This window comes from Anomaloglossus baeobatrachus, chromosome 6, assembly GCF_048569485.1.
Source record: "Anomaloglossus baeobatrachus isolate aAnoBae1 chromosome 6, aAnoBae1.hap1, whole genome shotgun sequence".
NCBI classification, from domain to species: domain Eukaryota; kingdom Metazoa; phylum Chordata; class Amphibia; order Anura; family Aromobatidae; genus Anomaloglossus; species Anomaloglossus baeobatrachus.
Window position 1 is genome coordinate 384,998,937 of NC_134358.1, and position 72,089 is coordinate 385,071,025.

Consider the following 72,089-nt stretch of genomic DNA (forward strand, 5'->3'; position numbering starts at 1 on the left):
TACATACCGCAAACAATCCATTCCTCACACACTATCTATGGTACGCTAGGTACATAGATGACCAGATATTTATCTGTGATCATAAAACAGATATCACTCCACAGGAGTTTATCAAATCATTGAGCACATATCTGAACAAAAACAACATGAATCTGCGGTTTTTAGTTAATCTCTTTACCCATTCTGCACCTTTTCTTGACATACGACTATCAGGTAATTACAATACAGGCAATATCAAGACAACTCTGTACAGGAAAGAGATCAGTGGAAACACCTCCGTAAGGTACCGTTTCACTAAACAACGTAACAGCAATTCCGACCACAATATGACCTGGTCAGGATCGCTGGTGCATGGCTACATGGTCGCTGGTGAGCTGTCAATCAGGCAGATCTCACCAGCCACCAGCGACTCTGCGCTTGGTAACAAGGGTAAATATCGGGTAACTAAGCAAAGCGCTTTGCTTAGTTACCTGATATTTACCTTGGCTATGTGTGCAAGGAGCCAGCGCTAAGCGGTGTACGCTGGTAACCAGGGTAAATATTGGGTAACCAAGCAAAGTGCTTTGCTTAGTTACCCAATATTTACCCTGGTTACCAGAGTACACCGCTTAGCACTGGCTCCTGCACACATAGTCAGAAACACACATCGGGTTACTAAGCAAAGTGCTTTGCTTAGTTACCAGATATTTACTCTGGCTACGTGTGCAGGGAGCCAGCGCTAAGCGGTGTATGCTGGTAACCGGGGTAAATATCAGATAACCAAGCAAAGCGCTTTGCTTAGTTATCCGATAATTACCCTAGTTACCAGTAATCGCTGCTTACACAGAGTCGGTGCTCGTTGGTCTCCCGCAGTCAAACACGCCAATGTGTGCTGCACAGCGGGAGTCCAACGATCAAAAAAATAAACCAGAACAGTGTGTAACGATCAGCGATTTCACAGGAAGGGCCAGGTCGCTGCTTAGTGTCACACACACTGACAGGTCCCTGGTACGTCACAAAAGCTGTGACTCAGCAACGATCTCGCTAGCGATCTCGCTATGTGAGAAGTACTCCTTACATGCGGACAGTTGTCACACTCCACACTCTCTACTCAATTTACCGGTAGGCAAATTCCTCAGGGCCAAGAGGCTATGTTCCTCTGAAACCTCCTTTTCCACAGAAGCCAAGAACATCAAGAGCAGGTTGAAGAGGAGAGGGTATATTGACCATTCCTTGAATAGAGCACTAAGCATCTCTAAAACTAGATCACGTGATGATGTACTGAGGGATAAATCTAAGAATAATACCTATACTGAACGTGTAACCTTTTCCACCCCAGATAGCCAGGATTTTTTCATAGAGGATAGAGAATTAAATCATATCCTCTCACGAGGTGTTAATATTGTGGCTAAAAAAGCTAAAAATGTAGGTAAAAGCATATCATTTAGCTTATACACAGCTGTCAAACCCAGCAAAACATGGTTGAGCACTACAGGCTCCCATCGATGCGGATCACAGCGATGTGGTCTATGCCAATACATGCATAGTACGAAACAGTTTCCAGGAGCCAATGGGGAAATTTTCAAAATCACTTATTTTATCAACTGCTCATCATCACATGTAGTATATAGAGCCTCTTGCCTTATCTACAATAAAAATTATATAGGATGTACATCCAGATCTCTTAGAACATGCATATCAGAACACATTAGAACCACTTCAGAATCATCAATTACTACAGCAGGCAATATGAAGAAAAAATGCTCCTCATCGGGGCTCACTAAACATTTTCAGGATTTACATGATGGGGATTTCACCTCCTTAAAGGTGGCAGGTATTGAACACGTTACCAGACCACTCAGAGGGAGTGACTGGTTTGCAGCTTTACTATACACAGAGGCCAAATGGATCCTTAAGTTAGATACCAGGCAACCATTAGGCCTTAATTTTCGTAAAGATTTGCGTTTTATCATTTAAATATACCTTTTGGGTTTTATTCTGCAACCAATTACTACCAGATATGAACCAATTTATACTTTGCAGATGAAATATATCACTATAATATATATATATATATTTTTACCCTGCAGGTCCCCCTAGAAATTATATTAATGAATGCATATAGGTAGAAAAATTATTAATTGATTTATGGGAATTAGTTTATAACAATTTTGTAGTAAATAATTACAACTATTGGACTTTGTCATTTTATTGATAGCCCTCAAATCTTTAAATAGGTCATAAACCTTTCCTTTTTTCTACATAAGCACAAACAATCTCTAGAATTTAAGGTCTAAAAACAGGATTTTTTTGAACCATAATAACAACGCAGAAACATATTTTAATTTAATACCTTATTTCCCCATATCCTATAGGCCTCATTTTCTCCTGGACAAGAAATGGTCCATATCATACAGTTTGGCTCCCTTCTTTACATAATATTTGAAAGTATATTTTATATTTCTTATTACTTTCTTTCAGATTAATCATAAAATCATACACAATACACATACATATTCTTTTCATTTTATTTTATTTTATTTTTCAGTCCTGGATAAGGAATTTCATTATACATTTTTTTACTTTACTCCACTTTAACATGCTTCAATAAAGAAATTTTTTATATTTTACTGGAATTGGTGCTGGGTCCATACCTTCACGCCTTCTCTGCTTCATTTTTTCCCCTAAACCTGAGTAAATGTTAGTGTAGTGTAAGGTCTGTGATAATTCACTTACCGATCACTGTTTTCTCATGTACCCGACTCAATGATGACTTCACATCCACAGTTCGTCTCTGCAAACTTCCCTCTTCTCCGGTCTTCTGCAGCACATCTCACCATGATGCCCCGAAAAATAACAATGTCATTATAAAGTTTCTGAATAACAATACCTGCAAATGCTGTGCCATAAATACGCCCTATGCTGTGGACTGAAAAAAAAAATTACTCCTCACTGTGCTCCCCACAAAAGAATATTACTGCACACATCCCCTCTTAACGTACATGGCCTCCACACTATCCTCTTCTATAATATATTCCCACCATACCGTCCCCACTTATATACTATGACCGCCACACTGCCCCCTAATAAAATAAAACGCCACACTGCTCTTCTTTATAAATTATACCCATCAAACCTTTCTCAATTATAAAATATGATCTGCACATTGTCCTCACATCATGCTGCCCCCTCCTCACAATGTCCCATGCATGCTGCCCCTCTTCATATGGGACTCTCAAACTGCTCTTCTCCATACTGAGCCACCAATGTTGCTCCTTCTTAATACGCTTCAAATGCTGCCTGCCCCTTCTCTATAATGACACCTCCATGCTGCCCCACTCATGATACAGAGACCACTATGCTATCTCACGCCTAAGGGCTTTTTTCCAACTGTGAATAGTGGTTTTTATTATGAAGAACTTGTAGGACCAGCACAAGCACATCATTGCCACATAGACAGCGGTGGACACCTTTCTGAGGACCCTCTGCACGCACACTGATGAAGGTCTTTTGACCGAAACATCTGTGTTTGTGCTGGTCCTACAAGTTCTTCACAATAAAAACCACTGTTCACATTGATCTTGAGCACCGAATTTCTACATCTACCCCTTTCCATACTGAGAACCCCAACATACTGAGTCCTTACACTTTTCCCACATCGATTTTGTCTTTTGCACTACCTTTCACTCTGTAAGCCTCCCTAAACCCACCATCTACAGCAATGGGCCCACCTAATGCTCTTCTACAGCAATAAGCTCCCTAAACCACTCTCTACAGCAATAGGCTCCCTAAACTTGCCATCTACAGCAATAGGCCCCATAAAGCAATAGGCAACCTAAACCCCCCATCTACACCAATAGGTTCCCTAAACCCCCCTTTACAGCAATATGCTTCCTAAACCCACCATCTACAGCAATAGGCCCCCCAAACCCCTCTCTACAGCAAAAGGCCCCCTAAACCTTCCTCTACAGCAATAGGCCCCCAAACCCCCCCAGCAATAGGCCTCATAAATCCCCCTAATACAGCAATAGGTCCTCTAAACCCCACCTCCTACAGCAATATGCTTCATAAACCCCCTCCTACAGCAATAGGCCCCAAACACTAAGACTATACTAACAGCCCCAGCTCCCTAACCACTGTCTAGTCATAGGCCCCCTAATCCCGAGACTACAATAATAGGCCTCCTAATCATCAGTCTTTAGCCTCTGCGTGCCCATCCCCCGCAATCACCAGACTATAGCCTCTACCTGCCCCTCCTCTGCAATCCCCAGACTATGGCCTTTACTTGCCCCTCCCTCGCAATCCCTAGGCTATATCCTCTGCCTGCCCTTCCCCCACAATCCCTAGAAAATAACTTCTCTGCCTGCCCCTCCCCCAAAAAACCTCACGTTATAGCTTCTGCCTGCTCCTCCCCCACAATCCTGACATTATAGCCTCTGCCTGCATCTCCCCCACAAACCTCACGTTATAGCCTCTGTCTGCTCCTTCCCCACATTCCTCACATTATAGCCTCTGCCTGCCCCTCCCCCACAAACCTCACATTATAGCCTTTGCCTGCCCCTCCCCCACAATCCTCACGTTATAGCCTCTGCCTGTCACTCCTCCACAATCATCACTTTATAGTCTCATCTGCTCCTCCCCTACAATGCTCACTTTACAGCATTAGGAACACACCCGCACCTTCCCTATGAATCTTCAGCTCTATGAATGGGTACCTGATCCTGTGCCCGCTGCCCTCCTCCTCTTGCTACTGCTGCTCCTCCGATATCCGTCGTTGTCCTTCTGCTGGCTGCGGTGAGTGTTCTGTCCTCTTCCACGGCATCTGCAGCATTGGACGCCACAGCATGGAGTTGATTGGTGCGCCTCTGACCCCAGAAGTGGAGGCACCAACACTTCCGGGGTCAATCAGCTCCCTGTGCCCAGCACCCGCAGTTTATTTGTATTCGCGTCTTAAAGACGCAGATACAGATAAATTGAGGTGCTCCTCTCCTCCACTCCAAAAACACATCAGATTTAATCGAATGTCTAATGGAGGGGGGGGTGTAAAAATGCTGACCACGCAGTGCGCCGCCCCAGGCACTGGACCACGGGTGCCTAGTGGTAAATACGGTTCTGAACATAGGGGATATTATAAAGTAGAATGGGGAATATTACACAGCATCATGGGAGACATTACACAGCAGAATGGGGGATATTACAACTTAGTATTGAGTACATTGTACAGCAGCATGGGAAGAAATTACACAGCAGCATGGAGATAATATACAGCAGAATGGAGGATATTACCAAGCAACATGGGTGACATTATACAGTAAAATGTGGGATGTTACAAAGCATAATGGGGGATATTACACAGCACCATGGGGGCAAATTACACAGTAGAATGAAGACATTACACAGCAGAATGCAGGATATTACAATGAAACATGGGGTTCATTATAAAGCAGAATGAGGGATATTACACAGCAGCATGGGGGATATTACACAGCACTATGGGGGACATTATACAGCAGAATAGGGGTATATTACAATGTAACATTGCGGACATTACATAGCAACATGGGGGACCATTATACAGCAGAATGGGGAATATTACAAAGTAGGATGGGCGATCTTACACAGCAGAATGGGGCATATAAAACAGCAGCTGGGGATATATTACACAGCAGAATGTTGATTTTCCACAAAAGCATGGGAGTCATACAGCAGAATGGCAGATATTACACAGTAGCAAGGAGGACATTATACAGCAGTAGGGGGGACATTACACAACAGAATGGGGGATAGTTCACTGAAGCATTGGGGATATTATACAGCAGAATGGGGGAAATTACACAAAGGCATTGGGTACATTATAAAGCAGCATGGGAAAAATTACACAGAAGCATGGGGAAGATTACAGATGAACATGGGAGACATTATACAGCAGAATCGGGTATATTATACTGCAGCATAAGGGACATTACACAGCAGCATGGGGGATATTACACAGCAACATGGAGGAAATTATAAGGCACAGTAGGGGAATATTACAATATAACGTGGCGGACATTACACAGCAACATGGGGGACATTATAAAGGAACATTGAGACATTACAAAGCAGAATGGGGCATATTACACAGCAGCATGGGAGACATAACACAGCAGAATGTGGTATATTACAGAGCAGCAAGGGTTTATTATACAGCAAAATTGGAGAAATTATACAGCAAAATTGGGGATATTACACAGCAGCATGGGGGATATTACACAGCAGAATGGGGGATAATACAGAGCAGCATTGGCTATGTTACAAAACAGAATGGGGAATATTACACAGCAGCATGGGAATACTACACAACAAAATGGGCATATTACACAGCAGCATCAAAGACATACAGCAGTTTGGCAGATATTACACAGTAGCATGGAAGATATTATACAGAATGGGGGATATTACAAAGCAGAAAGGGGATATTACACAGCACCAAGGGGGATATTACACAGCAAAATGGGGGATATTATACAGAAGCATTGGGAAGACTATACAGCAGCATGAGGTAAATTACACAGCAGCATAAGGACAATATACAGCAGAATGAAGGACATTACTCAGCAACATGGGAGACATACAGCAGAATGGAGGATATTACAGAGTAGAATGGGGGATGTTACACAGCAACATGGAGGACATAATACAGCAGAATTGGGGATATTAGACAGCAACATGGGGAACATTACAGAGCAACATGGGGAACATTACACAGCAGAATGGGGGATATTACCAAGCAGAATGGGAGATATTACACATCGGCATGAGGGATATTACATAGCAGAACGGGGGATGTTACACAGCATAATGGAAGATATTACATAGTAGCATGGGGATATTACACAGCAGCATGGAAGACACAGCAAAATGGCAGATATTACAAAATACCTTGGAGGACATTATACAGCAGCAGAGGGAGACATTACACAGCAGAATGGAAAAGAATACACTGCACCATGGGGTATATTATACAGCAGAATGGGGTATATTACAGAGCAAAATGGGAGACATTATACATTAGAATGGGGGATATTACACTGCAGCATAGGAGACATACAGCAGAATGGCACATATTACAAAAAACAGGGAGGACATTATACAGCAGCAGGGGGGATATTACACAGGAAAATGGAAAAAAGTACACTGCACCAATGGGGATATTATACAGCAGAATGGGGGATATTACACAGCAGCATTAGGTACATTATACAGCAGCAAGAGGAGAAATTACACGGCAGCATGGGGGACATTAAAAATCAGAATGGGGGATAATATACTGCCGCATGGGTGACATTATGCAGCGTAATGGGGATATTACACAGCAGCATGGGGGAAAAAATAAGAGCATGGAAAATATTATACAGCATAATGGGGATATTACTCAGGAAGATGGGAGGCATGCTGAAGAATGGCAGATAATACACAGTAGCATGGAGGGCATTATACAGAGGAATGGGGGGATATTACATAGCTACATGGGTAACATACAGTTGAATGGGAGATATTACACAGCAGCATGAGGGACATTATACAGCCGAATGGGGATATTACAAAGCAGCATGGGGGACATTACAGAGCAACATGGGGGACATTATACAGCAAAATGGGGGATATTACAAAGCAGAATGTGGGATGTTACACAGCAGCATGGGGGATATTACACAAGAGGATGGGAGACATTACATAGCAGAATGTGGATATTACACAGAAAGATGGGAGGCATGCTGCAGAATGGCGGATAATAAAAAGTAGCATGGAGGACGTTATACAGCAGAATGGGTGATATTACACAGCAGCATGGGAAACATTATACAGCAGAATGAGGCATATTAAAAAGCAGCATAAGGGACATTACACAGCAGCATGGGGTACATTACACAGTAGCATAGAGAACATGACAGAGGAGCATGGCAGACATTATAAAGCAGAATAGGGGTATATTACACAGCAGCATAGCGGAGATTACACCTCAACATGGGGAACATTACGCAACAGCATGTGGGACATTACACAGCTACATGGGAGACATTATACAGCACAATAGGGGATATTACACATCAGCAAAGGGAACATTACACAGCAGCTTTTGGAACATTACACAGCAACCAGGGGGATATTATACAGCAGAATAGGGGATATTAAACTGCAGCATAGGGAACATTACACAGAAATATTTGGGGACACCATACATGAGGATATTACACAGCAGCATGGGGGATATTACATAGCAGCATGAAGAACATTATACAGCAAAATTGGAGAGGATATACACCAGAATGGGGGATATTAGAAAGCAGAATGGGGCATATTACTCAGCAGCATGGGAAATATTACACAGCATAATTGGGGATATTACACAGCAGCATGGGAGACATACAGCAGAATGGCAGATATTACACAGTAGCGTGGAGAACATTACACAGCAGAATGGGGGATAGTACACTGCAGCATGGGGGATATACAGTAGAATGTCTCTCATATCTCCCATGCCGCTGTGTAATATCCATGTTGCTGTGCATTTTTTACCATGCTACAGTGTAATATCCCTCTATTCTGATGTATAATGTCCTACATGTTGCTGTGTAATGTCCCCCATGCTGCGGTGTAATCTCCCCTATGCTGCTGTGTAATATAACCCATACTGCTGTATAATGTCTCCCATTCTCCTCTGTCATGTTCCCTATGCTAATGTGTAATGTACCCAATGCTGCTGTATGATGTACCCAATGCTGCCCTGAGTAGGGCAGATCAAAATATTGTAGTGCGCTTGCGCAGGACCTCAATGCCAGCTACTGTGGATGGCGTAGGATGCATCATGCACCCAGAATTCAGAAGAAGGAGGACAAAGATAGCTGAAAGAGGAGGCGCCGCTATTGGAGAATGGAGACACCCATTTGACCAGTCTGCATCGCATCGCCCTTTAGGTGAGTATTATAAGGTGATTGTTATGTTCTACACAGCGGCCTGGGCTCTTATCTACAGCATGTTAGAATGCTGTACATAAGAGCCCACTAGTGGTGGTCGCAGCTTATAGTCACCAAATCTGGTGACAGGTTCCCTTTAAAGAAGCACTCCGGTCATTTTTTTCCCCTAAAAAATTATTGTTCAGCTCACCTGGAAACCAGCTGGAAACCATCTGCAGTGATTTTGAAGACTTAGGCAAGAAAGTGAAAGAACTTGGAGCGCAGATGGTCTTCTCATCCATCCTCCCAGTGGATGGTCATGGAACAAGGAGGTGGAACAAGATTCTACAGGTGAACAACTGGCTACGTCGATGGTGCCGTCAACAAAGATTTGGATTTCTGGATCACGGAGTGCATTACCTGTATGATGGACTACTTGCTAAAGATGGGCTGCACCTTACCAAGACTGGAAAATACATATTCAGAAATTGCCTTGCTACACTCATCAAGAAAGCTTTAAACTAGAACAGCGTGGGAAGGGAAGAAAAAGTCCAGGGAAAGCCATACAGGTGACAAATACTATTAAAAACTCTGCTGTTAGTAATGGAAAGGCAGAACTAAGACAAAAACAAATCAGAATAATGAAAATATGGGGGAAAGAAAAAACAATCACAAACTAAAATGTTTTTATACAAATGCACAGAGCATGGGCAACAAACAAGGATAATTTGAGTTACTAACTCAGGAACAGAAATAGGATGTCATTGGCATCACAGAAACTTGGTGGAATGATACACATGATTGGAATACAAGGCTAGAAGGATACATCTTATTTGCAAGAAACAGACATAATAAATGAGGAGGAGGTGTCGCATTGTATGTTAGAAAATCCTATATCTCCACAGAGATTGAAGCTTCAGAGACTGGGAGTTCTGTGGAAGTTGTTTGGGTAAGAATACAAGGAGTAAACAAGGGAAAGAACACCATTGTAGGCGTGTACTACAGGCCGCCTCAACAAGCGGAAGATATGGATGAACTCTTTATACATCAGATGACCAACCTCTCAAAAAAAATATGATGTTGTGATCATGGGAGATTTCAACTATCCAGACATTTGTTGGGAATCTCTCTCAGGCAATAGTAACAGTTCCAACAAATTCTTATCCTCTGTTGTGGACAACTTTATCTTCCAAAAGGTGGAGGAGAAAACAAGGGAAACTGCTACCTTGTATCTAATCCTTACAAACAGGGAGGGAATGGTTGAGGAGGTAAGGGTGGCTAGGACCCTTGGAAGCAGTGACCATGCTATCATAGAGTTTTGAATAACTAGAGGAGGAAGACCTGTGAAAACTCAGACTTCAAGGCTGGATTTCAGAAAGGCAGATTTTAAGGGACTCAGAAAGAGGATAGCAGGGATTCAATGGCCAGATGTCCTTAAAGACAGAAATGTCCAGGAAGGATGGGATATCTTGAAAAATGAGATTCTCAAAGCGCAATTGTTAAAGGGGTTATCCGGCTTATTTTGAGTTTTTTTCATTATTACCCTATTGGGCTACATTGGGGCAGGTAAGTAGATAGTGACTGTTACGGGGGCACCGGCAGATTAGGACCAGGGCGTATATATCCTAATCGCCAGTCGGGGCCCACCGTGCTCCAGATGACAAAGGAGCTGCTGGCACCTGAGGGTTAGGCGGAGACTATAGAGCTGGATGGCTCTGAGATAACCCAGGAACTCTGGGAACCGGTCACGTGTGTTGGGACACGTCAGACCGGACGACAACCCGATTAGCGTTTTGGTGCACCTAGCGCTACACCAACCACGTGTGCAAGAAACACGTCAGGCCGGGTGGTAACCAGGTAGCGTTGACCGGAAGACCGCCACGAAAGCGCCCTGTCGGCCACGTGTGTAGGACACGTCAGGCCGAGCGGTCCTCCGATTAGCGTTTCTGGCAACCTCTCGACTGGCCACGTGTGTGTAGGACACGTCAGGCCAGATGGGTACACCAGTAGCGTTGACCAGGAAGCCGAGGAAAATAAGGAACACCCTGTTAACTCCACAGGGGTCCTGGAGTACGCTGTCCGTGCGCGTAGGGGGCACAACCGGACAGGTGGCGCAGCAGGTGCGTTGTCCGTGTGCGTAGGGAGCACACTCAGACAGGTGGCGCAGCAGGTGTGTTGTCCGTGTGCGTAGGGGGCACAATCGGACAGGAAGCACAGCAGCCGCAGCCCAGTTAATGCCACTGGGCTGCTATAGCAAGACTGGAACTGCAGGAGGGAAGCACGGCGCCTGACCCTGATGTGCCGAGCCACGAATCTTGGCATGACAGGCACCGTTCGCCTAACCCTACCTACCGCTTCCCAACATAGGCTTATGCCGCAATGAGGCTCTAACATGGAGGTGTGCTCTGACTGAGCATAAGTGAAGACTGTGCACCTCCATGTTGTCTCCAGCCCCTTTTATAACCTGGGTCCGCCCCAAACCCAGGGTGGAACCACCAAGGTCCAATAGCAGAGTGCCATGTCATCAGTGACGTCACATGCGACCTATCCGGAACCGCCACGTCATTGATGACCTCATGGCAGCCACGCCCCAAACACTTCACCAGTCATCGTCTGACGACCAATACTGAGGTGCCAGATCATAGGGGCGGGCCTCTGCGAACCAGTCCGGAGTTGCCACGTCATCAGGACACCTGACACCCTCTGCCCTATCAGGACCTGCCACCTCACGGACATGCTCAGTGAAGTCCTTACCGGACCTAGCCTCTGGTGCACTAAGTGCCTGAGCATGCCCAGTAGCCTGAGCAACAGGCTCAGAAAGCAGACTATCAGTTTGAGCATGCTCAGTAGGCACATCCCAGAACTTAGACACAGCACGAAGTCCAAGTACCTGTGCAAAGAGGCTGTTGGGGTTAATTGTGGGAGCATGCTCAGTAGCCTGAACTGAGGACTTAGTCTCAGACATAACACAATCAGGCTGAGCATGCTCACTAGGCAAAACACCGGGCTTAAACTCTGGCTGGGGTAAATCAGCGCACGCATGCGCACTAGCCGCCTCTCCACACTTAGACGTGGTGGAAGGAACAGCCAACTGGACGACCCGAGGCACGGCCAAGAACGGCAGCCGGCGCCTGGGCGCAACAGGAACCGCAGCTGGCTGCGGCTATGGCGGCGCCGGTTCGTAACAGTGACCACTTACCTGTCCTGCTGTCAGCCCCTCTCCCCCGGCTCAGAGTGGTCATGTGACCGCTCCTGACGCGATTTTGCTGCTTCCGGTCATTTCATGTCAACATGGTCAGGGCCATGTTGACATGCAAATCTGGAAACAGCATTTCGCCTCCCTGCTGGGCGGGTACAGTGCGTGGAGTCACTGCCTCCTTCCCTGCACCCTCCCACACATTCCCCCGCACCCCATACTCTGCCCACAACCTCCCCCTGCACTTCTGTGGGACCCGTGACCTGGGGGAGGGGCCTGGCGGCGGCTGCCGTAGTGTCAGCGCCAGCACCGGACCCCCTGCTCAGGATCGCACATTCAAATGTACCGGCATCGCACATCACAGATGCCGATATATTTGAAAGCGCTGATGAGAAGGAGCGCTGGTTCTCATCACTGTCCCGCTGTCTGTGCTCTCTTCAGCACAGCGGTGACGTCACTACTGTGCTGATATGGCCAGAGCACAGACAGCGAACGAACGTGCAGGAGCGGCGTGGACCGAGGACGGGTGAATATGTACTCCCTATGGGGGGGTCGGTGCACAGCCCGATGTGTGTGTGTGTGTGTGTTTGTATATGCAGTGCACAGCCCGATGTGTGTGTGTGTATGCGGTGCACAGCCCGATGTGTGTGTGTGTATGCGGTGCACAGCCTGATGTGTGTGTGTGTATGCGGTGCACAGCCCGATGTGTGTGTGTGTGTGTATGCGGTGCACAGCCCGATGTGTGTGTGTGTATGCGGTGCACAGCCCGATGTGTGTGTGTGTGTGTGTAGGTGGTGCACAGCCCGATGTGGGTGTGTGTGTATGCGGTGCACAGCCTGATGTGTGTGTGTGTGTGTATGCGGTGCACAGCCTGATGTGTGTGTGTATGCGGTGCACAGCCTTATGTGTGTGTGTGTGTATGCAGTGCACAGCCTGATGTGTGTGTGTATGCAGTACACAGCCTGATGTGTGTGTGTGTGTGTGTGTATGCGGTGCACAGCCTGATGTGTGTGTGTGTGTATGCGGTGCACAGCGTGGTGTGTGTCTGTATGCGATGCACAGCCTGATGTGTGTGTGTGTGTGTATGCGGTGCACAGCCTGATGTGTGTGTGTGTGTATGCGGTGCACAGCGTGATGTGTGTGTGTGTGTGTATGCGGTGCACAGCCTGATGTGTGTGTGTGTATGCAGTGCACAGCCTGATGTGTGTGTATGCAGTGCACAGCCTGATGTGTGTGTATGCGGTGCACAGCTTGGTGTGTGTGTATGCGGTGCACAGCCTGGTGTGTTTGTGTGTGTGTATGCGGTGCACAGCCTGGTGTGTGTGTGTGTATGCGGTACACAGCCTGGTGTGTGTGTGTATGCGGTGCACAGCCTGATGTGTGTGTATGCGGTGCACAGCCTGATGTGTGTGTATGCGGTGCACAGCCTGATGTGTGTGTATGCGGTGCACAGCCTGATGTGTGTGTGTATGCGGTGCACAGCCTGATGTGTGTGTGTATGCGGTGCACAGCCTGGTGTGTGTGTAAACGGTGCACAGCCTGGGATGTGTGTGTATGCGGTGCACAGCCTGATGTGTGTGTATGCGGTGCACAGCCTGATGTGTGTGTATGCGGTGCACAGCCTGATGTGTGTGTATGCGGTGCACAGCCTGATGTGTGTGTATGTGGTGCACAGCCTGATGTGTGTGTATGCGGTAAACAGCCTGATGTGTGTGTATGCGGTGCACAGCCTGATGTGTGTGTATGCGGTGCAGAGCCCGATGTGGGGCTGTTATTTGCAATGCTGTAGTGATGAGAGGTCAGGTGCTGGGGCAGAATATACTGACAGGGAATGTGTGTGCAGGGGGTGGGCAGGGGTGAGGCTGGACACTGGGGTGGGGCTGGACAGTGAGGCGGTGCCAGCTGTGACTGGGAGGTTCAGCACAGGAAGTGGTCAGTTTGCTTGTGCTGAATGTAAACAAGGAGCTGCAGAGAATAAAGGGATAATTCAAGAGGAACAAAAGTTAGAAAACAAAAAAATAACAATGTAGGGGGGTTTATATGACAATACAGCACAGATTAGCTTAAACTCAAACATTTTTGTTATGTCGGACAACCCCTTTAACAATCCCTAAAAGAGGGAAGAATAAGAAACATTTAAGGAAATCAGGCTGGATGAACACAGAAGTTAAACACATGCTAAAAAGGAAGAAAGAAATGTTTATTAAATGGAAAGAGGGAGGCATATCTAAAGAAGAATATAACACAGTCTGAAAAACCTGCAGGGCACACATCAGATTACCCAAAGCTGATAATGAAATAAGGCTTGCAAGAGATGTCAAAAGCAATAAAAAAGGATTTTGGAGTTATGTCAAAAAGAAAAGAAAAGTCAAAGATGTTATAGGAATTTTACAGGATGAAAATGGTAAAGTTGTAAAAAATGATGGTGAGAAGGCCGAACTTTTAAATTGTTATTTTGCATCTGTTTTCTCTGTAAAAGTAAAATCGACTGATCTACACTGTTGTATTGTAGGATTAGAAGAACCCAGGCCATCAATAAACAAAGAAATAGTGAGGGAATGCTTAGCTAACATTAATGAATTCAAGTCCCCAGGTCCAGATGAATTACACCCCAGAGTACTGAAGGAGTTAGCAGAGGAAATATTAGAACAACTCTTCATAATTTTTGAAAATTCTTGGAGAACAGGAGAAGTTCCAGAAGACTGGAGAAGAGCAAATATTGTTCCTATCTTCAAAAAGAGGAAGAAGGTGGACCCAGGGAACTACAGGCCTGTGAGCCTGACTTCCATACTAGGAAAGATCTTTGAACAAATTATTAAACAACATTTATGGAAGTACCTGGATGAGAATGAAGTGATTAACCAGAGCCAGCATGGGTTTGTAACTAATAAGTCATGTCAGACTAACTTAATTTCCTTCTATGACAGAATCACTGACTGGGTGGATGAGGGAAATGCAGTTGATATAGTATATCTTGACTTCAGTAAAGCATTTGACAAAGTATCTCATACAATCCTTATTGAAAAAATGACCAAGTGTGGAATGGACAAGGCAACTGTTAGATGGATTCGTAACTGGCTTAGTGATCGAAGTCAAAGAGTGGTCATAAATGGCTGCACATCCAGTTGGAAGACTGTCTCAAGTGGGGTACCACAGGGCTCTGTCCTGGGTCCAGTGTTGTTCAACATCTTTATCAATGATTTAGATGAAGGTATTAAGGGTAAACTGATTAAATTTCCTGATGAAACAAAACTACGCGGAATAGCTAATTCTACAGAAGAGACAGAGAGCATTCAACAAGATCTAAACAAGCTGGAACAATGGGCAGCAACTAATAGAATGGTTTTTAACAGGGAGAAATGCAAAGTCATACATCTTGGCAAGAATAATGAAAAGAGCATATACAGCATGGAAGGAATAGAGCTATCCAAAAGCATGTGTAAAAAGACTAAGCTGCTCCTATTTTACCTGATGAAAGCAATTCTGCTGAAACGCGTTGTAATAATAGGAGTGCCTAATTAATAAAGTTCAAATAACTATCACCAGCAAATATCCTTATTGCGCTATATATAGACCGAAAGAATTATCCATAAAAAGACTAAGGGGCACTTTGCGCACTACGACATCGCAAGCCGATGCTGCGATGCCGAGCGCGATAGTCCCCGTCCCCATCGCAGCTGCGATATCATGGAGATAGCTGCCGTAGCGAACATTATCGCTACGGCAACTTCACATGCACTCACCTGCCCTGCGATATCGCTCTGGCCGGTGAACCGCCTCCTTCCTAAGGGGGCGGGTCGTGCAGCGTCATAGCGACGTCACACGGCAGGCGGCCAATAGAAGCGGAGGGGCGGAGATGAGCGGGACGGAAACATCCCATCTGTGACGACATGGACTCTCATGGGTTAAAGTTTCTTAAAATTCAGCCAGACGTATTGTTCTACTGTGTGGTAACTCATGTTTGCTTAACTATTGTTTGGGACCAGACCCTTCGGAGCATTCATTGTATTGTAGTTGTGAATTGATAATGTAATTACCTTAGTAGCCATTGTCTAGTCGGTGACTTGCCGACTCCATGTAGATATACTGAGTCTTTCTATGCACATCATTTAAATGAACATTATCCATGCAGCTTGAAATTCATCCAATGGGAGAAGCAATCTTGTCCAACCAATCGATGAGGACGCAGTGTATCCTAAGGGAAGGTTATGGCTATAAAAGGGACTTCTTTAAGCCACCAGGGTTGATGAAGGTTGATGGATGCTGATGGATCCAGTCTAAGATCTTTGGAGCTGTCTAGAGGATCAGGATATCTTATGGCTTCAATCTAGGGACCCCGGTTCCGGTTGGAGACCATATCCACAGCCTAGGGATTTCGACTCCGTCTGCCAGGATTGTAACATCAAACCAGAACTACCTAAGGAGGACACTCAGGTTGGGACAGTTCAGTCACCTGTTACAGACTTTGCAAACCTCACACAGCTTCCTAAATCTGGCGTTATTCCAGTCACGGTGGGTGCCCGCCAAAAACGGGGTGCTGCTGGATTGGAGTGAGTGGCCCTGGAACCTGTGAGGCATGGACATTCTAAATCCCTGGTGAGCCAGCGGAAGGGTGAGACTCTGTTGCCTGTTACATTTGTGTTTTGCTGGTTATGTGTTATGTGCCGTTAATTGTTTGGGGATCCAATAAGGTCTAATTATTGTGGTTCCCTCACCCTGTGTTGTCTGAGTAGTGTTACGCCCACGGTTAAGGAGGCCGGCGTTCAGTTGGGATGAGCCCTGAGCCACGCTGTCTTTCTAAAGGTGGCGGTTTTAGTGGATGAGAGCACCCACTGAGCCCCGTGTCTCCACAATTGGTGGCAGCAGTGGGATACTACTCAGCCTGGTTTACCCAGGGGAGCTGCAGTGGACTGGTGTTCGTGGACACCGTCCAGGGCTCAACAACCAGGGAGGCACATAAGCATACCCAGCAGGCCATAGGGGAGGCATTCAAGTTTCGGACGCTGCCATGTCCAACCCCACCAGCTCAGCCATGGGACAAGGACCAGAGAGGAGATACGACCGAAGCAACTCAGTATCAGCAGATTCTTGACAATAATGTGCAAGAATCAGTGACAAAGTTGAAGTTACGCAGGGGATGGATATTTCAAGACAATGATCCAAAACATCGCTCAGGCATTCATGCAGAGGAACAATTACAATGTTCTCGAATGGCCATCCCAGTCCCCAGACCTGAATATCATTGAACATCTGTGGGATGATTTGAAGCGTGCTGTCCATGCTTGGCGACCATCAAACTTAACTGAACTGGAATTGTTTTGTAAACAGGAATGGTCAAATATACCTTCATCTGGGATCCAGGAACTCATTAAAAGCTACAGGAAGCGACTAGAGGCTGTGATTTTTGCAAAAGGAGGATCTACAAAATATTAAATGTCACTTTTATGTTGAGGTGCCCATACTTTTGCACCGGTCAAATTTTGTTTAAATACGGATTACATATTTTCAGCTAGTACAAAAAACCTCATTTCAATCCAGAAATATTACTCAGTCCATCAGTAATTAAATATATGAAACTGAAATAGCTGTTGCAAAAACCCAAATTGTTATAAAGAAAAAAGGTTAACATTAATAGGGGTGCCAAAACTTTTTCATATGACTGTAGATAGATGTTGTTGTGTGTAGTTACCAAGTGTTTGTGAAGGGCGCTGTAAATGTTCTGGGTGTTTTCTAGGTGTGGCGGTGTGAGAGAGCGGTGTTGTTTGTGTGTTGCGTTGTTTGTGGAGCACTGTGTGTATGTGGTGCTGTGAGTGTTGTGCGGTTTGTGTGGGTATGTGTGTGTGGTGCTGTGTGTGGGGTGTGTGTGTGTGGGGTGTGTTATGATCCGGAACCATGGAAGACAACCATAAATCATTGGTAAAAGGTGACAAGAGCGTTGGCAACTAATCTGGCTGCCATCCCCTTACTAATCATCACAACTAGAAGTAGCCAAGGGGTGAACTAACATCCTGTGCACCGCGAACCCAGCCAGAGAACTAGCTATCCTAAAGGAAGGAAAGATGAATAACTCTCTGCCTCAGAAAATAGATAAAGAATAGCAAGCCCCCCACATTCAAAGACTGCGGTGATATAGGAAAACACAATACACAGATAGATGATAGGATTAGCAAAAGGTGAGGCCACACTGACTAAATAGGACAGAAAAAGGAAAGGGACTCATGGTGGCCAGAGAAAAACCCTGCAAAAATCCAACAACCTGGTAGTACAAAAAAGCCCTCAGATCGCTAGATCTGAACTCTGTCCTATACCAGGCGCTCTTGTCATACCAATGAACAGAAATCAGGAGCCATTACAAATTCAAGAAGAAACAAACACATGGACTTATAGGAGCAATACTCCAAACATAGCTGCAGGGAGCTTTCCAGCTAAGCAACTGAGAGGGAAGATCCCTGCATGCAAATAAACTGAAAACAACCACAGCAAATGACAAACTCAGATAAGAACAAAAAGAACCAAACAAAAATAAAGAGCCAAGCACTTATCTGGGGTAGATGTGGTCTGGAGCAGGATGAAGCAGGCTGGTGAACAAAGAACAACTGACATCCGGCATAGCCTGCTATTAGACCAGGGTTTAAATAAGCAGAGTTAGCAATTGAAACGCCCATTGCTCAACACACCTGGTCTCTGTCCAAACTATTCCTGGCCACAAGAGGGAGCCTCACAGCAGCCAAAGCATAACTGACATTCACAACAGGTGTGTGTGTGTGTGTGTGTGTTTTGAGGGGAGGTATGTTTTGTGCAGTGTGTGTGTGTGTTGGAGGAGTAGTCCTGGGGAGAGAGGAGGATAGAAGTAGGAGCAGTCCTGGGGGAAGAGGAGTATAATAGGAGGAGTAGTCCAGGGGAGAGAGGAGGATAATAGGAGGAGCAGTCCTGGGGGAAGAGGAGTATAATAGGAGTAGTCCTGGGGAGAGAGGAGGATAATAGGAGGAGTAGCCCTGGGGGGAGAGGAGTCTAATAGGAGGAGTATCCCTGGAGGTGAGGAGTATAATAGGAGTAGTCCTGGGGGGAGGAGTATAATAGGTGGAGTAGTCCTGGGGAGAGAGGAGGATAGTAGGAGGAGCAGTCCTGGGGGAAGAGGAGTATAATAGGAGTAGTCCTGGGGAGAGAGGAGGATAATAGGAGTAGCCCTGGGGGGGAGAGGGGTCTAATAGGAGGAGTAGCCCTGGAGGTGAGGAGTATAATAGTAGTCCTAGGGGGAGGAGTATAATAGGTGGAGTAGTCCTGGGGGGAGGAGTATAATAGGTGGAGTAGTCCTGGGGGGAGGTGTCTAATAGGTTGAGTAGTCCTGAGGGGAGGTGTATAGGTGCCCAAAGTGTGTGGGGGGCATGGACGAGCAGGCACAGTGTGTGGGGGGCGTGGACGAGCAGGCACAGTGTGCGGGGGGCACGGCCAGGCCGAGCCAAGAGGCTAATGAGTGTGAGGGGCGTGGCCGGGCCGAGCGGCCAATGCGTGCGGGGGGGCATGGCCAGGCGGAGCCAAAAGGCCAATGCATGTGGGGGCGCGTGGCCGGGCCGAGCCGAGTGGCCAATGCGACGGTTGTCACTGTAATAACTCATTTTGGAGCAAGACAGACAGAATAAGGCAATTATATATATACATAACGTGGCAGACATTACACAGCAACATGGGGAACATTATATAGCAACATTGAGACAATACAAAGCAGAATGGGGCATATTACAAAGCAGCATGGGAGACATAACACAGCAGAATGGGGTATATTACAAAGCAGATTGGAGATATTACAGAGCAGCAAGGGTTTATTATACAGCAAAATTGGGGATATTACACAGCAGAATGGGGGATAATACAGAGCAGAATGGGGGATAATACAGAGCAGCATTGGCTATGTTACAAAGAAGAATGGGAGATATTACACAGCAGCATGGGGGAGATTACACCGCAGCATGGGGAACACTATGCAACAGCATGTGGGACATTACACAGCTACATGGGAGACATTATACAGCAGAATAGGGGAAATTACACATCAGCAAAGGAAAAATTACACAGCAGCTTTTGCAGCATTACAGAGGAACCAGTGGGATATTATACAGCAGAATAGGGGATATTACACTGTAGCATGTGGAACATTACACATAAATATTTGGGGACACCATACAGCAGAATGGGAGATATTAGAAAGCAAAAAGTGGGATATATTACACAGCAGCATGAGAGACATTATACAGAAGAATGGGGGTATTACATAGGAGCATGGGATACATACAGCAGAATGCCAGATATTACACAGTAGCATGGAGGACATTATAAAGTAGAATGGGGAACATAAGACAGCCGAATAGGGTTTATTATACTGCACCATGGGGTTTATTATACAGAAGAATGGGGGATAGTACACAGCAGCATTGCGGACATTATATAGCAGCATGGGGGACATTTTACAACAGAATGCCGGATATTACAAAACAGAATGGGATATATTACACAGCAGCATGGGAGATATTACACAGCATAATTGGGGATATTACACAAAAGTATGGGGATAGTACACAGCAAAATGGAGATTTTACACAGCAAAATGGAGATTTTACACAGCAGCATGGGAGACATACAGCAGAGTGCAGATATTACACAGTATCAAGGAGAACATTACACAGCAGTAGGGAAGATATTACACAGCAGAATGGGGGATAGTACACTGCAGCATGGGGGATATACAGTAGAATGAGGGTATATTACACAAAAGCATTGGGTACATTATACAGCAGCATGGGGGTGAATTCCACAGCAGCATTGGGTACATTATACAGCAGCATTGGGTACATTACACATTAGCATAGGGAACATGACAGAGGAGAATGGGAGACATTTTACAGCAGAGTGGGGGTATATTACACAGCAGCATAGGGGAGATTACACCGCAGCATGTAGGACATTACACAGCAACATGGGGGACATTATACAGCAGAATAGAGGGATATTACACTGTAGCATGGTAGAAAATACACAGCAACATGAGGGATATTACAAAGCAGAATGGGGGATATTACACAGCGGCATGGGAGATATTATTCAGAAAAATTGGAGACATTTTACAGCAGAATGGGGGATATTACACAGTAGCATGGGCAGGGCTGTATTTGGCCGTCATGCTGCCCTAGACACTTTATGTGGTCGCACCCTTTACTGATAACGTAAAATTATGATTTTGTGCACGCGACATCTATTTAAGACACTACTCTAACACACTTGAAAAAGTGCTAAACGCCAAAAGAATGAAGATCTGCACTTCCTGCACATACGTTCAGTTTTATTTTGCTTATTTTACCAGCTTCAGGTTTTCAAAGACACCACGTGGTTAAAACAGGTATTTGAACCATTTTTCATGCTGTTGTCACCAAGAAATCGCTGACTAGTACTTAAAACAATTTCAATTTAAAAAAGATGCCAGTGTTTCCTAACCTGTCCTCCTTCTAAAAAACTCAATAGATTCACAGCTATGTAAAGGCCATGGTGTGAACACACCCAAACCGTTTACATTCCCTTCAGATTAAGTAGTTAAGGCGCTTGTACACAGACTACAGTTGGCTGAACCCGGAGATAGACAGGCTCGGCCGACAGTCTGATTGTCAGAGGAGTGATGACCAAGCAGGTCCAATTTTGGACTGTGGATCCTTTTCTCTCTAAGAGGTGAGCCACTGCCAGAGATGTGTAGTAGCGTCTGTCTCATAGAGAACACGACCACTCAACAAAGTGAACGCTCCTGTGTATGTGAGAATCAGGGAGACAGCTGCCAGCCGCATGATGGGACAAATGTCTATAGTGTATGGGACAGTCAGGGAGATAGCTGCCAGCCAAAATGATGGGACACCTGTGTATAGTGTATGGGAGAGTCAGGCAGGATAACTGCCAGCCGCATGATGGGGCACCTATCTATAGTGTATGGGAGATATAATGATCTACTATTAAATCTAATAAATTAAATATTGCTACATCTACACAAATACATCACCAGAACCAACCTCAAATCACAATAACATTACCAGAACCACAATCTGTATATGACAACATCTCCAGAACCAACCTCAAATCACTACTATATCACGAGAACCACCATCTGCACACTGCTACATCACCAAAACCACGATCTGCACACTACTACATTACCAGAACCGCCATTGGTATATGAATGCACAATCAGAACATAGCTAAAATCACTACTACATCACCAGAACCATCATTGGTACATGACTACATTACCAAAATCAAGCTCAAATCACTACTACGTCACCAGAACTAAAGCTAACCTAACATAAAATTGTTTAGCATGAAACTGCAGCTCCTAGTATGTATGTAACAATAATAAGGAGATAGCAGGATTTGTTACTAGCCATCATCAGACTGTGAACAATACAGGAACCATAGTACTGTTAAACATTTAAAAAATACCTTAATTTTTGGGAGATATCTTCTATGTTTTAGGTACATTAATTCTGAGCACATTTATGTGGGTCTGGGTCCTGAGACCCCCGTAAATTGCTCAAAAGACCCTTTAGAAGTGCACGGCTCAGGAGACAGGACTACTTTCTAAAGCATTCGCTCTGTGCTGTGTGTGCTCTTCTAAAAGAGCTATTTTGGGGAGTTTCAAGAACAGATTCCTCACCAATCTGCTCAAAATTATTGGGCATAAAACAAAAAATTCTCCCAAAAGTTTAGTTACATTTTGAGGAGCACTTTGATCTGCCCTGAGTAGGGCAGATCAAAGTATTGTAGTGCGCTTGTGCAGGACCTCAATGCCGGCTACTGTGGATGACGTAGAATGCATCATGCATCCAGGATTCAGAAGAAGGAGGACAAAGATGGCCGAAAGAGGAGGCTTTGCTATTGGAGAATGGAGACACCTATCCGACCAGTCTGCACCGCATCGCCCTTTAGGTGAGTATTATAAAGTGATTGTTTTGTTCTGCACAGCGGCCTGGGCTCTTATCTACAGCATGTTAGAATGCTGTACATAAGAGCCCACTAGTGGTGGCCGCAGCTTATAATCACCAAATCTGGTGACAGGTTCCCTTTAAAGAAGCACTCCGGTCATTTTTTTCCCCTAAAAAATAATTGTTCAGCTCACCTGTTTTCCTATGCCACAAAATCCGAGGGTTGTTCGTGGTCCGCTGGTCAGGTGGATCAGTGGTCATTTTAGATAAAACTCTTTATGAAAGAGAAATAACCACCATACTAAATGACCACTCTACCTATAGGTGTTTGAACGAGGACCCAACAAATATTTTTTCTACCAAATAACAGAATATTCTACAACAAGGTTATGATTGGGGGATTATAAACAAGAAAACCTAGGAATACCTCATGGTGGATGCTCCTATTTGCCCCATCTTTCAGGGTCTACCCAAAGTTCACAAGGACACCTTCCCCCCTCCGTTAAGACCCATTGTTGCTAGCACGGGATCGCTAACCAGCCACCTTTCAGATTGGTTAGACAATATTTTACAACCGCTCATGAAGCGCATCGTCGTTTACATAAAGGACACAAAAAGCCTCCTCCAGAATCTTAGGGAGATGAAATGGACTGAACATTCCTTTTGGATTACTAGCGACGTAGTTTCACTCTATCCCTGTATTCCCCATGAAGAAGCTTTACAAGCCCTATTTTTCCATCTTGATAAATATAGCAACCTGGATGACATCGATAAAGAATTTATTCTTACAGTAATTGGTTATCTTCTTAAAAATAATTTCTTCCAGTTTAATGGAATATATTATTTACAAATCACAGGATGCCCCATGGGAGCTAGTTTGTCATGCGCTCTAGCAAACTTATACATGGCATACTGGGAAGAACAATACATACATACCGCAAACAATCCATTCCTCACACACATCTGGTCATACATGTACGATAGGTACATAGGTGACCAGATGTTTATCTGTGATCATAAAACAGATATCACTCCACAGGAGTTTATCAAATCATTGAGCACATATCTGAACAACAATAACTTGAATCTGCGGTTTTCAGTTAATCTATTTTACCCATTCTGCCCCTTTTCTTGACATACAACTATCAGGTAATTCCAATACAGATGATATCGAGACAACTCTGTACAGGAAAGAGATCAGTGAAAACACCACCTTACATGCGGTTAGTTGTCAAACTCCACACACTCTACTCAATTTACCGGTAGGCGAATTCCTCAGGGCCAAGAGGCTATGTTCCTCTGAAACCTCCTTTTCCACAAAAGCCAAGAACATCAGGAGTAGCTTGAAGAGGAGAGGGTATACCGACCATTCTTTGAATAGAGCACTAAGCATCTCTAGAACTAGGTCACGTGATGATCTACTGAGGGATAAATCTAAGAATAATACCTATACTGAACGTGTTACCTTTTCCACCCCATATAGCCGGGATTTTTTCAACATCAAAACAATTTTTTTACAATACATTGCTCTCTTACAGCAGGATAGAGAATTAAATCATAAACTCTCACAAGGTGTCAATATTGTGGCTACAAAAGCTAAAACTATAGGTAACATCATATCACCTGGCTTATACAAAGCTGTGGAACCCAGCAAAACATGGTTGAGCACTACAGGCTCCCATGCGTGTCACAACGATGTGGTCTATGCTAATACATGCATAGTACGAAACAGTTTCCAAGAGCCAATGGGGAAATTTTCAAAATCACTTCTTTTATCAACTGCTCATCATCACGTGTAGTATATAGAGCCTCTTGCCTTATCTCAACAAAAATTATATAGGATGTACATCCAGATATCTTAGAACACACATATCAGAACACATTAGAACTCCTTCAGAATCATCAATTACTACAGCAGGCAATATGCAGAAAAAACGCTCCACATTGGGGCTCACTAAACATTTTCAGGATTTACATGATGGGGTTTTCACCTCCTTAAAAGGTGGCAGATATTGAACACGTTACCACACCACCCAGAAGGAGTGACTGGTTTGCACCTTTACTATATGCAGAGGCCAAATGGATCCTTAAATTAGATACCAGGCAACCATTAGGTCTTAATTTTCATTCAGATTTCCATTTTATCATTTAAATATACCTTTTGGGTTCTATTCTGCAACCAATTACCACCAGATATGATCTAATTTATAATTTGCAGATGAAATATATGACTTTTTTTTTTTTTACCCTGCAGGTCCCCCTAGAATTTATATTAATGAATGCATATAGGTAGAATAATTATTCATTGATTTATGGGAATTAGTTTATAACAATTTTGTAGTAAATAATTACAACTATAGGACTTTGTCATTTGATTGATACCCACAAATCTTTAAATAGGTCTGAAACCTTTACTTTTTCTACATAAGCACAATCTCTAAAATTTAAGGTCTAAAAACAGGAATTTTTTGATCCATCATAACAATGCAGAAACATACTTTAATTGAATACTTTTTCTTCCCGAATCCTATAGGCTTAGTTTTCTCCTGGACAAGAAATGGTCCATATCCAACAGTTTGGCTCCCTTCTTTACATAATATTTGAAAGTATTTTCTATATTTCTTATTACTTTCTTTCAGATTAATCATAAAATCATACACAATACACATACACTTTGCACATTTTTTTCATTTTATTTTATTTTATTTTTCATTCCTGGATAAGGAATTTCATTATACTTTTTTTTACTTTACTCCACTTCATTCCGTTTTCACATTTTCAGTCCATTGAGTTAATATTATTCACACCTGTTTTCTATCCCTAACAATGGTCACACCCTCAAACCTCTCTCACTCAGGTATTTTTCTGACATATAAACCTGGTATCATAGGCTGTATAGGTTATTTATGATTAAGGACTTATTGTTTTTATGTACTGGTCCGAAACACGTCAAGATCACCCATAATTTAATGTTAACCTTGTGGTTTTCTTCCGCAAATTTTAACATGCTTCAATAAAGAAATTTTTTTTATATTTTACTGGAATTGGTGCTGGGTCCATACCTTCACGCCTTCTCTGCTTCATTTTTTCCCCTAAACCTGAGTGAATGTTAGTGTAGTGTAAGGTCTGATTTCTCATGTACCTGACTCCATGATGACTTCACATCCACGGCTCGTCTCTGCAGACTTCCCTCTTCTCCGGTCTTCTGCAGCACATCTCACTATGGTGCCCCAAAAAATATCAATGTCATTATAATGTTCCTGAATAACAATACCTACAAATGCTGTGCCATAAATAAGCCTTATGCTGTGGACTGGAAAAAAAATTACTCCTCACTGTGCTCCCCACAAAAGAATATTACTGCACACAATCCCTCTTAACGTACATGGCCTCCACACTATCCTCTCCTATAAAATATTCCCACCACACTGTCCCCACTTATATACTATGAACGCACCTCTGCCCCCTAATAAAATAAAAACGCCACACTGCTCTTTATAAATTATACCCATCACATCTTTCTCTATTATAAAATATGATCTGCATATGGTCCTCACATCATGCTGCCCCCTCCTCACAATGTCCCATGCATGCTGCCCTTCTCCATATGGGGCTCTCACACTGCTCTTCTCCATACTGAGCCACCAATACTGCTCCTTCTTAATGCGCTTTAAATGCTGCCTGCCCCTTCTCCATAATGACGCCTCCATGCTGCCCCACTCATGATACAGAGACCACTATGCTATCTCACGCCTAAGGGCTCGTTTCCACCTGCGATTTGCATGTGCAAGTGCAATCCAATAAAAAAAATCGGATTGCACTCGCACCAGTGTTAATCAATGAGCCAGTTTCCTCTTTCCTGTTATTTCTCCACACGAATCGTGCTCTCGGTGCAATCGCAGCATGCTGCGTTTTGCAATGAATCTCAGCTCACGCACTCCCAACATCCCACTACAGTGCACGCAGAGACAAACAGCGGATGAGAAAGTGCTTCCCCCATCTAATCCGCTCCTGTGATGCAATCGAAAGATCGCATCACAGTTGCATGACCCTCAGCTGACGCTCGCAGCAGAGGTCATTAGCATATCGCTTACGAAGCTCTCGCATTGGAAGCGGTACACAAGTGGAAAAGAGCTCTAATGCTGAGCACCCACACACTACCTCACGTCTCATACGGAGTCCTCTAAATTGCTCCACTCCATACTGAGCCCACCCATGCTGCCCCGTTTCCATACTGAGACCTCACACTGCCCCTGCTCATACTGAATCCCCATGCTAGCTCTTTTTCGATAATGAGCTCCCTATCCTTCCCCCTCTCTATACTTAATGCATTGATACACACGTCACTTCTGGAGTGGGGCACAAGTAGGGTCTAAACCGTATCAAATAGTTGTAGAAACTTGGCACTCAAGATCAACGTGAATAGTGTTTTTTATTATAAAGAACTTGTAGGACCAGCACAAGCACATCATTGCCACATAGACAGCGGTGGACACCACGTCATACCGGGCTACGCCGCTCGCCACACTACTATAGTTTCTGAGGACCCTCTGCATGCAATGATGAAGGTCTTTTGACCAAAACATCTATACTTGTGCTGGTCCTACAAGTTCTTCACAATAAAAACCACTGTTCACATTGATCTTGAGAACAAAGTTTCTACATCTACCCCTTTCCATATGGAGAACCCAACATACTGAGTCCTTACATTTTTCCCCATCGATTTTATCCTTTGCACTATCTTACACTCTGTAAGCCTCCTTAAACCCACCATCTACAGCAATAGGCCCCCTAAACCCTCCTCTACAGCAATAAGCTTTCTTATCCCCCCTCTAAAGCAATAGGCTACCTAAACTTGCAATCTACAGCAATAGGCCCCCTAAACCCCCCTCTACAACAATAGGCAACCTAAACTCCCCATCTACACCAATAGGTTCCCTAAGCCCCCTTCTACAGCAATAGGCTCCCCAAACCGCCCTCTACAGCAATAGGCCCCCTAAACCTTCCTCTACAGCAATAGCCCTCCTAAACACCCCCACAGTAATAGGCCCCTTAAACCCCCCTCCTACAGCAATAGGCCCCCTAAACCTCATCTCCTACAGCGATACTCTCCCTAAACACCCCTCCTACAGCAATAGACCCCCTAACTCTAAGACTATACTAACAGCCCCAGCTCCCCAACCACTGTCTAGAGTCATAGGCCCCCTAATCCCCAGACTACAATAACAAGCCACCTAATCCTTAGTCTTTAGCCTCTGCCTGCGCCTTCCCCGCAATCACCAGACTATAGCCTCTACCTGTCCCTCCCCCACAATCCCGACTATATGCTATGCCTGCCCTTCCCCCACAATCCCCAGACTATAACCTCTGCCTGCCCCTCCGCCGCAATCCCCAGACTATATCCTCTGTCTGCCCCTCCGCCGCAATCCCCAGACTATAGCCTCTGCCTGCCCCTCCCTTACAATCTCCAGATAATAGCCTCTGCCTGCCCCTACTCCGCAATCCCCAGACTATAGCCTCTGTCTGCCCCTCCCCCACAAACCTCACATTGGAGCCTCAAGGGAGACATTACACAGCAGAATGGGGGATATTACAATTTAGCATTGGGTACATTATACAGCAGCATGGGAGGAAATTACACAGCAGCATAGGGGAGATTACATCGCAGCATGGGGGACATTAGACAGCAACATGGGGGACATAATACATCAGAATAAAGGGATATTACACTGTAGCATGGTAGAAAATACACAGCAACATGGGGGATATTACAAAGCAGAATGGGGGATATTACACAGCGGCATGGGAGATATTATTCAGCAAAATTGGAGACATTTTACAGCAGAATGGGGGATATTACACAGTAGAATGGGCAGGGCTGTATTTGGCCGTCATGCTGCCCTAGACACGTTATGTGGTCGCACCCTTAACTGACAAAGTAAAATTATGATTTTGTGCACGCGACATCTAAGACACCACTCTGTAACACACTTGAAAAAGTGCTTAATGCCATAGGAATGAAGATCTGCACTTGCTGCGCATACGTTCAGTTTTATTTTGCTTATTTTAACAGCTTTAGGTTTACAAAGACACTAAGTGGTTAAAACAGGTATTTCAACCATTTTTCATGCTGTTGCCACCAAGAAGTCGCTGACTAGTACTTAAAACAATTTCAATTTAAAAAAGATGCCAGTGTTTCCTAACCTGTCCTCCTCCTGAAAAACTCAATAGATCCACAGATGTGTAAAGGCCATGGTGTGCACACACCCAAACCGTTCACATTCCCTTCAGATAGTAGTTAAGGCGCTTGTACACAGACTACAGTTGGCTGAACCCGGAGATAGACAGGTTCGGCCGACAGTTTGATTGTCAGAGGAGTGATGACCCAGCAGGTCCAATTTTGGACTGTGGATCCTTTCTCTCTAAGAGGTGAGCCACTGCCAGAGATGTGTAGTAGCGTCTGTCTCATAGAAAACACGACCACTCAACAAAGTGAACGCTCCTGCGTATGTGAGAATCAGGGAGACAGCTGCCAGCCGCATGATGGGACACCTGTCTATAGTGTATGGGACAGTCAGGCAGGATAACTGCCAGTCGCATGATGGGACACCTATCTATAGTGTATGATAGATATAATGATCTACTAATAAACCTAATAAATTAAATATTGCTACATCTACACAAATATATCACCAAAACCAACCTCAAATCACGATAACATTACCAGAATCACAATCTGTATATGACAACATCTCCAGAACCAACCTCAAATCACTACTATATCACGAGAACCACCATCTGCACACTGCTACATCACCAGAACCACGATCTGCACACTGCTACATTACCAGAACCGCCATTGGTATATGAATGCACAATCAGAACATAGCTAAAATCACTACTACATCACCAGAACCATCATTGGTACATGACTACATTACCAAAATCAAGCTCAAATCACTACTACGTCACCAGAACTAAAGCTAACCCAACATAAAATTGTCTGGCATGAAACTGAAGCTCCTAGTATGAATGTAACAATAATAAGGAGATACCAGGATTTGTTACCAGCCATCATCAGACTGCGGACAATATCAGAACTATAGTACTGTGAAACAATTAAAAAATACCTTAATTTTTGGGAGATATCTTCTATGTTTTAGGTACATTAATTCAGAGCACATTTATGTGGGTCTGGGTCCTGAGTCCCCCGTAAATTGCTCCAAAGACCCCTTAGAAGTGCACGGCTCAGGAGACAGGACTACATTCTACAGCATTCGCTCTGTGCTGTGTGTGCTCTTCTAAAAGAGCTTTTCAGCTATTTTTGGGACTTTCAAGAACAGATTCCTCACCAATCTGCTCAGAATTATTGGGCATAAAACAAAAAATTCTCCCAAAAGTTTTGTTACTTTTTAAGGAGCACTTTGATCTGCCCTGAGAAGGGCAGATTAAAGTATTGTAGTGCGCTTGCGCAGGACCTAAATGCCGGCTACTGTGGATGACGTAGAATGCATCATGCACCCAGGATTCAGAAGAAGGAGGACAAAGATAGTTGAAAGAAGAGGCGCCGCTATTGGAGAATGGAGAAACCCATCCGACCAGTCTGCACCGCATCGCCTTTTAGGTGAGTATTATAAGGTGATTGTTATGTTCTACACAGCGGCCTGGGGGTCTTATCTACAACATGTTAGAATGCTGTACATAAGAGCCCACTAGGGGTGGCCACAGCTTATAGTCACCAAATCTGGTGACAGGTTCCCTTTAAAGAAGCACTCCGGTCATTTTTTTCCCCTAAAAAATTATTGTTCAGCTCACCTTTCTTCCTTTGCCACAAAATCCGAGGGATACTCGTGGTCCGCTGGTCAGAGGGGGATCAGTGGTAATTTTAGATAAAACTCTTTATGAAAGAGAAATAACCACCATACTAAATGACCACTCTACCTAAAGGCGTTTGAACGAGGACCCAACAAATATTTTTTCTACCAAATTACAGAATATTCTACAACAAGGTTAAGATTGGGGGATTCTAAACAAGAAAACCTAGGAATACCTCATGGTGGATACTCCAATTTGCCCCATCTTTCAGAGTCTACCCAAAGTTCACAAGGATACCTTCCCCCCCTCCGTTAAGACCCATTGTTGCTAGCACGGGATCGCTAACCAGCCACCTTTCAGATTGGTTAGACAATATTTTACAACCGCTCATGAAGCGCACCGTCGTTTACATAAAGGACACAAAAAGCCTCCTCCAGAATCTTAGGGAGATGAAATGGACTGAACATTCCTTTTGGATTACTAGCGACGTAGTTTCACTCTATCCCTGTATTCCCCATGAAGAAGCTTTACAAGCCCTATTTTTCCATCTTGATAAATATAGCAACCTGGATGACATCGATAAAGAATTTATTCTTACAGTAACTGGTTATCTACTTAAACATAATTTCTTCCAGTTTAATGGAATATATTATTTACAAATCACAGGATGCCCCATGGGAGCTAGTTTGTCATGCGCTCTAGCAAACTTATACATGGCATACTGGGAATAACAATACATACATACCGCAAACAATCCATTCCTCACACACATCTGGTCACACATGTACGATAGGTACATAGGTGACCAGATGTTTATCTGTGATTATAAAACAGATATCACTCCACAGGAGTTTATCAAATCATTGAGCACATATCTGAACAACAATAACTTGAATCTGCGGTTTTCAGTTAACCCCTTTAGCCTCGGGGCACTTTCCGTTTTTGCGTTTTTGTTTTTTGCTCCCCTTCTTCCGAGAGCCGTAACTTTTTTATTTTTCCGTCAATCTTGCCATATGAGGGCTTGTTTTTTGCGGGACAAGTTGTACTTTTAAATGAAACCATAAGTTTTACCATATGATGTACTGGAAAGCAGCAAGTGTGGAAAAATTGCAAAAAAAGTGTGATGGCACAATAGTTTTTGGGATCTTTTATTCACGGTGTTCACTATATGGTAAAACTGATGTGTGGGTATGATGCCTGAGGTCGGTGCAAGTTTGTAGACACCAAACATGTATAGGTTTACTTGTATCTAAGGGGTTAAAAAAAATTCACAAGCTTGTCCAAAAAAGTGGCGTACGTTTTGCGCCATTGTCCAAAACCCGTAGAGTTCACATTTTTTGAGATCTAAGGCTCAGTCACAGCTTATTTTTTGCGTCTGGAGCTGATGTTTCTAATGGTAGCATTTTTGCGCAGATGCTACATTTTGATCGCCTGTTATTGCATTTTGCGTAAAACTTGCGGCGACCAAAAAACGTAATTTTGGCGTTTGGAATTTTTTTGCCACTACGACGTTTACCAATTAGATTAATTGATTTTATATTTTGATAGATCGGGCATTTCTGAACGCGGCGATACCAAATATGTGTATATTTTATTTTTTTTTAACCCTTTAATTTTCAATGGGAGGGGAAAGGGGGTTGACTTGAACTTTTAGGTTTTTTGTTTTTTATTTTTTAAAACTTTTTTTTTACTTTTTTTATTTTATTTTACTAGTCCCCCTAGGGGGCTATAGCGATCAGCAATCCGATCGCTGATCGCTATCTGCTGATCACAGCTATACCGCTGTAAACAGCAGAAATAGTCACTTTATTTTTCCTCTGCTCCGTGCCGAGGAAAAAGGAAAGTGAAACTTCGTAGCAGCAGGCGTCATCACATGACCCTGTGCTACGATGGCAACCACCGAACGTCACGTGATCACTCACGTCACTTCCGATGGGGGCGGCGGTAAGTAGAAAACATGGCCGCGCGCATATAGATCTCGCTGCCAGACTTTGGCAGCCAGATCTAAGGGGTTAATATTCCGGGTGGAATGCGATTCCACTTGGAACATGTAGGCACACATGTCAGCTGTTGAAAACAGCTGATATGTGTGCCGATCCACGCCACCTTCCCGCTGCAGGGGGCGGGGCTTACCGGGACACGATCCATGACGGAAAGATCCGTCCATGGTCGTGAAGGGGTTAATCTATTTTAACCATTCTGCCCCTTTTCTTGACATACAACTATCAGGTAATTCCAATACAGATGATATCGAGACAACTCTGTACAGGAAAGAGATCAGTGAAAACACCACCTTACATGCGGTTAGTTGTCAAACTCCACACACTCTACTCAATTTACCGGTAGGCAAATTCCTCAGGGCCAAGAGGCTATGTTCCTCTGAAACCTCCTTTTCCACAAAAGCCAAGAACATCAGGAGTAGCTTGAAGAGGAGAGGGTATACCGACCATTCTTTGAATAGAGCACTAAGCATCTCTAGAACTAGGTCACGTGATGATCTACTGAGGGATAAATCTAAGAATAATACCTATACTGAACGTGTTACCTTTTCCACCCCATATAGCCAGGATTTTTTCAACATCAAAACAATTTTTTTACAATACATTGCTCTCTTACAGCAGGATAGAGAATTAAATCATAAACTCTCACAAGGTGTCAATATTGTGGCTACAAAAGCTAAAACTATAGGTAACATCATATCACCTGGCTTATACACAGCTGTGAAACCCAGCAAAACATGGTTGATCACTACAGGCTCCCATGCGTGTCACAACGATGTGGTCTATGCTAATACATGCATAGTACGAAACAGTTTCCAGGAGCCAATGGGAAAATTTTCAAAATCACTTCTTTTATCAACTGCTCATCATCACGTGTAGTATATAGAGCCTCTTGCCTTATCTCAACAAAAATTATATAGGATGTACATCCAGATCTCTTAGAACACACATATCAGAACACATTAGAACTCCTTCAGAATCATCAATTACTACAGCAGGCAATATGCAGAAAAAACGCTCCTCATTGGGGCTCACTAAACATTTTCAGGATTTACATGATGGGGTTTTCACCTCCTTAAAGGTGGCAGATATTGAACACGTTACCGGACCACCCAGAGGGAGTGACTGCTTTGCACCTTTACTATACGCAGAGGCCAAATGGATCCTTAAATTAGATACCAGGCAACCATTAGGTCTTAATTTTCATTCAGATTTCCATTTTATCATTTAAATATTCCTTTTGGGTTCTATTCTGCAACCAATTGCCACCAGATATGATCTAATTTATAATTTGCAGATGAAATATATGACTTTTTTTTTTTTTTTTTTTACCCTGCAGGTCCCCCTAGAATTTATATTAATGAATGCATATAGGTAGAATAATTATTCATTGATTTATGGGAATTAGTTTATAACAATTTTGTAGTAAATAATTTCAACTATTGGACTTTATCATTTTATTGATACCCACAAATCTTTAAATAGGTCATAAACCTTTCCTTTTTCTACATAAGCACAAACAATCTCTAGAATTTAAGGTCTAAAAACAGGAAGTTTTTGATCCATCATAACAATGCAGAAACATACTTTAATTGAATACTTTTTTTTCCCATATCCTATAGGCTTAGTTTTCTCCTGGACAAGAAATGGTCCATATCCAACAGTTTGGCTCCCTTCTTTACATAATATTTGAAAGTATTTTCTATATTTCTTATTACTTTCTTTCAGATTAATCATAAAATCATACACAATACACATACACTTTGCACATTTTTTTCATTTTATTTTATTTTATTTTTCATTCCTGGATAAGGAATTTCATTATACTTTTTTTTACTTTACTCCACTTCATTCCGTTTTCACATTTTCAGTCCATTGAGTTAATATTATTCACACCTGTTTTCTATCCCTAACAATGGTCACACCCTCAAACCTCTCTCACTCAGGTATTTGTCTGACATATAAACCTAGTATCATAGGCTGTATAGGTTATTTATGATTTAGGACTTATTGTTTTTATGTACTGGTCCAAAACACGTCAAGGTCACCCATAATTTAATGTTAACCTTGTGGTTTTCTTCCGCGAATTTTAACATGCTTCAATAAAGACATTTTTTATATTTTACTGGAATTGGTGCTGGGTCCATACCTTCACGCCTTCTCTGCTTCATTTTTTCCCCTAAACCTGAGTGAATGTTAGTGTAGTGTAAGGTCTGTGATAATTCACTTACAGATCGCTGATTTCTCATGTACCTGACTCCATGATGACTTAACATCCACAGCTCGTCTCTGCAGACTTCCCTCTTCTCCGGTCTTCTGCAGCACATCTCACCATGGTGCCCCAAAAAATAACAATGTCATTATAATGTTCCTGAATAACAATACCTACAAATGCTGTGCCATAAATAAGCCCTATGCTGTGGACTGGAGAAAAAAAAATTACTCCTCACTGTGCTCTCCGCAAAAGAATATTACTGCACACAATCCCTCTTAACGTACATGGCCTCCACACTATCCTCTCCTATAAAATATTCCCACCACACCGTCCCCACTTATATACTATGACCGCAACTCTGCCCCCTAATAAAATAAAAACGCCACACTGCTCTTTATAAATTATACCCATCACACCTTTCTCAATCATAAAATATGATCTGCATATTGTCCTCACATCATGCTGCCCCCTCCTCACAATGTCCCATGCATGCTGCCCTCCTCCATATGGGGCTCTCACACTGCTCTTCTCCATACTGAGCCACCAATACTGCTCCTTCTTAATGCGCTTTAAATGCTGCCTGACCCTTCTCCATAATGACGCCTCCATGCTGCCCCACTCATGATACAGAGACCACTATGCTATCTCACGCCTAAGGGCTCATTTCCACCTGTGATTTGCATGTGCAAGTGGAATCCAATAAAAAAATCGGATTGCACTCACACCAGTGTTAATCAATGAGCCAGTTTCCTCTTTCCTGTTATTTCTCCACACGAATCGTAATCTCGGTGCAATCGCAGCATGCTGCGTTTTGCAATGAATCTCAGCTCACACACTCCCAACATCCCACTGCAGTGCACGCAGAGACAAACAGCGGAGGAGAAAGTGCTTCCCCCATCTAATCCGCTCCTGTGATGCAATCGAAAGATCGCATGACAGTTGCATGACCCTCAGCTGACGCTCGCAGCAGAGGATCATTAGCGAATCGCTTACGAAGCTCTCGCATTGGAAGCGGTACACAAGTGGAAACGAGCTCTAATGCTGAGCACCCCCACACTACCTCACGTCTCATACGGAGTCCCCTAAATTGCTCCACTCCATACTGAGCCCACCCATGCTGCCCCGTTTCCATACTGAGACCTCACACTGCCCCTGTTCATACTGAATCCCCATGCTAGCTCCTTTTCGATAATGAACTCCCTATCCTTCCCCCTCTATATACTTAATGCATTGATACACATGTCACTTCTGGAGTGGGGCACAAGTAGGGTCTCAAACCATATCAAATAGTTGTAGAAACTTATTATTATATTATTTATTATTATAAAGAACTTGTAGGACCAGCTCAAGCACATCATTGCCACATAGGCAGCGGTGGACACCACGTCATACCCAGCTACGCCGCTCGCCCCACTACTATAGTTTCTGAGGACCCTCTGCATGCAATGATGAAGGTCTTTTGACCAAAACATCTATACTTGTGCTGGTCCTACAAGTTCTACACAATAAAAACCACTGTTCACATTGATCTTGAGTACAAAGTTTCTACATCTACCCCTCTCCATATGGAGAACCCCAACATACTGAGTCCTTACATTTTTCCCCATCGATTTTATCCTTTGCACTATCTTTCACTCTGTACGCCTCCCTAAACCCACCATCTACAGCAATAGGCCCCCTAAACCCTCCTCTACAGCAATAAGCTTTCTTATCCCCCCTCTAAAGCAATAGACTACCTAAACTTGCCATCTACAGCAATAGGCCCCCTAAACCCCCCTCTACAACAATAGACCTCCTAAACACCCCCACAGTAATAGGCCCCTTAAACCCCCCTCCTACAGCAATAGGGCCCTAAACACTCCTCCTACAGCAATAGGCCCCCTAAACCTCATCTCCTACAGCGATACTCTCCATAAACCCCCCTCCTACAGCAATAGGCTCCCTAAACACCCCTCCTACAGCAATGGACCCTCTAACTCTAAGACTATACTAACAGCCCCAGCTCCCCAACCACTGTCTAGAGTCATAGGCCCCCTAATCCCCAGACTACAATAACAGGCCACCTAATCCTTAGTCTTTAGCCTCTGCCTGCCCCTTCCCCACAATCACCAGACTATAGCCTCTACCTGCCCCTCCCCCACAATCCCGACTATATGCTCTGCCTGCCCTTCCCCCACAATCCCCAGACTATAACCTCTGCCTGCCCCTCCCTTGCAATCTCCAGATAATAGCCTCTGCCTGCCCCTCCCCCACAAACCTCACATTGGAGCCTCAAGGGAGACATTACACAGCAGAATGGGGGATATTACAATTTAGCATTGGGTACATTATACAGCAGCATGGGAGGAAATTACACAGCAGCATAGGGGAGATTACATCGCAGCATGGGGGACATTACACCGCAACATGGGGGACATAATACATCAGAATAAAGGGATATTACACTGTAGCATGGTAGAAAATACACAGCAACATGGGGGATGTTACAAAGCAGAATGGGGGATATTACACAGCGGCATGGGAGATATTATTCAGCAAAATTGGAGACATTTTACAGCAGAATGGGGGATATTACACAGTAGATTGGGCAGGGCTGTATTTGGCCGTCATGCTGCCCTAGACACGTTATGTGGTCGCACCCTTTACTGACAAAGTAAAATTATGATTTTGTGCACGCGACATCTAAGACACCATTCTGTAACACACTTGAATAAGTGCTAAACGCCATAGGAATGAAGATCTGCACTTGCTGCGCATACGTTCAGTTTTATTTTGCTTATTTTAACAGCTTTAGGTTTACAAAGACACTAAGTGGTTAAAACAGGTATTTCAACCATTTTTCATGCTGTTGCCACCAAGAAGTCGCTGACTAGTACTTAAAACAATTTCAAATTAAAAAAGATACCAGTGTTTCCTAACCTGTCTTCCTCCTGAAAAACTCAATAGATCCACAGATGTGTAAAGGCCATGGTGTGCACACACCCAAACCGTTCACATTCCCTTCAGATAATAGTGAAGGTGCTTGTACACAGACTACAGTTGGCTGAACCCGGAGATAGACAGGTTCGGCCGACAGTTTGATTGTCAGAGGAGTGATGACTAGAGTTGAGCGCGGTTCGTGGTTCGTGGTTCTCCAGTTCTAGGTTCGAGTGATTTTTGGGCTGTTCGAGATCGAACTAGAACTCGAGCTTTTTGCTAAAAGCTCGATAGTTCTAGATATGTTCGAGAACGGTTCTAGCAGCAAAAAGCAGGGCTTTTTACAGCTACAGTGTGCAGGAGCCATCGCTGGCAGCCTGCCACAAGCTGGTAACCAAGATAAACATCGGGTATCCAAGCAAAGCGCTTTGGTTAGTAACCCGATGTTTATCTTAGTTACGTGCAGGAAGCCCACACTTTCCCGCTCAGCTCAAGCTCACTCCGCCCCCTCCTGCCTGCGGCATGTACACATACATACACACACACACACACACACACATCCCCCCCCCCCCCCCGCTCGGCTTACCTGCGGTGATGAAGTCCCGCCATCCCGACCTCAGCGCTGTCACTGTCCTCCATGGCCGCCGCTTGTCACATCACCTCTCGCTTCCGACCCGAGACTGACTAGCGGTGACGTCACGGACCTCTCGCGATACTTGCTGTGAAGGCGCCGGTCATTGACCTCAGTGACAGGGGCTGTCAGTGTGCTGGAGATCAGCGCAGGTAATGTACCTCGCTGACAGCAGCACTTGTCATCCCCTGCAGTGACCTGGGCTGACCCATTGATGTTAGCTCAGGTCACTGCACTGCTCTCCCAGCCAATGGGGAACATCCTGCTCTTCATTGACTGGGACAGTGTGCATCGTCATGGCAACCCCTTGGATTACAGCAGACCTGGATTTGTTTTTCAATCTAATAAATTGGTTAAAGAGGGAATGTATTGGGGAGTGTTTTTTCAAATAAAAATGTGTTTGTCGTCTATTTTTTTTTATTACTGACTGGGTTGGTGATGTCGGGTATCTGATAGACGCCTGACCTCACCAACCCCAGGGCTTGATGCCAGGTGACATTACACATCTGGTATTAACCCCATATATTACCCCGTTTGCCACCGCACCAGGGCGCGGGATGAGCTGGGGCGAAGCACCAGGATTGGCGCATCTAATGGATGCGCCACTTCTGGGGCGGCTGCGGCCTGCTATTTTTAGGCTGGGGAGATTCCAATAACCATGGACCTCCCTAGTCTGAGAATATCAGGCCCCAGCTGTCTGCTTTACCTTGGCTGGTGATCCAATTTTGGGGGACCCCTACGTGTTTTTTTTTTAATTATTTATTTAATTTAAAATAACAGCGTGGGGTGCCCTCAGTTTTGGATTACCAGCCAAGGTGAGGTTGCCAGCTGTGGTCTGCAGGCTGCAGCCGTCTGCTTTACCCTAGCTGGCTACAAAACTAGGGGGAACCCTACGTCATTTTTTTTTCATTTTTTTGGCTAAATACAAAGCTAAGCACCCCTTAGTGCCACATGAAAGGTACCAAAGGGTATTCCACTTTTTCTCCATTTTTTTCTCCACTTTTTCTCCACTTTTTCTCCACTTTTTCTCCATTTTTTTCTCCACTTATTCTCCACTTTTTCTCCTCTTCTTCTCCACTTTTTCTCCACTTTTTCTCCTCTTATTCTCCACTTTTTCTCCACTTTTTCTCCACTTTTTCTCCACTTTTTCTCCTCTTATGCTCCACTTTTTCTCCACTTTTTCTCCACTTTTTTCTCCACTTTTTCTCCTCTTATGCTCCACTTTTTCTCCACTTTTTCTCCTCTTATGCTCCACTTTTTCTCCACTTTTTCTCCTCTTATGCTCCACTTTTTCTCCACTTTTTCTCCTCTTAATCTCCACTTTTTCTCCACTTTTTCTCCACTTTTTCTCCACTTTTTCTCCACTTTTTCTCCACTTTTTCTCCTCTTATGCTCCACTTTTTCTCCACTTTTTTCTCCACTTTTTCTCCTCTTATGCTCCACTTTTTCTCCACTTTTTTCTCCACTTTTTCTCCTCTTATGCTCCACTTTTTCTCCACTTTTTCTCCACTTTTTCTCCACTTTTTCTCCTCTTATGCTCCACTTTTTCTCCACTTTTTTCTCCACTTTTTCTCCTCTTATGCTCCACTTTTTCTCCACTTTTTTCTCCACTTTTTCTCCTCTTATGCTCCACTTTTTCTCCACTTTTTCTCCACTTTTTCTCCACTTTTTCTCCTCTTATGCTCCACCTTTTCTCCACTTTTTCTCCACTTTTTTCTCCACTTTTTTCTCCCCTTTTTCTCCACTTTTTCTCCTCTTATGCTCCACTTTTTCTCCACTTTTTCTCCAGTTTTTCTCCAGTTTTTTCTCCACTTTTTCTCCTCTTATGCTCCACTTTTTCTCCTCTTATGCTCCACTTTTTCTCTACTTTTTCTCCTCTTAATCTCCACTTTTTCTCCTCTTATGCTCCACTTTTTCTCCACTTTTTCTCCACTTTTTCTCCTCTTATGCTCCACTTTTTCTTCACTTTTTTCTCCACTTTTTCTCCTCTTATGCTCCACTTTTTCTCCTCTTATACTCCACTTTTTCTCCACTTTTTCTCCTCTTAATCTCCACTTTTTCTCCACTTTTTCTCCACTTTTTCTCCACTTTTTCTCCACTTTTTTCTCCACTTTTTCTCCTCTTATGCTCCACTTTTTCTCCACTTTTTTCTCCACTTTTTCTCCTCTTATGCTCCACTTTTTCTCCTCTTATGCTCCACTTTTTCTCCACTTTTTCTCCTCTTAATCTCCACTTTTTCTCCTCTTATGCTCCACTTTTTCTCCACTTTTTCTCCTCTTATGCTCCACTTTTTCTCCTCTTATGCTCCACTTTTTCTCCACTTTTTCTCCTCTTATGCTACTCTTTTTCTCCACTTTTTCTCCACTTTTTCTCCACTTTTTTCTCCACTTTTTCTCCTCTTAATCTCCACTTTTTCTCCTCTTATGCTCCACTTTTTCTCCACTTTTTCTCCACTTTTTTCTCCACTTTTTCTCATCTTATGCTCCACTTTTTCTCCACTTTTTCTCCACTTTTTCTCCTCTTATGCTCCACTTTTTCTCCACTTTTTCTCCACTTTTTTCTCCACTTTTTCTCCAGTTTTTCTCCACTTTTTTCTCCACTTTTTCTCCTCTTATGCTCCACTTTTTCTCCTCTTATGCTCCACTTTTTCTCTACTTTTTCTCCTCTTAATCTCCACTTTTTCTCCTCTTATGCTCCACTTTTTCTCCACTTTTTCTCCACTTTTTCTCCTCTTATGCTCCACTTTTTCTCCACTTTTTTCTCCACTTTTTCTACTCTTATGCTCCACTTTTTCTCCTCTTATGCTCCACTTTTTCTCCACTTTTTCTCCTCTTAATCTCCACTTTTTCTCCTCTTATGCTCCACTTTTTCTCCACTTTTTTCTCCACTTTTTCTCCTCTTATGCTCCACTTTTTCTCCACTTTTTCTCCACTTTTTCTCCACTTTTTTCTCCACTTTTTTCTCCACTTTTTCTCCTCTTATGCTACTCTTTTTCTCCACTTTTTCTCCACTTTTTCTCCACTTTTTTCTCCACTTTTTCTCCACTTTTTTCTCCACTTTTTCTCCTCTTATGCTCCACTTTTTCTCCTCTTATGCTCCACTTTTTCTCTACTTTTTCTCCTCTTAATCTCCACTTTTTCTCCTCTTATGCTCCACTTTTTCTCCACTTTTTCTCCACTTTTTCTCCTCTTATGCTCCACTTTTTCTCCACTTTTTCTCCACTTTTCCTCCTCTTATGCTCCACTTTTTCTCCACTTTTTCTCCACTTTTTTCTCCACTTTTTTCTCCACTTTTTCTCCTCTTATGCTCCACTTTTTCTCCACTTTTTCTCCACTTTTTCTCCACTTTTTTCTCCACTTTTTCTCCACTTTTTCTCCACTTTTTCTCCTCTTATGCTCCACTTTTTCTCCACTTTTTTCTCCACTTTTTCTCCTCTTATGCTCCACTTTTTCTCCACTTTTTTCTCCACTTTTTCTCCACTTTTTCTCCTCTTATGCTCCACTTTTTCTCCACTTTTTCTCCACTTTTTTCTCCACTTTTTCTCCTCTTATGCTCCACTTTTTCTCCACTTTTTCTCCACTTTTTTCTCCACTTTTTTCTCCACTTTTTCTCCACTTTTTCTCCTCTTATGCTCCACTTTTTCTCCACTTTTTCTCCACTTTTTCTCCACTTTTTTCTCCACTTTTTCTCCTCTTATGCTCCACTTTTTCTCCACTTTTTCTCCACTTTTTTCTCCACTTTTTCTCCACTTTTTCTCCTCTTATGCTCCACTTTTTCTCCACTTTTTCTCCACTTTTTCTCCACTTTTTTCTCCACTTTTTTCTCCACTTTTTGTCCACTTTTTCTCCTCTTATGCTCCACTTTTTCTCCACTTTTTCTCCACTTTTTCTCCACTTTTTCTCCGTTCTTTTTCTATGGTCAGTCTACCCATTAGCTCTGCCATGCATACTGTAGCTCTACACCTACTGCACATGTTACTTTATGATTGACATCTCTTTCGTACCAGAGCTGTCTAAGCCTACTCTGACCCCATATTTGTCATTACTATATTGTCCTTGTACTGTATTATGACATTTGTATCATGTGTTTCATTTCTTGCTGTGTTGCAATTTTTTTGCTGCATCCCAATTGTACCTCTACATTGTTCGAGTTTATGTTATTGTTCTCTCACTCTTATGTGATACTGATTATTGTCATTTTTCATGATTACATGCAGATAAGTCCAATCTGACGAAGGCTCAGGCCGAAACGTCATTTGTAACTTGTTTTGGACAAAAACATATATGCTTATGAAAAAAAAAATTTCTTAATACGGACCAATAAAGAGTGATTTTGCATTACTATCCGTTGTGACTTACTGACTTAGTCTGGGAGATATAGAGTGCCGAGGTTACTCACTAATTTTATCTATTATTACCTCTGAGCACCTATATACCAGTGAGCAGAGCTTCCTCTACAGTAGTTCTCCTGATTAGGCATGCCCTTACCTCATGAGCAGGGCATTGCAGCTTTGGTAGCAACCATTACGACATGGACTCTGCTGCTGTGGACCCGGGGAGAGTGAGTGCAGATTCATTGCACCCACACTCCTCACATGAAGGGTCCGCACTCCTAGAAAATGGGGGATACGTTCCCTGAGTGTCTCCCCCCCATATTCTAGACGGTCCAGAGTCGTCGTGGGACCCATTTATTTTTTTTCTTACAATAAATTGGTAAAAGAGGAAATGTTTTGGGCACTGTTTTTTCAAATAAATTTCTTTTGTCGATTTTTTGTTTTTGTTAGTACTGACAGTTTATGATGTTGGGTATCTAATAGACGCCATGACATCACAAACTGCTGGGCTTGATCTCAGGTGACTTTACAGCTAGTATCAACCCAATTTATTACCCCGTTTGCCACTGCACCAGGGCACGGGATGAGCTGGGGTGAAGCGCCAGGATTGGCGCATCTAGTGGATGCGCCACGTCTGGGGTGCCTGCGGCCTGCTATTTTTAGGCTGTGAAGGCCCAATAAATATGGACCTTCCCACCCTGAGAATACCAGACCACAGCTGTCCGCTTTACCTTGGCTGGTGATCCAATTTGGGGGGGACCCTACTTTTATTGTGTAATTATTAATATTTATAAAATAATTATAAAAAAGAGCCTGAGGGGACCTCCACATTGGATCCCCAACCACGGTAAAGCTGCCAGCTGTGGTTTTCAGGCTACAGCCGTCTGCTTTACCCTAGCTGGCTATCAAAAATGGGGGGACCCAACGTAATTTTTTTTTTAACTATTTTTTAAATAGAAAAAATTAATGGGCTTCCCTGTATTTTGATTGCCAACCAAGGTAACGGCAGGCAGATGGGGGTGGCAACCCATAGCTGTCTGCTTTATCTGCGCTGAGAATCAAAAATACCGCGGAGCGCTACGTCATTTTTTTAAAGATTTATTTTTACAGCACTGTGATGTCCAGCAATCAAAATACAGGGAAGCCCATTTTATTTTTAGTTATTTAAATAAATAATTAAAAAAAATATATATGGGCTCCCGCTGCATTTTTTGTATTGCTAGCTAAGGGTAATCCAAGCAGCTACTGGCTGCTAACCCCCACTGCTTGGTGTTACCTTCACTGGCAATGGAAAATCCAGGGAAGCATTTTTTATTTTTTTTGCCAAAAAACTACAAAAAAAGGACGTGAGCTTCGCCATATTTTTGTATGCTAGCCAGGTATAGCAGGCAGGTGCTGGAAGAGTTGGATACAGCGCCAGAAGATGGCGCTTCTATGAAAGTGCCATTTTCTGAGCCGGCTGCAGACTGCAATTCGCAGCAGTGGGGCCCAGAAAGCTCAGGCCAACCGGTGGTGCGGATTCCAATCCCCAGCTGCCTAGTTGCACCTGGCTGGACACAAAAATGGGGCAAAGCCTACGTCATTTGTTTTCTAATTATTTCATGAAATTCATGAAATAATATAAAAAGGGCTTCCCTTTATTTTTGGTTCCCAGCCGGGTACAAATAGGCAACTGGGGGTTGGGGGCAGCCGTACCTGCCTGCTGTACCTGGCTAGCATACAAAAATATGGCGAAGCCCACATAATTTTTTCAGGGGGCAAAAAACTTCTGCATACAGTCCTGGATGGAGTATGCTGAGCCTTGTAGTTCTGCAGCTGCTGTCTGTCTGTATGGAGAAGAGCAGACAGCAGCTGCAGAACTACAAGGCTCAGCATACTCCATCCAGGACTGTATGCAGAAGTTTTTTGCCCACCAAAAAAATGACGTGGGCTTCGCCATATTTTTGTAAGCTAGCCAGGTACAGCAGGCAGCCACGGGCTGCCTCCAACCCCCAGTTGCCTATTTGTACCCGGCTGGGAACCAAAAATATAGGGAAGCCCGTTTTTTTTTAATTATTTCACTTATTTCATGAAATAATTAAAAAACAAATGACGTGGGCTTCGCCCTATTTTTGTGTCCAGCCGGGTACAACTAGGCAGCTGGGGATTGGAATCCGCAGCACAGGTTAGCCCGAGGTTTGTGGGCGCCTCTGCTGCGGATTTCAGTCCGCAGCCGTCCCAGAAAATGGCGCTCTCATAGAAGCGCCATCATCTGGCGCTGTATCCAACTCTTCCAACAGCCCTGGAGCCGGGTGGCTTGTTGGGTAATCATGAGTTAATACTGGCTTTGTTTTACCAGCCAGTATTAAGCCAGAGATTCTTAATGTCAGGCACGTTTGACCCGGCCATTAAGAATCTCCAATAAAGGGTTAAAAAAAAGACACCACACAGAGAAAAAATACTTTAATAGAAATAAATACACAGACACATTAGAGACTCCATCTTTATTACCCCCTGTCAGCCCTCCACGACCCTGCTCTTCTGTCTGCTTTCTTTCTAGTGTAGTAGTAGTGACGATTGTAGTGAGGGGCATCACTTGGGGCTGGGGAACCTCCATCCTCACTACAATGCTCACTACAATCGTGCAGCCTTCACTCTGTGAGTGATCAGTGCTGGCTGCTAGCGGTAACGCTGACAGACGCGTTACAATAGCAACGGTGCTCTCGGAGCCGCGGTTAGCGGTGACGTCACCGCTAACTGCGTTGCTATGGCAACGGTGATCTCCGTTAATGACCGGCTGTGTCAGCCGGTCCCTAACGGAACGGGGAGTCGACCGTGTGCTAGAGCATGTCGCCGGTACACGGCGATACACATATGTGCACCGTGTACCGGAGAGATGCACTCGCAGGTCCTACATGACGTGTCATAGTCATGTGACCAGTCTGTAGCCAATGAGATAATAGCCACGTGACTGGTCACATGGCTATTTTGACGTCACGATAGGTCCTGCTTCTCTGCTGGCAGTGCAGGTCACCGGGAGGATTCAGCAATCATCGGATGGAATAGCGGCAGGAGACAGAGTGCAGAAGGGATCGCGAGAACCGGTAAGTGTTATGGCAATGTTTATTAACTGTTTGTGTACATTTATCATGCATTTTTATGTGTTTGTGATTGCCTCCCATTATAGCCTATACGTTCGAGTTCGGTTCGTCGAACGTTCGACGAACCGAACTCGAACGGGACCCCCGTTCGGCGAACCGACCTCGAGCCGAACCGCGACCGGTTCGCTCATCTCTAGTGATGACTAGAGTTGAGCGCGGTTCGTGGTTCGTGGTTCTCCAGTTCTAGGCTCGAGTGATTTTTGGGCTGTTCGAGATCGAACTAGAACTCGAGCTTTTTGCTAAAAGCTCGATAGTTCTAGATACGTTCGAGAACGGTTCTAGCAGCAAAAAGCAGGGCTTTTTACAGCTACAGTGAGCAGGAGCCATCGCTGGCAGCCTGCCACAAGCTGGTAACCAAGATAAACATCGGGTATCCAAGCAAAGCGCTTTGGTTAGTAACCCGATGTTTATCTTAGTTACGTGCAGGAAGCCCACACTTTCCCGCTCAGCTCGCTCCACCCCCTCCTGCCCGCGGCATGTACACATACATACACATACACAAACACACACACACACACATCCACCCCCCCCCCCTCCCCCCCCGCCCGCCCGCCCGCCCGCTCGCTCGCTCGCTCGGCTTACCTGCGGTGATGAAGTCCCGCCATCCCGACCTCAGCGCTGTCACTGTCCTCCATGGCCGCCGCTTGTCACATCACCTATCGCTTCCGACCCGAGACTGACACTGGCGGTGACGTCACGGACCTCTCGCGATACTTGATGTGAAGGCGCCGGTCATTGACCTCAGTGACAGGGGCTGTCAGTGTGCTGGAGATCAGCGCAGGTAATGTACCTCACTGACAGCAGCACTTGTCACCCCCCTGCAGTGACCTGGGCTGACCCATTGATGTTAGCTCAGGTCACTGCACTGCTCTCCCAGCCAATGGGGAACATCCTGCTCTTCATTGACTGGGACAGTGTGCATCGTCATGGCAACCCCTTGGATTACACCAGACCTGGATTTGTTTTTCAATCTAATAAATTGGTTAAAGAGGGAATGTTTTGTGGAGTGTTTTTTCAAATAAAAATGTGTTTGTCGTGTATTTTTTTTTTATTACTGACTGGGTTGGTGATGTCGGGTATCTGATAGACGCCTGACCTCACCAACCCCAGGGCTTGATGCCAGGTGACATTACACATCTGGTATTAACCCCAAATATTACCCCGTTTGCCACCGCACCAGGGCGCGGGATGAGCTGGGGCGAAGCACCAGAATTGGCGCATCTAATGGATGCGCCACTTCTGGGGCGGCTGCGGCCTGCTATTTTTAGGCTGGGGAGATTCCAATAACCATGGACCTCCCTAGTCTGAGAATATCAGGCCCCAGCTGTCTGCTTTACCTTGGCTGGTGATCCAATTTTGGGGGACCCCTACGTGTTTTTTTTTTTAATTATTTATTTAATTTAAAATAACAGCGTGGGGTGCCCTCAGTTTTGGATTACCAGCCAAGGTGAGGTTGCCAGCTGTGGTCTGCAGGCTGCAGCCGTCTGCTTTACCCTAGCTGGCTACAAAACTAGGGGGAACCCTATGTCATTTTTTTTTCATTTTTTTGGCTAAATACAAAGCTAAGCACCCCTTAGTGCCACATGAAAGGTACCAAAGGGTGTTCCACTTTTTCTCCATTTTTTTCTCCACTTTCTCTCCACTTTTTCTCCACTTTTTCTCCATTTTTTTCTCCACTTATTCTCCACTTTTTCTCCTCTTATTCTCCACTTTTTCTCCACTTTTTCTCCTCTTTTTCTCCACTTTTTCTCCACTTTTTCTCCACTTTTTCTCCACTTTTTCTCCACTTTTTCTCCACTTTTTCTCCACTTTTTCTCCACTTTTTCTCCATTTTTTTCTCCACTTTCTCCACTTTTTCTACACTTTTTTCTCCACTTTTTCTCCTCTTATGCTCCACTTTTTCTCCTCTTAATCTCCACTTTTTCTACACTTTTTTCTCCACTTTTTCTCCTCTTATGCTCCACTTTTTCTCCTCTTATTCTCCTCTTATTCTCCACTTTTTCTCCACTTTTTCTCCATTTTTTTCTCCACTTTCTCCACTTTTTCTACACTTTTTTCTCCACTTTTTCTCCTCTTATGCTCCACTTTTTCTCCTCTTAATCTCCATTTTTTCTACACTTTTTTCTCCACTTTTTCTCCTCTTATGCTCCACTTTTTCTCCTCTTAATCTCCACTTTTTCTCCACTTTTTCTCCACTTTTTCTCCACTTTTTTCTCCACTTTTTCTCCTCTTATGCTCCACTTTTTCTCCACTTTTTCTCCACTTTTTCTCCACTTTTTCTCCACTTTTTCTCCACTTTTTCTCCATTTTTTTCTCCACTTTCTCCACTTTTTCTACACTTTTTTCTCCACTTTTTCTCCTCTTATGCTCCACTTTTTCTCCTCTTAATCTCCACTTTTTCTACACTTTTTTCTCCACTTTTTCTCCTCTTATGCTCCACTTTTTCTCCTCTTATTCTCCTCTTATTCTCCACTTTTTCTCCACTTTTTCTCCATTTTTTTCTCCACTTTCTCCACTTTTTCTACACTTTTTTCTCCACTTTTTCTCCTCTTATGCTCCACTTTTTCTCCTCTTAATCTCCATTTTTTCTACACTTTTTTCTCCACTTTTTCTCCTCTTATGCTCCACTTTTTCTCCTCTTAATCTCCACTTTTTCTCCACTTTTTCTCCACTTTTTTCTCCACTTTTTCTCCTCTTATGCTCCACTTTTTCTCCACTTTTTCTCCACTTTTTCTCCACTTTTTCTCCTCTTAATCTCCACTTTTTCTCCTCTTATGCTCCACTTTTTCTCCACTTTTTCTCCGCTTTTTCTCCACGTTTTCTCCACTTTTTTCTCCACTTTTTCTCCTCTTATGCTCCAATTTTTCTCCACTTTTTCTCCACTTTTTCTCCACTTTTTCTCCACGTTTTCTCCACGTTTTCTCCACTTTTTTCTCCACGTTTTCTCCACGTTTTCTCCACGTTTTCTCCACGTTTTCTCCACTTTTTTTCCTCTTATGCTCCACTTTTTCTCCACTTTTTCTCCACGTTTTCTCCACGTTTTCTCCACGTTTTCTCCACGTTTTCTCCACGTTTTCTCCACTTTTTCTCCTCTTATGCTCCACTTTTTCTCCACTTTTTCTCCACTTTTTCTCCTCTTAATCTCCACTTTTTCTCCACTTTTTCTCCACTTTTTTCTCCACTTTTTCTCCACTTTTTCTCCTCTTATGCTCCACTTTTTCTCCACTTTTTCTCCACTTTTTCTCCTCTTATGCTCCACTTTTTCTCCTCTTATGCTCCACTTTTTCTCCACTTTTTCTCCACTTTTTTCTCCACTTTTTCTCCTCTTATGCTCCACTTTTTCTCCTCTTATGCTCCACTTTTTCTCCACTTTTTCTCCTCTTATGCTCCACTTTTTCTCCACTTTTTCTCCACTTTTTCTCCATTTTTTTCTCCACTTATTCTCCACTTTTTCTCCTCTTATTCTCCACTTTTTCTCCACTTTTTCTCCACTTTTTCTCCTCTTATTCTCCACTTTTTCTCCACTTTTTCTCCACTTTTTTCTCCACTTTTTCTCCACTTTTTCTCCTCTTATGCTCCACTTTTTCTCCTCTTAATCTCCACTTTTTCTCCACTTTTTCTCCACTTTTTTCTCCACTTTTTCTCCTCTTATGCTCCACTTTTTCTCCACTTTTTCTCCACTTTTTCTCCTCTTAATCTCCACTTTTTCTCCTCTTATGCTCCACTTTTTCTCCACTTTTTCTCCACTTTTTCTCCACTTTTTCTCCTCTTATGCTCCACTTTTTCTCCACTTTTTCTCCTCTTAATCTCCACTTTTTCTCCTCTTATGCTCCACTTTTTCTCCACTTTTTCTCCACTTTTTCTCCTCTTATGCTCCACTTTTTCTCCACTTTTTCTCCACTTTTTCTCCTCTTATGCTCCACTTTTTCTCCACTTTTTCTCCACTTTTTCTCCTCTTATGCTCCACTTTTTCTCCACTTTTTCTCCACTTTTTTCTCCACTTTTTCTCCTCTTATGCTCCACTTTTTCTCCACTTTTTCTCCACTTTTTCTCCACTTATGCTCCACTTTTTCTCCACTTTTTCTCCACTTTTTTCTCCACTTTTTCTCCACTTTTTCTCCTCTTATGTTCCACTTATTCTCCACTTTTTCTCCACTTTTTCTCTACTTTTTCTATGGTCAGTCTACCCATTAGCTCTGCCATGCATAGTGTAGCTCTACACCTACTGCACATGTTACTTTATGATTGACATCTCTTTCGTACCAGAGCTGTCTAAGTCTACTCTGACCCCATATTTGTCATTACTATATTGTCCTTGTACTGTATTATGACATTTGTATCATGTGTTTCATTTCTTGCTGTGTTGCAATTTTTTTGCTGCATCCCAATTATACCTCTACATTGTTCGAGTTTATGTTATTGTTCTCTCACTCTTATGTGATACTGATTATTGTCATTTTTCATGATTACATGCAGATAAGTCCAATCTGACGAAGGCTCAGGCCGAAACGTCATTTGTAACTTGTTTTGGACAAAAACATATATGCTTATGAAAAAAAAAATTTCTTAATACGGACCAATAAAGAGTGATTTTGCATTACTATCCGTTGTGACTTACTGACTTAGTCTGGGAGATATAGAGTGCCGAGGTTACTCACTAATTTTATCTATTATTACCTCTGAGCACCTATATACCAGTGAGCAGAGCTTCCTCTACAGTAGTTCTCCTGATTAGGCATGCCCTTACCTCATGAGCAGGGCATTGCAGCTTTGGTAGCAACCATTACGACATGGACTCTGCTGCTGTGGACCCGGGGAGAGTGAGTGCAGATTCATTGCACCCACACTCCTCACATGAAGGGTCCGCACTCCTAGAAAATGGGGGATACGTTCCCTGAGTGTCTCCCCCCCATATTCTAGACGGTCCAGAGTCGTCGTGGGACCCCTTTATTTTTTTTCTTACAATAAATTGGTGAAAGAGGAAATGTTTTGGGGACTGTTTTTTCAAATAAATTTCTTTTGTCGATTTTTTGTTTTTGTTAGTACTGACAGTTTATGATGTTGGGTATCTAATAGACGCCATGACATCACAAACTGCTGGGCTTGATCTCAGGTGACTTTACAGCTAGTATCAACCCGATTTATTAACCCGTTTGCCACTGCACCAGGGCACGGGATGAGCTGGGGTGAAGCGCCAGGATTGGCGCATCTAGTGGATGCGCCACGTCTGGGGTGCCTGAGGCCTGCTATTTTTAGGCTGTGAAGGCCCAATAACTATGGACCTTCCCACCCTGAGAATACCAGACCACAGCTGTCCGCTTTACCTTGGCTGGTGATCCAATTTGGGGGGTCCCCTACTTTTATTGTGTAATTATTAATATTTATAAAATAATTATAAAAAAGAGCCTGAGGGGACCTCCACATTGGATCCCCAACCACGGTAAAGCTGCCAGCTGTGGTTTTCAGGCTACAGCCGTCTGCTTTACCCTAGCTGGCTATCAAAAATGGGGGGACCCGACGTAATTTTTTTTTTTTAACTATTTTTTAATAGAAAAAATTAATGGGCTTCCCTGTATTTTGATTGCCAACCAAGGTAACGGCAGGCAGATGGGGGTGGCAACCCATAGCTGTCTGCTTTATCTGCGCTGAGAATCAAAAATACCGCGGAGCGCTACGTCATTTTTTTAAAGATTTATTTTTACAGCACTGTGATGTCCAGCAATCAAAATACAGAGAAGCCCATTTTATTTTTAGTTATTTAAATAAATAATTAAAAAAAATATATGTTAGCTCCCACTGCATTTTTTGTATTGCTAGCTAAGGGTAATCCAAGCAGCTACTGGCTGCTAACCCCCACTGCTTGGTGTTACCTTCACTGGCAATGGAAAATCCAGGGAAGCATTTTTTTTTTTTTTTTGCCAAAAAGCTACAAAAAAAGGACGTGAGCTTCGCCATATTTTTGTATGCTAGCCAGGTATAGCAGGCAGGTGCTGGAAGAGTTGGATACAGCGCCAGAAGATGGCGCTTCTATGAAAATGCCATTTTCTGAGGTGGCTGCAGACTGCAATTCGCAGCAGTGGGGCCCAGAAAGCTCAGGCCAACCGGTGGTGCGGATTCCAATCCCAGCTGCCTAGTTGTACCTGGCTGGACACAAAAATGGGGCAAAGCCTACGTCATTGGTTTTCTAATTATTTCATGAAATTCATGAAATAATAAAAAAAGGGCTTCCCTTTATTTTTGGTTCCCAGCCGGGTACAAATAGGCAACTGGGGGTTGGGGGCAGCCGTACCTGCCTGCTGTACCTGGCTAGCATACAAAAATATGGCGAAGCCACATAATTTTTTCAGGGGGCAAAAAACTTCTGCATACAGTCCTGGATGGAGTATGCTGAGCCTTGTAGTTCTGCAGCTGCTGTCTGTCTGGAGAAGAGCAGACAGCAGCTGCAGAACTACAAGGCTCAGCATACTCCATCCAGGACTGTATGCAGAAGTTTTTTGCCCACCAAAAAAATGACGTGGGCTTCGCCATATTTTTGTATGCTAGCCAGGTACAGCTGGCAGCCACGGGCTGCCTCCAACCCCCAGTTGCCTATTTGTACCCGGCTGGGAACCAGAAATATAGGGAAGCCCGTTTTTTTTAATTATTTCACTTATTTCATGAAATAATTAAAAAACAAATGACGTGGGCTTCGCCCTATTTTTGTGTCCAGCCGGGTACAACTAGGCAGCTGGGGATTGGAATCCGCAGCACAGGTTAGCCCGAGGTTTGTGGGCGCCTCTGCTGCGGATTTCAGTCCGCAGCCATCCCAGAAAATGGCGCTCTCATAGAAGCGCCATCATCTGGCGCTGTATCCAACTCTTCCAACAGCCCTGGAGCCGGGTGGCTTGTTGGGTAATCATGAGTTAATACTGGCTTTGTTTTACCAGCCAGTATTAAGCCAGAGATTCTTAATGTCAGGCACGTTTGACCCGGCCATTAAGAATCTCCAATAAAGGGTTAAAAAAAGACACCACACAGAGAAAAAATACTTTAATAGAAATAAATACACAGACACATTAGAGACTCCATCTTTATTACCCCTGTCAGCCCTCCACGATCCTGCTCTTCTGTCTTCTTTCTTTCTAGTGTAGTAGTAGTGACGATTGTAGTGAGGGGCATCACTTGGGGCTGGGGAACCTCCATCCTAACTACAATGCTCACTACAATCGGGAAGCAGCATGCAGCCTTCACTCCGTGAGTGATCACTGCTGGCTGCTAGCGGTAACGCTGACAGACGCGTTACCATAGCAACGGTGCTCCCGGAGCCGCGGTTAGCGGTGACGTCACCGCTAACTGCGTTGCTATGGCAACGGTGATCTCCGTTAATGACCGGCTGTGTCAGCCGGTCCCTAACGGAACGGGGAGTCGACCGTGTGCTAGAGCATGTCGCCGGTACACGGCGATACACATATGTGCACCGTGTACCGGAGAGATGCACTCGCAGGTCCTACATGACGTGTCATAGTCATGTGACCAGTCTGTAGCCAATGAGATAATAGCCACGTGACTGGTCACATGGCTATTTTGACGTCACGATAGGTCCTGCTTCTCTGCTGGCAGTGCAGGTCACTGGGAGGATTCAGCGATCATCGGATGGAATAGCGGCAGGAGACAGAGTGCAGAAGGGATCGCGAGGACCGGTAAGTGTTATGGCAATGTTTATTAACTGTTTGTGTACATTTATAATGCATTTTTATGTGTTTGTGATTGCCTCCCATTATAGCCTATACGTTCGAGTTCGGTTCGTCGAACGTTCGACGAACCGAACTCGAACGGGACCCCCGTTCGGCGAACCGGCCTCGAGCCGAACCGGGACCGGTTCGCTTATCTCTAGTGATGACCCAGCAGGTCCAATTTTGGACTGTGGATCCTTTTCTCTCTAAGAGGTGAGCCAATGCCAGAGATGTGTAGTAGCGTCTGTCTCATAGAAAACACGACCACTCAACAAAGTGAACGCTCCTGCGTATGTGAGAATCAGGGAGACAGCTGCCAGCCGCATGATGGGACACCTGTCTATAGTGTATGGGACAGTAAGGCAGGATAACTGCCAGCCGCATGATGGGACACCTATCTATAGTGTATGATAGATATAATGATCTACTAATAAACCTAATAAATTAAATATTGCTACATCTACACAATACATCACCAGAACCAACCTCAAATCATGATAACATTACCAGAACCACAATCTGTATTTGACAACATCTCCAGAACCAACCTGAAATCACTACTACATCACGAGAACCACCATCTGCACACTGCTACATCACCAGAACCACCATCTTCACACTGCTATATTACCAGAACCGCCATTGGTATATGAATGCATAATCAGAGCTGAAATCACTACATCACCAGAACCATCATTGGTGCATGACTACATTACCAAAATCAAGCTGAAATCACTAATACATCACCAGAACTAAAGCTAACCCAACATAAAATTGTCTGGCATGAAACTGAAGCTCCTAGTATGAATGTAACAATAATAAGGAGCTAGCAGGATTTGTTACCAGCCATCATCAGACTGTGGACAATATCAGAACTATAGTACTGTGAAACAATTAAAAAATACCTTAATTTTTGGGAGATATCTTCTATGTTTTAGGTACATTAATTCTGAGCACATTTATGTGGGTCTGGGTCCTGAGTCCCCTGTAAATTGCTCCAAAGACCCCTTAGAAGTGCATGGCTCAGGAGACAGGACTACATTCTACAGCATTCGCTCTATGCTATGTGTGCTCTTCTAAAAGAGCTTTTCAGCTATTTTTGGGAGTTTCAAGAACAGATTCCTCACCAATCTGCTCAGAATTATTGGACATAAAACAAAAAATTCTCCCAAAAGTTTTGTTACTTTTTAAGGAGCACTTTGATCTGCCCTGAGAAGGGCAGAGCAAAGTATTGTAGTGCGCTTGCGCAGGACATCAATGCCGGCTACTGTGGATGACGTAGAATGCATCATGCATCCAGGATTCAGAAGGAGGACAAAGATAGTTGAAAGAAGAGGCGCCGCTATTGGAGAATGGAGAAACCCATCCGACCAGTCTGCACCGCATCGCCTTTTAGGTGAGTATTATAAGGTGATTGTTATGTTCTACACAGCTGCCTGGGGTCTTATCTACAGCATGTTAGAATGCTGTACATAAGAGCCCACTAGGGGTGGCCGCAGCTTATAGTCACCAAATCTGGTGACAGGTTCCCTTTAAAGAAGCACTCCGGTCATTTTTTTCCCCTAAAAAATTATTGTTCAGCTCACCTTTCTTCCTATGCCACAAAATCCGAGGGGTGCTCGTGGTCCGCTGGTCAGGGGGGGGATCAATGGTCATTTTATATAAAACTCTTTATGAAAGAGAAATATCCACCATACTAAATGACCACTCTACCTAAAGGCGTTTGAACGAGGACCCAACAAATATTTTTTCTACCAAATTACAGAATATTCTACAACAAGGTTAAGATTGGGGGATTCTAAACAAGAAAACCTAGGAATACCTCATGGTGGATACTCCTATTTCCCCATCTTTCAGAGTCTACCCAAAGTTCACAAGGACACCTTCCCCCCTCCGTTAAGACCCATTGTTGCTAGCACGGGATCGCTAACCAGCCACCTTTCAGATTGGTTGGACAATATTTTACAACCGCTCATGAAGCGCACCATCGTTTACATAAAAGGACACAAAAAGCATCCTCCAGAATCTTAAGATATGAGATGAAATGGACTGAACATTCCTTTTGGATTACTAGCGATGTAGTGGAAAAGAGCCCTAATGCTGAGCACCCCTACACTACCTCACGTCTCTTTCTGAGTCCCCTACATTGCTCCACTCCACACTGAGCCCACCCATGCTGCCCCATTTCCATACTGAGACCTCATACTGCGCCTGTTTATACTGAATCCCCATGCTAGCTCCTTTTCAATAATGAGCTCCCAATCCTTCCCCCTCTCTATACTTAATGCATTGATACACACGTCACCTCTGGGGTGGTGCACAAGTAGGGTCCCAAACCGTATCAAATAGTTGTAGAAATTTGGCACTCAAGATCAACGTGAATAGTGGTTTTTATTATAAAGAACTTGTAGGACCAGCACAAGCACATCACTGCCACATAGACAGCGGTGGACACCATGTTATACCGGGCTACGCCGCTCGCCATGCTATTTTACAGTCATATGAAAAAGTTTGGGCACCCCTATTAATGTTAACCTTTTTTCTTTATAACAATTTGGGTTTTTGCAACAGCTATTTCGGTTTCATATATCTAATAACTGATGGACTGAGTAATATTTCTGGATTGAAATGAAGTTTATTGTACTAACAGAAAATGTGCAATCCGCATTTAAACAAAATTTGACCGGTGCAAAAGTATGGGCACCCTTATCAATTTCTTGATTTGAACACTCCTAACTACTTTTTTATTGACTTACTAAAGCACTAAATTGGTTTTGTAAACTCATTGAGCTTTGAACTTAATAGGCAGGTATATCCAATCATTAGAAAAGGTATTTAAGGTGGCCACTTGCAAGTTGTTCTCCTATTTGAATCTCCTATGAGGAGTGGCATCATGGGCTCCTCAAAACAGCTCTCAAATGATCTGAAAACAAAGATTATTCAACATAGTTGTTCAGGGGAAGGATACAAAAAGTTGTTTCAGAGATTTACACTGTCACTTTCCACTGTGAGGAAGTAGTAAGTAGTAAGGAAATGGAAGAACACAGGTACAGTTCTTGATAAACCCAGAAGTGGCAGGCCAAGAAAAATATCAGAAGGGCAGAGAAGAAGAATGGTGAGAACAGTCAAGGACAATCCACAGACCACCTCCAAAGACCTGCAGCATCATCTTGCTGCAGATGGTGTCAATGTGCATCGGTCAACAATACAGCGCACTTTGCACAAGGAGAAGCTGTATGGGAGAGTGATGCGAAAGAAGCCATTTCTGCAAGCACGCCACAAACAGAGTCGCCTGAGGTATGCAAAAGCACATTTGGACAAGCCAGTTACATTTTGGAAGAAGGTCCTGTGGACTGATGAAACAAAGATTGAGTTTTTTGGTCATACAAAAAGGCATTATGCATGGAGGGAAAAAACCACGTCATTCCAAGAAAAGCACTTGCTACCCACAGTAAAATTTGGTGGAGTTTCCATCATGCTTTGGGGCTGTGTGGCCAATGCTGGCACCGGGAATCTTGTTAAAGTTGAGGGTCACATGGATACAACTCAGTATCAGCAGATTCTTGACAATAATGTGCAAGAATCAGTGACGAAGTTGAAGTTACGCAGGGGATGGATATTTCAAGACAATGATCCAAAACACCGCTCGAAATCTACTCAGGCATTCATGCCGAGGAACAATTACAATGTTCTGGAATGGCCATCCCAGTCCCCAGACCTGAATATCATTGAACATCTGTGGGATGATTTGAAGCGTGCTGTCCATGCTGGGCGACCATCAAACTTAACTGAACTGGAATTGTTTTGTAAACAGGAATGGTCAAATATACCTTCATCCAGGATCCAGGAACTCATTAAAAGCTACAGGAAGCGACTAGAGGCTGTAATTTTTGCAAAAAAGGATCTACAAAATATTAATGTCACTTTTATGTTGAGGTGCCCATACTTTTGCACCGGTCAAATTTTGTTTAAATGCGGATTGCACATTTTCTGTTAGTACAAAAAACCTCATTTCAATCCAGAAATATTACTCAGTCCATCAGTTATTAGATATATGAAACTGAAATAGCTGTTGCAAAACCCCAAATTGTTATAAAGAAAAAAGGTTAACATTAATAGGGGTGCCCAAACGTTTTCATATGACTGTACTTTCTGAGGACGCTCTGCACGTACTGATTAAGGTCTTTTGACCGAAATATCTGTACTTGTGCTTGTCCTACAAGTTCTTCACAATAAAAACCACTGTTCACATTAATCTTGAGTACCAAGTTTCTACATCTACCCCTCTCCATACTGAGAACCCCAACATACTGAGTCCTTACACTTTTCATCGATTTTATCCTTTGCACTATCTTACACTCTGTAAGCCTCACTAAACCCACCATCTACAGCAATAGGACCCCTAAACCCTCCTATACAGCAAAAAGCTCCCTTATCCCCCCTCTACAGCAATAGGCTCCTCAAACCGCCCTCTAAAGCAATAGCACCCCTAAACCCACCCAGCAATGGGCCCCTTAAACCCCCCTCCTACAGCAATAGGACCCTAAACACTCCTCCTACAGCAATAGGCCCCCTAAACCCCACCTCCTACAGCGATACTCTCGATAAACCTCCCTCCTACAGCAATAGGCTCCCTAAACACCCCTCCTACTGCAATAGGCTCCATAACTCTAAGACTATACTAACAGCCCTAGCTCCCCAACCACTGTCTAGAGTCATAGGACCCCTAATCCCCAGACTACAATAACAGACCGCCTAATCCTTAGTCTTTAGCCTCTGCCTGTCCCTACCCTGCAATCACTAGACTATAGCCTCTACCTGCTCCTCCCCCGCAATCCCCAGACTATAGCCTTTACCTGCCCCTTCCTCACAATTCAAACTATATCCTATGCCTGCCCCTCCCCCGCAATCCCCAGACTAAAGCCTTTACCTGCCCCTTCCTCGCAATCCTGACTATAGCCTATTCCTGCCCCTCCCCCACAATCCCCAGACTATAACCTCTGCCTGCCCCTCCCCTGCAATCCCCAGACTATAGCATCTGCCTGCCCCTCCCCACAAACCTCACATTGGAGCCTCATGGGAGACATTGCACAGCAGAATGAAGGATATTACAACTTAGTATTGACTACATTATACAGCAGCATGGGAGGAAATTACACAGCAGCATGGGGACAATATACAGCAGAATGGGGGATATTACCAAGCAACATGTGGGACATTATACAGCACAATGTGGGATATTACAAAGGAGAATGGGGGTTATTACACAGCAGCATAGGGGACATTACACAGCAGCATGGGGTATATTACACAGCATTATGGGGGACATTATACAACAGAATAAGGGTATATTACAATGTAACATGGCGGATATTACATAGCAACATGGGGGGACATTATACAGCAGAATGGTGGATATTACAAAGTAGAATGGGCAATATTACACAGCAGAATGGGGCATATAAAACCACAGCATTGGATATATTACACAGCAGAATGTTGATTTTATACAAAAACATGGGAGTCATACAGCAGAATGACAGATATTACACAGTAGCAAATAGGACATTATACAGCAGTAGCGGGGACATTACACAACAGAATGTGGGATTGTTCACTGCAGCATTGGGGATATTATACAGCAGCATGGGAGAAATTACACAGAAGCATGGGGAAGATTACAGAGGAACATGGGAGACATTATACAGCAGAATGGGGTATATTACACTGCAGCATAAGGGACATTACACAGCAGCATGGGGGATATTATAAGGCACAGTAGGGGAATATTACAATACTAGAAGGTGGCCCGATTTTAACGCATCGGGTATTCTAGAATTTATTGTGTAGTTAATGTATGATTTTTGTTATATATATAGATGTTGTTGTGTGTAGTTACCAAGTGTTTGTAAAGGGCGCTGTAAATTTCTGGGTGTTGTCTGGGTGTGGCGGTGTGAGAGAGCGGTGTTGTTTGTGTGTTGCGTTGTTTGTGGAGCACTGTGTGTATGTGGTGCTGTGAGTGTTGTGCGGTTTCTGTGGGTGTGTGTGTGTGGTGCTGTGTGTGGGGTGTGTGTGTGTGTGTGGGGGGTGTGTTATGATTTGGAACCATGGAAGACAACTAAAAATCATTGGTAAAAGGTGACAAGAGCATTGGCAACTAATCTGGCCGCCATCCCCTTACTAACCATCACAACTAGAAGTAGCCAAGGGGTGAACTAACATCCTGTGCACCGCGAACCCAGCCGGAGAACTAGCTATCCTAAAGGAAGGAAAGATGAATAACTCTCTGCCTCAGAAAATAGATAAAGAATAGCAAGCCCCCCACATTCAAAGACTGCGGTGATATAGGAAAACACAATACACAGATAGATGATAGGATTAGCAAAAGGTGAGGCCACACTGACTAAATAGGACAGGACAGGAAAGGGACTCATGGTGGCCAGAGAAAAACCCTGCAAAAATCCAACAACCTGATAGTACAAAAAAGCCCTCAGATCGCTAGATCTGAACTCTGTCCTACACCAGGCGCTCTTGTCATACCAATGAACAGAAATCAGGAGCCATTACAAATTCAAGAAGCAGCAAACACATAGACTTATAGGAGCAATACTCCAAACATAGCTGCAGGGAGCTTTCCAGCTAAGCAACTGAGAGGGAAGATCCCTGCATGCAAATAAACTGAAAACAACCACAGCAAATGACAAACTCAGATAAGAACAAAAAGAACCAAACAAAAATAAAGAGCCAAGCACTAATCTGGGGTACATGTGGTCTGGAGCAGGATGAAGCAGGCTGGTGAACAAAGAACAACTGACATCCGGCATAGCCTGCTATCAGACCAGGGTTTAAATAAGCAGAGAGTTAGCAATGGAAACGCCCATTGCTCAACACACCTGGTCTCTGTCCAAACCATTCCTGGCAACAAGAGGGAGCCTCACAGCAGCCAAAGCATAACTGACATTCACAACAGGGGTGTGTGTGCGTTTTGGCGGGAGGTATGTGTTGTGCAGTGTGGGTGTGTTGGAGGAGTAGTCCTGGGGAGAGAGGAGGATAATAGTAGGAGCAGTCCTGGGGGAACAGGAGTATAATAGGAGGAGTAGTCCTGGGGAGAGAGGAGGATAATAGGAGGAGCAGTCCTGGGGGAAGAGGAGTATAATAGGAGGAGGAGTCCTGGGGAGAGAGGAGGATAATAGGAGGAGTAGCCCTGGAGGTGAGGAGTATAATAGGAGTAGTCCTGGGAGGAGGAGTATAATAGGTGGAGTAGTCCTGGGGGGAGGAGTCTAATAGGAGAAGTAGTCCTGGGAAGAGGAGTATAATAGGTGGAATAGTCCTGAGGGGACGTGTCTAATAGGTTGACTAGTCCTGAGGGGAGGTGTATAGGTGCTCAATGTGTGTCGGGGCGTGGCCAAGCGGGAAAAGCGTGAGTGGGGCGTGGACGAGTGGGCAAAGCGTGTGGGGTCGTGGACGAGTGGGCAGTGTGTGGGGGGTGTGGACGAGCAGGCACAGTGTGTGGGGGGCATGGCCAAGCGCGCACAGTGTGCGGGGGGCATGGCCAGGCCGAGCCAAAAGGCCAATGCGTGTGGGGGGCGTGGCCGGGCCGAGCAGCCAATGCGTGCGGGGGGCATGGCCGGGCGGAGGCAAACGGCCAATGCGTGTGGGGGCGTGGCCGGGCCAAGCCGAGCGGCCAATGCGACGGTTGTCACTGTAATAACTCATTTTGGAGCAAGACAGACAGAATAAGGCAATTATATATATAGATAACGTGGTGGACATTACACAGCAACATGGGGAACATTATAAAGCAACATTGAGACATTACAATGCAGAATGGGGCATATTACACAGCAGCATGGGAGACATAACACAGCAGAATGGGGTATATTACAAACCAGAATGGGGATATTACAGAGCACCAAGGGTTTATTATACAGCAAAATTGGAGAAAATATACAACAAAAAATTGGGGATATTACACAGCAGAATGGGGGATAATACAGAGCAGCATTGACTATGTTACAAAGCAGAATGGGAGATATAACACAGCAGCATGGAAATACTACACCGCAAAATGGGCATATTACACAGCAGCATCAAAGACATACAGCAGAATGGCAGATATTACACAGTAGCATGGAGGACAGTACACAGCAGAATGGGGGATATTACAAAGCAGAAAGGGGATATTACACAGCACCAAGGGGGATATTACACAGCAAAATGGGGATATTATACAGCAGCATTGGGTAGATTATACAGCAGCATGAGGTAAATTACACAGCAGTATAGGGACAATATAAACAATATACATATAATGGGGACATTACTCAGCAACATGGGAGCCATTATACAGCAGAATGGGGGGTATTGCAAAGTAGAATGGGGGATGTTACACAGCAACATGGAGGACAATATACAGCAGACTTGGGATATTAGACAGCAACATGGGGAACATTACAGAGCAACATGGGGGACATTACACAGCAGAATGTGGGATATTGGCAAGCAGAATGGGGATATTACATAGCAGCATTGGGTACATTATACAGCAGCAACAGGAGAAATTGCACGGCAGCATGGGGGACATTAACCCCTTAACGACTTCGGGCAGTAATTTTATGTCCTAGCGGTCATAACGTTACTGCCCATGGTCTGTCGGCGGCAGCAATGCCGCGGTCGGGCGCGGCATGGGATGAGTGCCTGCTAGGCACGAGCATAATCGTTATCTGCTCGTGCCGTTTAACCCCTGAAATGGCGCTGTCAATATGTGACAGCGCCATTATAAACGCGATCGCTGTAAAGTATTACTTACCGCCCGATGCCGGAAGTCACGTGACATGTCAGGTGACTTCCGGTGGTTGTCATGGGTAGCACAGGGTCACGTGATGACTCCTATGCTAGACATGAACCACTTTCAGTTTCACTTTTACCGAGGCCAGTGAAGCAGGAAGTGATCGTATCTGCTGTTTACAGCTGTATAGCTGTGATCAACAGATAGTGCAGAGCGATTGGATTGCTGCAGAATGGCGGGATACGGATAATAAAAAGTAGCATGGAGGACGTTATACCGCAGAATGGGGGGATATTACACAGAAGCATGGGAAAAATTGTAAAGCAGAATGAGGCATATTAAAAAGCAGCATAAGTGACATTACACAGCAGCATGGGGTACATTACACAGCAGCATAGAAAACATGACAGAGGAGCATGGGAGACATTATAAAGCAGAATGGGGGTATATTACACAGCAGCATAGGGGAGATTACACCGCAGCATGGGGAACATTACGCAACAGCATGTGGGACATTACACATCTACATGGGAGACATTATACAGCAGAATAAGGGATATTACACATCAGCAAAAGGGAACATTACACAGCAGCTTTTGGAACATTACACAGCAACCAGGGGAATATTATACCGCAGAATAGGGGATATTACACTGTAGCATGGGGAACATTACACAGAAATATTTGGGGACACCATACAGTAGAATGGGAGATATTACAAAGCAAAAAGTGGGATATATTACACAGCAGCATGGGAGACATTATACATTATACAGAAGAATGGGGGTATTACATAGGAGCATGGGATGCATACGGCAGAATGCCAGATATTACTCAGTAGCATGGAGGACATTATACAATAGAATGGGGAACATAAGAAAGCAGAATAGGGTTTATTATACTGCACCATGGGGTATATTATCACTGAGCCATAGATCCTGAAAATGAGAACGCTACGGGTCACGGAACATGGCATAAAACGTTCGCCACTTTTTTCAGAAAAACTTCCGATTTTTTTTTAACCCTTTATATAAAAGTAAGCCTATACATGTTTGGTGTCCTACAAACTCGCACTGACCTGAGGCATCACACCCCCATATCAGTTTGACCATACAGTGAACACAGTGAATAAAATATCTCAAAAACTATAGTGCTATCGCACGTTTTTGCAATTTTTCGGCATTTGGAATTTTTTCCATTTTCCAGTACACTGTATGGTAAAACTTAAAATTTTATTTAGAAGTACAGCTCGTTCCGCAAAGAATGAGCCCTCACATGACCATATTGACTGAAAAATAAAAAGCTACGTGTCTCAGAAGAAGAAGGGCGAAAAAAAACAGAAAGCGGAAAATCGGCCAGTCGTGAAGGGGTTAAAAACGCAGAATGGGGGATATTATACTGCCGCATGGGTGACATTATGCAGCAGAATGGGGATATTACACAGCAGCATGGGGAATATCACATAAGAGCATGGGAAACATTATACAGCAGAATGGAGATATTACACAGAAGATGGCAGGCATGCTGCAGAATGGCAGATAATACACAGTAGCATGGATGACATTATACAGCAGAACGGGGGGATATTACATAGCTACATGGGGAACATTATACAGTTGAATGGGGATATTACACAGCAGCATGAGGGACATTATACAGCAGAATGGGGATATTACAAAGCAGCATGGAGGGGACATTATACAGCAAAATGGGGGATACTACAAAGCAGAATGTGGGATGTTACACAGCAGCATGGGGGATATTACACAAGAGCATGGGAGACATTACACAGCAGAAAGTGGATATTACACAGAAAGATGGGAGGCATGCTGCAGAATGGCGGATAATAAAAAGTAGCATGGAGGACGTTATACAGCAGAATGGGATATATTACACAGAAGCATGGGAAACATTGTACAGCAGAATGAGGCATATTAAAAAGCAGCATAAGTGACATTACACAGCAGCATGGGGTACATTACACAGCAGCATAGAAAACATGACAGAGGAGCATGGGAGACATTATAAAGCAGAATGGGGGTATATTACACAGCAGCATAGGGGAGATTACACCGCAGCATGGGGAACATTATGCAACAGCATGTGGGACATTACACAGCTACATGGGAGACATTATACAGCAGAATAAGGGATATTACACATCAGCCAAAAGGGAACATTACACAGCAGCTTTTGGAACATTACACAGCAACCAGGGGAATATTATACAGCAGAATAGGGGATATTACACAGTAGCATGGGGAACATTACACAGAAATATTTGGGGACACCATACAGCAGAATGGGAGATATTACAAAGCAAAAAGTGGGATATATTACACAGCAGCATGGGAGACATTATACAGAAGAATGGGGTATTACATAGGAGCATGGGATACATGCCAGATATTACACAGTAGCATGGAGGACATTATACAGTAGAATGGGGAACATAAGAAAGCAGAATAGGGTTTATTATACTGCACCATGGGGAATATTATCACTGAGCCATAGATCCTGAAAAATGAGAAACGCTACGGGTCACGGAACATGGCATAAAACGTTCGCCACTTTTTTTCAGAAAAACTTCCGATTTTTTTTTAACCAGGGGAATATTATACAGCAGAATAGGGGATATTACACTGTAGCATGGGGAACATTACACAAATATTTGGGGACACCATACAGCAGAATGGGAGATATTACAAAGCAAAAAGTGGGATACATTACACAGCAGCATGAGAGACATTATACAGAAGAATGGGCGTATTACATAGGAGCATGGGATACATACAGCAGAATGCCAGATATTACACAGTAGCATGGAGGACATCATACAGTAGAATGAGGAACATAAAACAGCAGAATAGGGTTTATCATACTGCACCATGGGGTATATTATACAGAAGGATGGGGGATAGTACACAGCAGCATTGCAGACATTATATAGCAGCATGAGGGACATTTTACAGCAGAATGTCGGATATTACAAAACAGAATGGGGATATTACACAGCAGCATGAAGGACATATAACAGCAAAATTGGAGACATTATACACCAGAATGGGGGATATTAGAAAGTAGAATGGGGCATATTACACAGCGGCATGGGATATATTACACAGCAGCATGGGAGATATTAAACAGCATAATTGGGGATATTACACAGGATTATGGAGATTTTACACAGCAGCATGGGAGACATACCGCAGAGTGCAGATATTACACAGTAGCATGGAGAACATTACACAGCAGTAGGGGGGACATTTACACAGCAGAATGGGGATAGTACACTGCAGCATGGGGGATATACAGTAGAATGGGGTATATTACACAACAGCATTGGGTACATTATACAGCAGCATGGGGGTGAATTGCACAGCAGCATTGGGCACATTATACAGCAGCATTGGGTAGATTACACATTAACATAGGGATTATGACAGAGGAGAATGGGAGACATTATACAGCAGAATGGGGGTATATTACACAGCAGCTTAAGGAAGATTACACCACAGCATGGGGGACATTACACAGCAACATGCGGACATTATACATCAGAATAAAGGGATATTACACTGTAAACATGGTAGAAAATACACAGCAACATGGGGGATATTACAAAGCAGAATGGGGGATATTACACAGCGGCATGGGAGATATTATTCAGCAAAATTGGAGACATTTTACAGCAGAATGGGGGATATTACACAGTAGCATGGGCAGGGCTGTATTTGGCCGTCATGCTGCCCTAGACACTTTATGTGGTCACACCCTTTACTGACAACGTAAAATTAGGATTTTGTGCACGCGACATCTAAGACACCACTCTAACACACTTGAAAAAAGTGCTAAACGCCATAGGAATAAAGATCTGCACTTGCTGCGCATACGTTCAGTTTTATTTTGCTTATTTAACAGCTTCAGGTTTTGAAAGGACACCAAGTGGTTAAAACAGGTATTTGAACCATTTTTCATGCTGTTTGCCACCAAGAAGTCGCTGACTAGTACTTAAAACAATTTCAATTTAAAAAAGATGCCAGTGTTTCCTAACCTGCCCTCCTCCTGAAAAACTCAATAGATTCACAGATATTTAAAGGCCATGGTGTGCACACACACTCAAACCGTTCACATTCCCTTTAGATTAAGTAGTTAAGGTGCTTGTACACAGACTGCAGTTGGCTAAACCCGGAGATAGACAGGCTCGGCCGACAGTCTGATTGTCAGAGGAGTGATGACCCAGCAGGTCCAGTCCAATTTTAGACTGTGAATCCTTTTCTCTCTAAGAGGTGAGCCACTGCCAGAGATGTGTAGTAGCGTCTGTCTCATAGAGAACACGACCACTCAACAAAGTGAACGCTCCTGTGTATGTGAGAATCAGGGAGACAGCTGCCAGCAGCATGATGGGAAACCTGTCTATAGTGTAAGGGAGAGTCAGGGAGATAGCTGCCAGCCAAAATGATGGGACACCTGTGTATAGTGTATGGGAGAGTCAGGCAGGATAACTGCCAGCCGCATGATGGGACACCTATCTATAGTGTATGGGAGATATATTGATCTACTATTAAATCTAATAAATTAAATATTGCTACATCTACACAAATACTCACCAGAACCAACCTCAAATCACGATAACATTACCAGAACCACAATCTGTAGATGACAACATCTCCAGAACCGACTTCAAATCACTACTACATCACAAGAACCACCATTTGCACACTGCTACATCACCAGAACCACGATCTGCACACTGCTGCTAAATTACCAGAACCGCCATTGGTATATGAATGCATAATCAGAACCAAGCTAAAATCACTACTACATCACCAGAACCATCATTGGTACATGACTACATTACCAAAATCAAGCTCAAATCACTGCTACGTCACCAGAACTAAAGCTAACCCAACATAAAATTGTCTGGCATGAAACTGCAGCTCCTATTATGTATGTAACAATAATAACGAGATACCAGGATTTGTTACCAGCCATCATCAGACTGCGTACAATACAGGAACCATAGTACTGTTAAACATTTAAAAAAAATACCTTAATTTTTGGGAGATATCTTCTATGTTTTAGGTAAATTAATTCTGAGCACATTTATGTGGGTCTGGGTCCTGAGACCCCCGTAAATTGCTCAAAAGACCCCTTAGAAGTGCACGGCTCAGGAGACAGGACTACATTCTACAGCATTCGCTCTGTGCTGTGTGTGCTCTTCTAAAAGAGCTTTTCAGCTATTTTTGTGAGTTTCAAGAATAGATTCCTCACCAATCTGCTCAGAATTATTGGCATAAAACAAAAAATTCTCCCAAACGTTTTGTTACTTTTTAAGGAGCACTTTGATCTGCCCTGAGAAGGGCAGATCAAAGTATTGTAGTGCGCTTGCGCAGGACCTCAATGCTGGCTACTGTGGATGACGTAGAATGCATCATGCACCCAGGATTCAGAAGAAGGAGGACAAAGATAGTTGAAAGAAGAGGCGCCGCTATTGGAGAACGGAGAAACCCATCCGACCAGTCTGCACCGCATCGCCCTTTAGGTGCGTATTATAAGGTGATTATTATATTCTACACAGCGGCCTGGGGTCTTATCTACAGCATGTTAGAATGCTGTACATAAGAGCCCACTACAGGTGGCCGCAGCTTATAGTCACCAAATCTGGTGACAGGTTCCCTTTAAAGAAGCACTCCGGTCATTTTTTTCCCCTAAAAAATTATTGCTCAGCTCACCTTTCTTCCTATGCCACAAAATCCGAGGGGTGCTCGTGGTCCGCTGGTCAGAGGGGGGATCAGTGGTCATTTTATATAAAACTCTTTATGAAAGAGAAATATCCACCATACTAAATGACCACTCTACCTAAAGGCGTTTGAACGAGGACCCAACAAATATTTTTTCTACCAAATTACAGAATATTCTACAACAAGGTTAAGATTAGGGGATTCTAAACAAGAAAACCTAGGAATACCTCATGGTGGATACTATTTGCCCCATCTTTCAGAGTCTACCCAAAGTTCACAAGGACACCTTCCCCCCTCCTTTAAGACCCATTGTTGCTAGCACGGGATCGCTAACCAGCCACCTTTCAGATTGGTTGGACAATATTTTACAACCGCTCATGAAGCGCACCGTCGTTTACATAAAAGGACACAAAAAGCATCCTCCAGAATCTTAAGGAGATGAAATGGACTGAACATTCCTTTTGGATTACTAGCGATGTAGTGGAAAAGAGCCCTAAGGCTTAGCACCCCTACAGTACCTCACGTCTCATTCTGAGTCCCCTACATTGCTCCACTCCATACTGAGCCCACCCATGCTGCCCCGTTTCCATACTGAGACCTCACACTGCGCCTGTTCATACTGAATCCCCATGCTAGCTCTTTTTCGATAATGAGCTCCCAATCCTTCCCCCTCTCTATACTTAATGCATTGATACACGCGTCACTTCTGGGGTGGTGCACAAGTAGGGTCCCAAACCGTACCAAATAGTTGTAGAAACTTGGCACTCAAGATCAACGTGAATAGTGGTTTTTATTATAAAGAACATGTAGGACCAGCACAAGCACATCACTGCCACATAGACAGCGGTGGACACCATGTCATACCGGACTACGCCGCTCGCCATGCTACTTTACAGTCATATGAAAAAGTTTGGGCACCCCTATTAATGTTAACCTTTTTTCTTTATGACAATTTGGGTTTTTGCAACAGCTATTTCGGTTTCATATATCTAATAACTGATGGACTGAGTAATATTTCTGGATTGAAATGAGGTTTATTGTACTAACAGAACATGTGCAATCCGCATTTAAACAAAATTTGACCGGTGCAAAAGTATGGGCACCCTTATCAATTTCTTGATTTCAACACTCCTAACTATTTTTTTACTGACTTACTAAAGCACTAAATTGGTTTTGTAACCTCATTGAGCTTTGAACTTAATAGGCAGGTGTATCCAATCATTAGAAAAGGTATTTACGGTGGCCACTTGCAAATTGTTCTCCTATTTGAATCTCCTATGAGGAGTGGCATCACGGGCTCCTCAAAACAGCTCTCAAATGATCTGAAAACAAAGATTATTCAACATAGTTGTTCAGGGGAAGGATACAAAAAGTTGTTTCAGAGATTTAAACTGTCACTTTCCACTGTGAGGAACATAGTAAGGAAATGGAAGAACACAAGTACAGTTCTTGATAAACCCAGAAGTGGCAGGCCAAGAAAAATATCAGAACTGGAGAGAAGAAGAATGGTGAGAACAGTCAAGGACAATCCACAGACCACCTCCAAAGACCTGCAGCATCATCTTGCTGCAGATGGTGTCAATGTGCATCGGTCAACAATACAGCGCACTTTGCACAAGGAGAAGCTGTATGGGAGAGTGATGCGAAAGAAGCCATTTCTGCACGCCACAAACAGAGTCGCCTGAGGTATGCAAAAGCACATTTGGACAAGCCAGTTACATTTTGGAAGAAGGTCCTGTGGACTGATGAAACAAAGATTGAGTTTTTTGGTTATACAAAAAGGCGTTATGCATGGAGGCAAAAAACCACGTCATTCCAAGAAAAGCACTTGCTACCCACAGTAAAATTTGGTGGGCATCATGCTTTGGGGCTGTGTGGCCAATGCTGGCACCGGGAATCTTGTTAAAGTTGAGGGTCACATGGATTCAACTCAGTATCAGCAGATTCTTGACAATAATGTGCAAAAATCAGTGACGAAGTTGAAGTTACGCAGGGGATGGATATTTCAAGACAATGATCCAAAACACCGCTCGAAATCTCAGGCATTCATGCAGAGGAACAATTACAATGTTCTGGAATGGCCATCCCAGTCCCCAGACCTGAATATCATTGAACATCTGTGGGATGATTTGAAGCGTGCTGTCCATGCTCGGCGACCATCAAACTTAACTGAACTGGAATTGTTTTGTAAACAGGAATGGTCAAATATACCTTCATCCAGGATCCAGGAACTCATTAAAAGCTACAGGAAGCGACTAGAGGCTGTGATTTTTGCAAAAGGAGGATCTACAAAATATTAATGTCACTTTTATGTTGTGGTGCTAATACTTTTGCACCAGTCAAATTTTGTTTAAATGCGGATTGCACATTTTCTGTTAGTACAAAAAACCTCATTTCAATCCAGAAATACTACTCAGTCCATCAGTTATTAGATATATGAAACTGAAAGAGCTGTTGCAAAACCTCAAATTGTTATAAAGAAAAAAGGTTAACATTAATAGGGGTGCCCAAACGTTTTCATATTACTGTACTTTCTGAGGACGCTCTGCACGCACTGATTAAGGTCTTTTGACCGAAATATCTGTACTTGTGCTGGTCCTACAAGTTCTTCACAATAAAAACCACTGTTCACATTGATCTTGAGTACCAAGTTTCTACATCTACCCCTCTCCATACTGAGAACCCCAACATACTGAGTCCTTACACTTTTCCCCATCGATTTTATCCTTTGCACTATCTTTCACTCTGTAAACCCACCATCTACAGCAATAGGACCCCTAAACCCTCCACTACAGCAATAAGATGCCTTATCCCCCCTCTACAGCAATAGGCTAGTCAAACTTGCCATCTACAGCAATAGACCCCCTAAACCCCCCTCTACAGCAGTAGGCAAGCTAAACCCCCCATCTACACCAATAGGTTCCCTAAGCCCCGTTCTACAGCAATAGGCTCCTCAAACCGCCCTCTACAGCAATAGGCACCGTAAACCTTCCTCTACAGCAATAGTCCCCCTAACTAACCCCCCTCCTACAGCAATAGGACCCTGAACACTCCTCCTACAGCAATAGGCCCCCTAAACCCCACCTCCTACAGCGATAGACCCCCTAACTCTAAGACTATACTAACAGCCCCAGCTCCCCAACCACTGTCTAGGATTATAGGCCCCCTAATCCCCAGACTACAATAACAGACCGCTTAATCATTAGTCTTTAGCCTCTGCCTGTCCCTCCCCCGCAATCACCAGACTATAGCCTCTACCTGCCCCTCCCCCGCAATCCCCAGACTATAGCCTTTACCTGCTCCTCCCTCGCAATCCCAACTATATCTTATGCCTGCCCCTCCCCCGCAATCCCCAGACTAAAGCCTTTACCTGCCCCTTCCTCGCAATCCTGACTATAGCCTAATCCTGCCCCTCCCCCACAATCCCCAGACTATAACCTCTGCCTACCCCTCCCCTGCAATCCCCAGACTATAGCCTCTGCCTGCCCCTCCCCCACAAACCTCACATTGGAGCATCATGGGATACATTACACAGCAGAATGAAGGATATTACAACTTAGTATTGAGTACATTATACAGCAGCATGGGAGGAAATTACACAGCAGCATGGGGACAATATACAGCAGAATGGGGGATATTACCAAGCAACATGTGGGATATTATACAGCACAATGTGGGATATTACAAAGGAGAATGGGTGATATTACACAGCAGCATAGGGGACATTAC